The 61,717-nt window shown below is 43.5% G+C and overlaps 1 pseudogene; it reads right to left on the reverse strand.

Annotated features, from left to right (window-relative positions):
• Nucleotides 1–46,800: 46,800 nt before the first annotated feature.
• LOC123187162 (uncharacterized) lies at nt 46,801–60,201 on the reverse strand (annotated as a pseudogene).
• Between the last annotated feature and the right edge of the window lie 1,516 nt (nt 60,202–61,717).

Raw genomic sequence — 61,717 nt, forward strand, 5'->3', positions numbered from 1 at the left:
GTCACATATAATGACACAATGCGAAGGTTTTCCAATTTTTTGAATTTTTTACGCCCGTCTCAAAATGCGGTCAAAACGACGGGCTTGACCGTTCCTAGCTAGTGGTTGAATCTTCGAAAACTTTTGAGGTTTCTATGATTAAATAGATACTTTGTACCTAAAATTGATTTTTGGGAAAAATAAATAGCAAACTATGAGGCAGCTGCAGTTCAAATTTGACCCACTTCCAACTAAATCAGCAGAAATTTTTCTTTTTCATGAGAGGTGGATAAAAGCTTATGACACCCAACCAGTTGCTTAATTGTGCACTAAAAATGGCCTAGTATTTTATAAAATTGATTTGGTCCAATTTTGCAACAAATATTTGGTACGCCCTTCACAAAAAAACTCATTTTGGGCACTCGAAAAATGCAAAATAATTTTTTCGTCCAAAGAAAATGAAAACTTTCGTACGCAACATTGTTTGTCATTCCAAGATGCACCCTTGTGCATAATATGAGATCATTTTAACAAGGTACGCCATGAATGTGGCTATAAGATTGATCATTTGACTTGAAAACCATTAATCTTCACACATGATAGCTCATTTTTTAGAACAATTTTTAAAAGAATTGTTGTATTACAAGTTTATTATTTTTCCTGGTAACTTAATCACATATAATGACACAATGCGAAGGTTCTCCAATTTTTTGATTTTTTTTTTAATTTTTTATGCCCGTTTCAAAATGCGGTCAAAACGGCGGGAATGACCGTTCTTGGCTAGTGGTTGAATCTTGAAAAACTTGTGCTGTTTATCTTATTAAATAAATACTTTTGTACCTAAAAATGATTTTTTGGAAAAATAAATAGCAAACTACGAGGTAGCTACAGTTCAAATTTGATCCACTTCCAACTGAATTGGCGGAAATTTGTCTTTTTCATAAGAGGTGGATTGAAACTTTTGACACCCAAACATTTGGTCAATTATGCATTAAATATATCCTAGTATTTTTGAAAATTGATGTGGTACAATTTTGCAACAAATATATGGTACGTCCTTCACAAAAAACTCATTTTGGGCACTCGAAAAATGAAAAATGAAATTTTCGTCCAATGAAAATGAAAACTTCCTTAGACAACATTGTTTGCCACTCCAATATGCCCGCTTGTGCATAATATGATATCATTTGAACAAACTATGTTATGAATGTGGCATAAGATTGATCATCTGGCTTGAGAGTCATGCATCTTCACACATGATAACTCGTTTCTGATAACATTATTTTAAAATAATTACCTTATTACAAGTTTATTATTTTTCTTGGTAACTTAGTCACAAATAATGACATAATGTGAAGGTTTTCCAATTTTTCAATTTTTTTTGAAATTTTCATGCCCATTTCAAAATGCGGTCAAAACGGCGGGCATGACCGTTCCTAGCTAGTTGTTGAATCTTGGAATTTTTCTGATGTTTCTCTGATTAAATAGATACTTATGAACCTAGAAATGATTTTTGAAAAAAATAAAGAGCAAACTACGAGGTAGCTATCGTTCAAATTTGACCCACTTCCAACTGAATCGGTGGAAATTTGTCTTTTTCACGAGAGGTGGATTGAAACTTTTGACACCCAAATATTTGGTCAATTGTGCATTAAATATATCCTAGTATTTTAAAAAATTGATTTGGTACAATTTTGCAACAAATATATGGTAGGTTCTTCACACAAAAAAAACTATTTTGGGCACTCGAAAAATAGAAAATGTTTTTTTTTGCAAAAAACTCATTTCTCACGACACATTTTTAAAGATATTTATCTTATTTCATGTTTTTTATTTTTCCTAAAAACTTATTCACATTTGGTGACACAATGAGGAGGTTTTCCATTTCTTTTTTGAAATTTTCAGGTCATAAAATAGCTGATATGATTTTAACACGCTATTTTTATTCAACCACGACCAATTTAAATGCTCATAACGTACTAATATTTTCTGATTGGTCCGTGAACATCTCACGCGGATCGTGCATCAGACACCGTCAGATACTCGGGGATCCAACGGTAGTCCTCAGCTCTTCCACACTAACCCCAAAACCCTAGCTCTGTGGTCATTTTCCATCCGCCCCCCGCCTCCTTTCTTCCCCTCGCTCTCTTCTCCTCCATCGCGCCCTTCTCGATCCGGCGGAGCTCCCCTTCCTCCCCGCCCTCTTCTTTCTCGCGACGCCGCACCCTCCCCGCCAGCCCCTCGCTCCCTTCTCCACCTTCCCGCGCTCCCTCTCCTTCCCCAACTCCCCAACCCACCCACCCACCCTTCCCCCAGATTTGATCGAGGCCACTTCAAAAAAAAAAGATCTGATCGAGGCCGCCCCTCATTCCGTGATTCCCACCGCCGCCGATCTGGCAGCCACCGGCGACCTCATTGCCCGTCTCCGGTCTCCCCTACCTCCCGCGACACCCCCATCCTCTCGCGAACCCCATCTCTCTCTCCCCACGACTCCTCGCCACCGCCACCTACGGCGGCCGATCCCGGCGACTTCCGGCGGCAATCTGCGGCTCCTAGCACACCACCGCGACCCCGTCCCTTCCGCTCCATCCTCCCCTCAGACTAGATCAGCCGCCCCCTTTGACCAGATCGTCCACCCCCTTCTCCCCCAGCCCCGGCTATGCAGCAGATCGAGCGCGACAGTAGTGGCAGCAGAGCAGTCGCCGCCTCCACATGCTCCACCGCCTGCGCGTCCGGCGTCCCCTGCCACCGCCACACTCGTTTGTCTCCGAAGCTATGTAAGCGGCGTGCAAGCGGCGGATCACGCAGGGCCGCGAGCACACCGTGGCGCCATCCTCTCCGCCCGCCCGCTTGCCAGCGACATCGTCGCGCACGAAGGTACGTGCCTGGGCGCCTCCCTCTCCTGTCGCTCCTCTTCCGTTTGGGGACCTCGCCGGTCGTCCTCTGGTCGATGCGTGCACACTGTTAAAATTGCAAATTGAAGTTTGCTTGTGCTTCAAATTCCTGCCTAGCTTTCGGACGATTAGTTAACCTAGGCAGCAGAATTGATTTTTCTGATGAAAGGACGAGTAATTAGTTTTCTTGAATCCTCACTTTTTCTGATTGCAGAAAAACTCAACAGTCTAAAGGACCAGCTCAGGGGACTGGAGGCAGGTCTGGTAGAAGCTCTATCCAGTTAGCATTTCTTCTTCCTTGTGCAAATTTCCACCAATGGAATGTATGTTACACTCAATGTGCTTCTTTGTTGTGATGAATGGTTCAGTCTATGAACTATGTAATCAGTGTTTGATTTCATACTGGTCTGTCGTTGTCCTCTGCTGCATTTCATGGAAACGCTCAAGTCTTGTATACTATCTCTGCAGTCCAACTGAAGAAAGAATCAGAATGTAAGCTCACCAGTGACTCTATCTTGAATGCCACTGCAACGAACGAGCAGCTCATGAGCATGGTCTTGGGAACAGAGGGGATAGATGAGTTTGCAAATGTCATATCTCATCAGCTCCAAGGTAAAAAACATACAATCTGAATCATGGTTCTAGTACAATAGTTGGAGGTGTCATAGTATTATGTGACGTATGAAATCTAAAGTTGATTAGTAGGGTTCAAAGATACAAGTTCGAGTATCCAGTCTGAGGGGTTCTTGCGTGTGTGCAGGTGATATTGGAGGTGGTGGCGACGTTCCTGCTGGTATTCATGATGTGCGGGGCGGCGTCCATCTACGGCGCCGATGTGACGCGCGTATCCCAGCTCGGCCACTCCGTCGTCGGCGGCCTCATCGTCACCGCAGTGATCTACGCCACCGGCCACATCTCCGGCGCGAACATGAACACCGCCGTCACGCCCTCCGTCTCCTTCTTCCGGCATTTCCCCTGGATTCAGGTACGCATATACATCCATCCATCATGCTTCCTGCCTTCAACTTTTGTCTCACGTATAGATGAGTAGCGAATGACATGTCATTGTTCAGTAGAACACTAGAACTAGCTTATCAACATGAACGTGCAAATAAGAAATTCTAACCGCTTAATAATGAACCAGAGCTTAATTGATTTGGAGCCTAATATAACTAGCTTGCACCACTGTGCGTAAAATAGTGCATGGTCGGTGCAGCAGATAATTAGTTAAGATTAGCTAATAAAGCAGGATTTTATATGTAACAACATGTACAACTAGGGAGGTCTTCAACTACTGCACGAACTGTATCATAATTCACAACACGCATCTAGATCAGCCAGCGACACAAGAGCATATCCTATTATCTGAAACAGTACTCATGTTGTATTTAAGTATAGCACAAGTTGGAGACTTGGAGTGGCTAAAAGACTTCCCTAGCTAGTCGCATCTTGGGATGATCGGTGGCATGACATGTACCCCCTCACGAATTATGCTTTCATCTACTCAACAGTTACCTTAATGATTAGTGTGCGTTACATTTTGGCACCTCTTACATCTGTCTTGCTGGGTACTTGATTTACTTTATGCATTATTAGTTATAACAACCATAGATTTCAATGAATATGCACTTTTGTTAACAATGGCTGTACCTACACTTCCAGGGAAGAGTTATTCCTTGTGATTTTATTGGTGTCATAAAAGCAAGCAGCCTGTTTACTTGAAAAGTATGTCACTAAATACCTCTTATGGAGTTCGAAACTTAAGATGCAGCTCGTTTGGCTTGTGATTCTTCAAATGCCCATTCAACACTAACATGTTACATCTTTCTCAGGGGAAATTTTTAGCGATCGTGATGAGCTGACGTCCAATTTCTTTGCTCAGCCTCATGCTCTTGCTTATGGAAGGTAAATAGCTCAGCAGTATTTTGGAGACACATGTTTCATGAACTATTTTGGTTTCTTACTAGAGCTGACTGCATCTTTTCAGACTCTGGAACAATTACGCAGCCAGAACGTTTCTGAAAATCTTATCCCTCATAAGGTGATAATGCTTCACTTATTTCGTATATGGTTACTCTAATGCATCAATCTTAACACCATAAATGTTTTCTCTCTGACTAAGCATTCTCGTCTTTTTCTTCTCTTCAGACTTTCAAAGGCAACCGACCATCACTGAGTTTCTTGCTGTCCTCTACATATGAGATTGGACAGGTATGCGAATTACATTCTCTATACACTCTTGGAATTGCAAGTTCTTTAACCCTGAACTCATTATTACACACAATCTCCACTTTTTCACCAGTAAGATTATGATTATGTTGTATGAGGTGTGAATCATTTAAAGGAAAGTAGGAATATGGTTTTTCTGTATGCACTGAGTTCTAATTGTGGCCTCATCAAGAAAAAACATGATTTATTGGTCTCTTTTCATCATCAAATATTAGAAACTTAAGAAAGTAAAATTGAGATGAGCTGATATCTGTTAAGCACATATTGCTTGTGGACATGCATGGTGCTGCTGAAGCTGCACATGTTCTCCACCACAAACATTGTGCTGTCTTCTCATTTTTTCCTGCTTCTGATCTTGTTGTGCAAAGTGGTTGAAGTACCTTCTTTTTGTACCCATCTTCATGAAGCCTATATTAAATGCATATTTTATACAAATCATTCTGTAAGATCTGTAAAAGCAAACATTTCACTATGCATGTCTACTGTTTTATTTGCCCTTTCTAGTATTGTATGAAGCTGGAATGTACTAGTGGGTAGATCTGCTTTGCTGCTTACATTAGTGTTAGCCATTGCATTTGTTTGGCTCTGGCCCCAGCAGCAGTACACTAACGCTGGTGGCCTTTGTACATGGAATGGCAAACATCTTGGAATCTTCACAAATGATCTCATATTTATGTACATGGAATTTGTTGTCAAGTTTGTTAGAATGCACCCTTTTGGGAATTCTGGACTTTTCTTTTGCGGTAATGTAATTATGTTAGATGTTTGCTGGTTGCTGTATATGCGCAAGATGAATCCTATTGTTTTCTTTTTGATGTACACGCATGCTGATGGTTGACACTCATGAACAGCAAGCAACCATTCTAGTTACTACATTGGTGTTCTAGAGATTGTTGTATTATTTATGTTCTTTTTACTTCCAGAGTTATTGTTCGCTCATACTGTCATCACATTGCCTGTTTTTTCTTGCTGCATACATGTATCTCAAGCATTGTACTTTTGTGTTTGCTTAGGCGGATAACTACTAAGTGATTACAATTAATGGACAAACTACCTACAACTTAACATGCTGTTAGATGTGCTTTTATTGTGTTTCTAACCATTCTATTTTATACCATTCAGATGATGGCTGTCATTCATGTTTCGTCGGGAGCTCTAGGACGAAGAAGTTGGAAGAAGCAAGGCATGCAGGATCTAGGCATGCATGCACACTCTTGTATCTCTGCTTCTGCACCTAGGGAGATGCAGGACTTTGTTGTAATGTTGTCCTTGGAATTTGGATGTACTACTGATTTTCCTGAGAATTTGATGTATATGTGCTTGCTAACTTGTTACTCAATTGCTGGGAGTTGTACGTATTCTTAGAATAATATTGTTTACCTGCAATGCATTTTTGGACAAGAAAATATATTGGCATTGAATCTGGGCTGTTTGTATGTCTATGATATAAATATTATTTGATAAATACATGTATGAGCCAAATCAAGAAGTGGCCGAAATGTGAACAGAGAAATTGGAGTGAAAAAAAATTGAGGTTCAAAAAAGAAATGGATCGCAAAAAGGCCATGGCCCATAAAAAAATGCTGAATTGTTGGGCTTGGCCCTTGTGGTGGTCCATGTAGCCGACCAGAATTAATTAAAAAAATAACATTAAATGGGCTGAATTGTTGGGCTTGGCCCATATAATTGGTTGAATTGGACCGGGCTGATTTTAACCAACGACCTTTTCATTTGGTCGCAATTTTGCCACGTCAGATTGTCACGTCGGATCCGACATGGCCTAGGCAGAGAGCTAGCGACCAAAACAGAAGTTCATAGAATCAACGACCTTAAGGTCGTTAATTTCAGTTTACGACTGCCAGCTTTTGACCTTCTGTTTTTGGTCACAAAAAGGTCGCAAATGAAAATCAATGACCTTTCAGTGACCAATAGTGAGGGTCACAAGTTGACATATTTCTTGTAGTGTGGATGGAAGAATCCAGAGCGATTGGGTAGTGGTGTTCTGTGGGTGGGAGAAATCCATGTTGGCTCGTCTAACTCCGACACGGTGATGCCTGCGGGTGCCGCCACCCCTCCTTGGAGGGCGTCGGGTGACCCCCTTTCACCTCATTCCTCCGCGTGCCGGGGGAATCCCTAGGACATGTCCGGGAAATAGCATCGTCATCGTCGCTCTCCTTGCTGAAGGTGTTGCTTGGTACGCGTCGCTCTGGAGTGTTGGGTGTGTCGTGGGATGACTTTGAAGGGCGCAACGGTGACGGGTCATCCATGCGTCGTCAAGCTGCCATTGTTGGCATTTGTTTCTCGGTTGTTCTTCTTGTTTTATCTTTGTGCTTGATGCACTATTCGCTCCAGCAATGCGGTGATGGTTGCTTGGTAATACAAAGCGGGGGGAAACCCAATTTCGAGCAAACGTTTTGCTATGGTAACATATTATGTTACCCCAAACATATCTCTCCTTATTAACTACTTGTCACAGAAGCGAACTTGCATTGGGGTGCTTTATGTTATTACCCAAGTTACTCCCACTATGACCAGCCTTATGCGTGGTTGTTGCACAATGTTGAATCAAATGCATCATTCCTCTTATTTAAGAGCACAGTGATGAATTGAACACAATGGTCCTATTCCCGAGTGTCAATATAAACAACGAGAGTGGACACATACACATCTGGTCTTATTTAAGAGAGAGAGACAATACATGCTCTAACACTTTGTAGAAATAGCCTACAAGCTGATGTTGTAGCAATGCCACTGAAACCGGATGACAAATCAATATTCTAGGATTAGGAAACATCGGGACTTGGTTTCATACTAGATGAAGGGTCATACCTCAAGTGGGGATTGCCTGTCGTGACATCAGGCTAATAGGGCTGAAGATGAACATATCCATAGGCCAGTCCGCCACCTGATCTGTTGCTCGTGGCAATGACGGACCACATCCTCATCTTGCATGTCCTCCTCAAGGCCAAGCCAGCTCTAGATGTGGTGCCTGGTGTGCTCATGGATGAGGGGGAAACCTTGAGTGTTAGAGTTGTGTCGAATATTATTGTACAAGTTATGTTACAGTTGGACTTGGAGTCGTACGGTGTGTGGATAGGATATGGAGTCGTGTCCAAGTAGGACACTTGTATCCTAGGCCTCTCATATATAGCGGGGGTAGACACACGATGTAACATATGCCAACATAATAGCACGGGCACGCGGGGGAGCCAGCGGCGTGTGCCGGCGCCCGGGCGGCCGGGGTGCGGTATTGTGACGGTGTCTTGGGGAGGAGCACCTGTTGTCAGGCCCCGGGGATGTAGCCATGATGGTGAACCTCGTTAACAAATCTCGGTGTCATGCTTGTGTGATTGCTTGGTTCTTGATAGATTGACAGTGTGTCTCGAATTAATTCTAACAAGTGGTATCATGAGCTAGGTTATTCAGTGGCCGTGGATTGTTGATCTAAAGAAAGAGTGCGACGGAGACCAGCAGCGGGAGCATGATGTGCGTGCGGGACGTCGGGCAGCGATCGGAGACTGTTGCATATAAAGCGATCGGAGACTGTGGGCAGGTTCCTGGTAACTCGACGGATCAGTTGATTCGAGATTGTTTCGTAAGGCGGTACCGCGGCGGCGTAACCTTAGCGTGCCGCAACAGGAGTCCCTGGGCGTGGGCGTATGTGCGGCCGGTGCACAGCGGCGGGCTACAGGCAGCGATCCAAGGAAGCCCAGGTAGAAGGCGTGCTTTCGAGGCCATGGAGCAGGTGCGCGAGGCGAGCAAGTCTACATAGCAGGGGAGGCTTGCTCGAATCGGTGGGTTGCTGAGAGCTGCACGAGTGCGCCAGAGACAATTGGTTTTGGAGTCCAGGATACAATGAGATTTTGTTTGTGAAAAAAAAACAACTGCACATGCTTATAAGGCAGAAGCAAATCAATCAGCGAAGGGAGGCTAATCATATGGACGGCTTCACATCTGGTAGCAGTGACGTTGGGTGAAAAAGGCAACTTCAAACATTCGAGTTTGCGCCAAGAGAAGAACCACCACATGAGGACCAAAGGATACTGTTTTCTGGTTGGATTTTACGGTAGGAGTGGAGTAGATTGGTCGGCACAGCAGTAATGTTTGACGGAGTTGTAAAAGCCAAGACAGTTAAGATGAAAGTATCCTGTGATGGATGCAAATTCGCGGAAGATGATTTGAGAGTCTAGGGTGCGTCGTGCAGGGATCATGCAAACACAGGGCATCAAGCAGTGCACGGAGTTATGCAGACGGACGAGACACATGGTGGAGCATGGTTGCAGTCGGATAATTCCGGCTGAGTTGGACTGGACAGTCTGATGGACCGACATGGATGTTGGTCAAAGTAGAAGATGGTGGTGATTTCAACGACGACGACATCAGATTGTGATGCTGATGGTGGCTGAATTCTGGGGCGTGGAAACACGTGGTGCAGGCCTGATGGCATGTGCGGCTTCGACAAGACTATGGTGTAGGGTTGATTAAAGGCAGTGCACACATGAGAGCTTGAAGTCGACAGGGCGCAGGGTAGCACGGCCAGCTACATAGAGTCATGTTGTAGGTGGAGCTGGAGTCTGACGGATGACTACACTCTGTGTTGATGGAGGGGCTTCGGCGTAAGTTAACGAAGAGTCGAAGCCTATTTCAGCGGGTAAAGCGAGAGACACGTGGATCGGACTGGGGCCCAATGGTCTGATGGAGACGTGATACTCGGCGTTGGTCGATGATGATCGGTGGTTCTCTATAGTGGGGGTTGAGGCAGTGTGGGCTAGCTACCCGGGAGGCTCGACCAGGACAGCAGAGGCTCGACGCGGTGATAGCGGCGAGGCGTGCGGTAAGCACGGGACACAGCGACAGCCAGGGCACCGGTGGTTAGATATATTGTTAAACAAAGTGTGCTGGGGGTGCTGAAGCAGTGTCGACGAGTACCGGATCCAAGTTGGTGACTAGGTCTATCAGTGCCGATTGATGGACAGGAATTGACCATGGAGAATCTGAGAAAGTGGCGGAAAGTCTGAAATTGTCAAAAGCTGGGAGAGTATATGGCCGTATATTCTGTGGTGTTTAGTGCACATTGCAAAGTGCGGATGACATGTATAGAAGGAGGCGGAGTGCTATAGCTATGGGACATGTCGGAGACTATTCGGGAAAAAAGGATGAGACAACTGTGAATTTGACTTAGGGTGACACAAGGCGACGGTGAAATTCCTTCAAAGTTTCAGATAGACGGTCAAGAAAGAGCGGTGATGTTGAGTTCAGGTAACTCTTATATGTGGCGTCTAATATGCGAGTTGTTCACTTTCACGCAGGCTAATGATCGGTCTGTTATGGTGTTGAACGGATTCTTCGAAAGTTGGAAGTACAAAGTAGAGTAATGAGGAACTTAATTTTGCTCAAGTATTAACTGTGAAGAAGACGAGAAGGGACTACAGTTGCAGGTGGAGTCACATGGAGTCTGGGAGTAGCAGTGGTGCTCATGGCGTACCTCAAGTCCAATGTACATGGAGGTTCGACGCATGTACGAATTCAAGATGGTGGAGAATATTCGCCAAGGTGGAGTTTGTTAGAGTTGTGTCGAATATTATTGTACAAGTTATGTTACAGTTGGACTTGGAGTCGTATGGTGTGTGGACAGGATATGGAGTCGTGTCCAAGTAAGACACTTGTATCCTAGGCCTCTCATATATAGCGAGGGTAGACACACGATGTAACATATGCCAACATAATAGCACGGGCACGCGGGGGAGCCGGCGGCGTGTGCCGGCGCAGGGGCGGCCGGGGTGCGGTATTGTGACGGTGTTTTAGGGAGGAGCGCCCGTAGTCAGGCCCCGGGGATGTAGCCATGATGGTGAACCTCGTTAATAAATCTCGATGCTATGCTTGTGTGATTGCTTGGTCCTCAATAGATCGACAGTGTGCCTCGGATTAATTCTAACATTGAGTACGGGTACAATGGATCAAACTCTTCACTATTTGTACGCTCACAATATATTTCACTTTTGTTGACCGTATAGCTTTAGGGCACCCTGCACGTACGTTAGCAAGTAATCCAGCAGTAACTTAACGTCGACTCCCTTTCTTTTGGCAATGCTACTAGAAAGGATTAGAAACTTGGAAATGATTTACCAAATATAGGAGTGTTGCATGCCGCATAACAACATACATGTTCTTCATGGACGTGGCATGAGTACTTTGCATAATTTACATGGGATTTTTTATAGTCTTTTTGTTTCACATGGTCCCGCATTTGGTGGTGTATAGGCACGTGCCTCCTATAGAAGTTGTCTAAAACCTTATCCCTTATACCCGCAAAAAAAAAAAAAACCTTCGCCCTTAATGAACGAAAATGGAAAATCTGTTGCCAGGTTTCATAAAAAAAGGCGACTTGGTTCTCCACCATGGTGCCACTCAGCACATGTACGTGCAAAAAGCGTTCATGTTCAGTCTCATATCTAACACACCTTGTGGCCTATAGAGGATGAATCACATGTTACCGTACGAACAAACCATGTTTAGGCCTTAGTCATACAGTATACTACAAAAGAAGGCTTGCAAGTCTCCTTTAGTCTCAATTAGTTATAGAAAAACTGACATACACAACATTCAGAAAATCGATTTTGCAAAAACTAAAAAAGGAGAAAAAAATTGTGATAATATGCAGCTTCGGTCGGTTTAGTTTTTGCAACTAAAGACTGAAATAGCTTGATAGTTGGTTCAATTGAACAAATGAGCATTGGGATATTGTTAGTCGTCTCAACCCAAAATTATCCAAGATAGTTTTGATCCAGACCCACCTTGTCAAGGACATGAGAAATAATTTTGTTGTGTTGGGGAACATCTCCGCTTCACTCCACATCTCATCTTTATGTCCTCCACCTCTCTTAATTGTGGTACATTATGTTGATGGAGAGTTTGCTATCAAATGTATACTTTCTTTGGCAATGTCAATGAAACAAGGAACTAACAAAAGGTGTTTCATTCAGACTTTTCCGTGAAAACCTAAACCCACGGCAATGACTACGATTTCGAGGATAACCATCTTTAGGCGTCGTTCTCCAGTGGCTCCCCTCGGTCTACGACCTCTCAGTCATTGGTGGTGAGGGGGATCACCAGATCCCGTGTGTATGGATTGCGCAGCTTTAGGTTCTTGGGCCTTAGTATCTTAGGTTTTTGGTCATTCGAGATCATGTCCTAGGCAAGGGCAACAACAGTGCAGGATAATGAAGCTTCATATCCTTCCTTGACATGGTGTTCGGCTCGTTCGTGGGGATGGATCTTGCTTTTAGTCTATGCAAGTGGGGATGGTGCGGCGGTAGCATCCCTATGGTGAACGTTTGTTCCAGGCTCCACCATTGTGATGGCATTTTCTCCAGCGCCAACGCTGAGCTCAGAAGGTAGTGTAGGAGTGGATGCAGATAGTGGTCTGCGTCGACGACAACTAGAAGATGGTGGAGACATGTGTTGGGTTCATGGTTGGCACCTGGCAAGTATGGTTTCATACTCCGACATCATCGACGTGTCGGGGTGCCTGTTCTGAAGTTCAATAACATGTCTGGGGTGCAGCCGCAAATTGATTCTTTCAACGGCAATGGCTTCACATTCGGATGACAAATCAATATTCTAGGATTAGGAAACATCGGGACTTCGTTTCATACTGGATGAAGGGTCATACCTCAAGTGGGGATTGCATGTCGTGACCTCAGGCTAATAGGGCTGAAGATGAACATATCCATAGGCCAGTCCGCCACCTGATCTGTTGCTCGTGGCAATGACGGACCACAATCTCATCTTGCATGTCCTCCTCAAGGCCAAGCCAGCTCTGGATGTGGTGCCTGGTGTGCTCATGGATGAGGGGGAAACCACAGCACACGTAGTGGCATGCCTGTACCTTGAGTACGGGTACAATGGATCAAATTCTTCACTATATGTACGCTCACAGTATATTTCACTTTTGTTGATCGTATAGCTTTAGGGCACCCTGCATGTACGTTAGCAAGTAATCCAGCAGGAACTTAACGTCGACTCCCTTTCTTTTGGCAATGCTACTAGAAAGGATTAGAACCTTGGAAATGATTTACCGAAGGTAAGAGTGTTGCATGCCGCATAACAACATACATGTTCTCCATGGACGTGGCATGAGTACTTTGCATAATTTACATGGGATTTCTTATAGTCTTTTTGTTTCACATGGTCCCGCATTTGGTGGTGTATAGGCACGTGCCTCCTATAGAAGTCTACGGTTTATACATATGCCGTGAGAGTAGTCTATTGTTCCCTGCTTCTTAGGTAGTTGTCTAAAACCTTATCCCTTACACCCGCAAAAAAAAAACCCTTCTCCCTTAATGAATGAAAATGGAAAATCTGTTGCCAGGTTTCATAAAAAAAGGCGACTGGGTTCTCCACCACGGTGCCACTCAGCACATGTACATGCAACAAGCGTTCATGTTCAGTCTCATATCTAACACACCCTGTGGCCTATAGAGGATGAATCACATGTTACCGTACGAACAAACCATGTTTAGGCCTTAGTCATACAGTATAGTACAAAAGAAGGCTTGCAAGTCTCCTTTAGTCTCAATTAGTTATATAAAAACTGAGATATACAACATTCAGAACATCCATTTTGCAAAAACTAAAAAAGGAGAAAAAAATGTGATAATATGCAGCCTCAATGATTATTATTTTTTACTTCCGCAACTTCTATCGGTTTACTTCCGCAGCTTCAGTCGGTTTAGTTTTTGCAACTAACGACTGAAATAGCTTGATAGTTGGTTCAATTGAAGAAATGAGCATTGGGATATTGTTAGTCGTTTCAACCCAAAATTATCCAAGATAGTTTTGATCCAGACCCACCTTGTCAAGGACATGAGAAATAATTTTGTTGTGTTGGGGAACATCTCCGCTTCACTCCACCTCTCAACTTTATGTCCTCCACCTCTCTTAATTGTGGTGCGTTATGTTGATGGAGAGTTTGCTATGAAATGTATACTTTCTTTGGCAGTGTCAATGAAACAAGGAAGTAAGAAAAGGTGTTTCGTTCAGACTTTTCCGTGAAAACCTAAACCCACGGCAATGACTACGATTTCGAGGATAACCATCTTTAGGCGTCGTTCTCCAGTGGCTCCCCTCGGTCTACGACCTCTCGGTCATTGGTGGTGAGGGGGATCACCAGATCCCGTGTGTATGGATTGCGCAGCTTTAGGTTCTTGGGCCTTAGTATCTTAGGTTTTTGGTCATTCGAGATCATGTCCTCGGCAAAGGCAACGACAGCGCATGGTAATGAAGCTTCATATCCTTCCTTGACATGGTGTTCTGCTCGTTTGTGGGGATGGATCTTGCTTTTAGTCTATGCAAGTGGGGATGGTGTGGCGGTAACATCCCTATGGTGAACGTTTGTTCCGAGGCTCCACCATTGTGATGGCATTTTCTCCAGCGCCAACGCTAAGCTCACAAGGTAGTGTAGGAGTGGATGCAGATAGTGGTCTGCGTCGACGACAACTAGAAGATGGTGGAGACATGTATTGGGTTCATGGTTGGCGCCTGGCAGGTATCGTTTCATCCTTCGACATCATCGACGTGTCAGGGTGCCCGTTCTGGAGTTCAATAGCATGTCTGGGGTGCTGCCGCAGCTTGATTCTTTCAACGGCAATGGCTTCACCTTCGGTAAGCTACTTTGCATGTCCAAAAACCAGCATATTAGTGATGGAGCCACGTCGATCTTAGGTGAAGAGGTGACCCGCCGCATTTTCTTATTGTAGGTATTGCAGTGGTCATAGGCAGGTGGAACGCGTTGGCGTCAAGCTAAGAGGATTCTTTGGTCTTACTATGGTTTGCTTTCTTGACTGGTTTTCCTTTTTGCAAAGCATAAAATTCTACTGTCTTTTCAGTTTTGTCGGGCCAGTGTTTACATGGCTTGTAACTTGATCATTATTATATGAATATATGCGTATTATCATGCAACAAACACTGGGATTGAAAACATATGGGAAATGCATCTAAGCTCAAGAAACTTGGATTTTTCTTATCGTTTGATAATATCTAGAAGGGTGTGGATTCATGCTTTTGGGTTGCAAGTACCTCCCCTCTTTTAGTTTCCCGATTCTTCAAACATCTAGTATATCTTAAACATCCGTGAATTTGTATTCACCTGGCTTAGTAGTTTCTTCAGAGCTATTTGGAGCACGGTTTCCATGAAAGATATGATAGTTAACATATTTATAGAGCTATACCGACTATACTTCACTACAAATGTGCACATTTAATCATAGTTTTAAATAGTGGGCTATGCCAACTTGCGCCAGTTCTCCAAATCAGCTGTAGCGCGTCTAAAGCCAGCTTTTTCATAACTTTAATTACTGCATAATTATACATGAATACCATTTAGCAGCACTCTGCCCAAACTGCAATTTTGGGGCTATAACTGGCTATTTAAAACATTGCATTTAATTGTAATATAATGATTTAAATCTAGAGTGATCATCTCGGTCACATGGTAGATATTTGATTTTTGCTGCTATAGCCTGCTTTGCGCAATAATGCCCCATGTACGACTGAAGTCATGTCTGCACATAGTCATGTCTGCACATTGAACATATAAAGGATGAGTGGGGTGGTAGTCACAACCACGGCGTCCACGTCGGCATGAACAGTGAACATGAACAGTGAATGAAAGGCGGCAGCGGGCGAGAGCGAAGGATGAGTGGGGTGGTAGTCACAACCACGGCGTCCACGTCGGCATGAACAGTGAATGAAAGGCGGCAGCGAGCGAGTGCGAGAGAAAGGGAGAGAGAAAGCGGGCAGCGTGCAGCCAGACATATATGCTAAGCAAGGATGAGAGAGAGGAAAGGGGTCCACGCCGAGAGAAATATCTCTGGCTCTCCCTTCTCTCCCTTCTTCATGCTGCCGCCGCCTCCTCCTCTTCCCCGCTCCTCTTCTCCATGTCGCCGCCTCCTCCTCCCCCGCGACCCCGCCTTCCCTCCTGCCGCCGCCGCCGCCTTCTCTCCTTTCCTCGATGTCGATGGTGGCGCGGCGGAGCTCGTGGTCGGCCGGAGTCGTCTCCCGCGTCCATCCCGGCGGGGCGCTCACCTACTCCTCTTCTCTTCCCAAGCCACCTGCCCCTAGGCTAGGACGCCTCGTCGTCAGTGATAGGAGGAAGGGAACAGCATCCGACAGCGGCTGCTGGACACCCGGCGCTTGCCGAGGTGGTCCATGCCAGGGAAGAGGGCGGCAGCGAGGCAACGGTGGCTGCTAGGCATGGTCGTCCTCCACGTTGCCGAGTTTGCCTCTACACCCCCTCTCTCTCCCTCTGTCCTCACTCATGTTTCCTCCCTTTGTTTCATGGATGAAGCTGTCGGCTGCAGGGGCGTTGCCAGGAGTGGAAGGTTGAGGTCGCGCGCCGGCTGGAGCAAGGATCTGGCGGCCTCTGCCTTCCCGTTGCACACGATCGCTGCATCTCCTTCCCGTTCTCTTCAGTTTTTTACATGTTGATTTATAGGTTGGCTTGATCTCTTGTGTCAGGGAGGTGCGAGGTTAGGCATTTTGGCAATGGCAGCCACAGTTTCAGCGAAAGATGCCCATGCCATGTGCAATGACTGCAGCATTGTCGCTGGGATATGCCATTAGCACGACACAGGTGCCTTAGTGTGTGTTTTTCTCTAGGTTGTGTAGGACAAGTGGTTGATCCATAGCTTCTTTGTGTGAGTAAAATTGCCTAGGAAATTTTTGCGGAACTAACTTTCTAACCATGTAATGCTTTTATATAAAGTATTGCTAATTTACATAACTTCTGTTCAAGTCCTATCTAGATTGAAATCTTAATCTTGCATTTTGTTTCTGACGTAATCTATGTAGCCGCTCCATCGACGATGACGAACTCATCCACTAGGTACCTTCAAAACATCTTACTTCATACACATTCTTGGTTCAGTTAATTTGCAATAGTTGTTACACCTTGCTGGGAGAATGTAGTCCTATTGTAATTTCTTTTGATCTCCTGTTCTTTCTCTCAAAACCCCATTGTATCTCTCACATGCATCTCCCATGCTGTAATTGCTTCTGCTTTGGTAATATATGGTTCAGGCCGGTGTAAGCCCGCCGTTGACGCGTGAAAAAAAAGTTAATTTGCAATCAGTTTGAAGTCACACCTACAAATTTCTGAAATTCGTTGGAATAATGATGCTTTTCTAGGAAAAGAGGCACGTTGTGGTGAAGCACGATACACATTCAGCACTCACCAAGCTCAGGTTGCTTTTCTTATATTCACAACTTCACAAGGGATGTTGTGGCTATTTCGTCAACAGCCTAAAATGTGTATGTATCCTGACACTTGCCAACAAATTAAATGACCCTTGAAAGTTTCTCTTCTATAATGAGCTTTGATGTAGTGATCTTATTATATTAGATTCTATAAAACAGACTAAAATGTTTTCTTATTGCGAATGGACAAATCTTCTGTGTTGATGGCGAGGAACAATATTTAAACCCATGTAGAAGGGACCCGACAAAACAGTAACCTTCTGAAGGTTTGATTTTTGTGTTGCAGAGATGAAACAATCAAGCAGATAGGATGGATTCAAGCCTGGTGGTTGCTGACACCAAATCCGTTTGATGGCATTGGTTCTCCGGCACCAATGCAGTATCGTCGTCCCCTCTAACCTTCAGGTTTGGTATTCTTCTACCATACTTAATTAATTGCATGCTGTATGATCTAGATCATACATGATGATGCACATGCACCAATGGAATTCCAGATACTTGGATGCTAAATGTGCGACCTGTGATGCCCGTGAGTAGGTTGAGAATGAACTAATTAAATTAAAGCCCAATACTTCAGATTTGGTGACACATGCATAAATCAGCCGACTAGCTGCATGGCCCTTTAGCTAATTTGATTTCTTGATGTAACTGTCTGAAGAAAAAGAAAATCATAACACTATTGTGACAAATAAAACGAATCTAAGCGAGCTAGGCTCCCCTTTCGTGTGATTTCCTTGTCCTTCTACCCAAGCACATGGCCTCTCTGTTTCCCAACGTTGTACTACAGTTACTGATCCTTTGTGTGTCACTACATACAGTGTATAATTGTGCATGTGGACACAAGTACATATATTTGATCCACTGTTTCAGTAGCGGAATATAGTTATTCCGCGAAGGACTTGATATGTCATCCATGCAATATCTATTGTACAAAAGGCGATCTTAATTGTTCATCCCTCTAATTAGCTCAATGATGTACTAAACTACTAATTAACATGTTGGGACTTGGGAGCAATTAAGGTGTGCGTTCATGGAGGTCGCTTCGAGGGTTATGGTAGATTTTCTCACAGATATCTTCTAGGTAAATATAACTACAGAAATCTATATGTTAACATAAGAAAATGCTCCATTCATGATGAATGTTAGCTATCTGTGCTTATTTCAACTTCCATTTACAGTACTGAGTATTTGTCAAGACTGCCAAGCCATACCTCAATAGCAAATTTTAATTTCCTGCCATAGTTAATGAGTTGTTTTTTTCTAACACCCTGATCCAACAAGGGTCCTCCAGTTCAGGATTTCATTCAGACTAAAAACAGTTCCACTGCATCTCAGCATACAAAACTTAACAAAATATTGATACGGCGTCAAAGCTAAGCTCCACAAAATAGTGCTAATGTAGTTGACCTTTTTGAAAATCCATGGCGACCAAGAGGTAACACTATTTGAATAAAGAAGCCTGAGTTTGGATTAATCTTGCGTAGCCCGTTGGATTGATTGGATATCAGAAGATACGTGTATATTTAGCCAAGACATTATATGCTGACTGAGTTCCCTAAGCAGGGATTTTCAGTCACACTTTCTATAGCCACGTTCATGAGTTGATTCAGTATAGTTCATGAGTTGATTCAGTATTATTATTGCTTTGCAATACAGTTGATTCAGTACTAATGTAATACTATATACGAATTCACATCCCATAATTGTTGTGGTAGACTGTCGTCCGCAGTCCATTTATATGGTCTTTCTCCAGAAACTATAGATGTGTTCTCTATATTGTTCCAGGGTACAAAATCTGAACGTATATCCTTCAAATAATCTACTATTTCATTAGGCACAAATTGGTACAGATAAACCACACATCTCTGCAGACAAACCTTTGTTTTCCATATATCCCATTAAGAAAATAAATGTCACTTTAGATGTAGTGAAAAGAAGTTTAGTTGCTGCCTCAGCTCCTTACTGGCGACTGGTGTTAATCGTCTCAGTTTTTTAATGTCACTGTTTATCTTATTTAGTCTTGAGAATTGTTGTGTGTGTTCTTCTCTAGGTTGTGCAAGCCAAGTGGTTGATGCATTGCTTCTTTGTACAATTTTTGTGGATGTTTTGGTCTGTCTATACCATATTAAGCAAATATGAGTACTTTTAGCTGTAATGGAAAACAAGAATTTAACAGAGTTTTTGCCAAATTGACATTTCTCTGCTGAAATTATTCCTGAATGTAATGATAGAAGTTTTTTCCCCCATTTCTATATTGTCTCGAATCATGCCATGAGTTTGGAAAATTGTATCACTGCAATGTCTTCTTCCTATCTGTGGAATTGGAAAAAAAATATACATGTTATTGATGCATTAGTAAGAAGGCTCGCCGGCTGGGAGATGGCGAGCGCCAGTGAGCACTGCGCACGGTGTAGCAAGCTGGACAAGAGCGTGAGCGACAGTCAAGACATGAGCTATCCAGTGTAGGTTCAGACAGTTCATTCATTCATTGCAGGTTCGGCATGTCTCATTATGTCTTTTTGCTTCATATTCAGGGTCAAACTGGGCTATATTTCTTTCATTGAGGCGAGGGTGATTCCAGCAGGTGAGGTGCATTTTAGACATCCGGATGATGTCTTGCTATGTCCAGGTTGTACCATGTCTGAATTAAGATTTCCCTTGCAGATTTTGCTTGGTGTACTCGCCTTTTTTCTTGAAGTTGGGCGTCAGTCGTCTCTGCGGCAAGGTAAGCTTATCCCATTTACTTTGTTCAACCCAGAGTCAAGATTCATATCCCCTTCACTGTCATTTCATTTGTGAGCATTTATTCCATTGATCTATGTCGTCGGCACCCTGACGATTTAGCCTTTTCTGCTGATCACAATTGCTTGCATCTGCCATCTCATTGAGGGAATGCCCCTGCTCCTCTTAATTAAAATTAATGTGAAATATGTTTCTACCAAAATTAATGTGAAGCACTATTGAGACAACGAATTTCAACTATGTTATAAGCCAAACCATATTAAGTATGTGCATCCTCGCTGGAATGCTTTCTGTTCATGAGCTGATCTCCCAACACGTATTGTCGAGAAAAGAAAAGAAAGAACCTTTTAAGTTCTTTTTTTTAAAAAGGAGGATGACCCCCGGCCTCTGCATCTGGGAGATGCATACGGTCACTTTATTGATTATTTACGAGAACCTTACAAAGTATTACAACAAAATGTCTGAATCCGCCATCTTGGCAACATATGCTGTTGGCCTAGACCAGACGCCAAGTACTTTCTGGCGACGGCGATGACCGACGATGAACGACGAAGTAAAGCACTGGATTCCCGATTGATCAAAGCTAGCAAAAATAGCTACGTACGCCGCATGTACGTGCACCGGCCAGAACAGTACAACTCACGCACGTACACAACAGCAGGCTGATCGATGTTACTTGATCGAGTTGACCAGCTGGACACACACGAACGCACGCGAGAACTCGCTGAATTGATGGCCGCAGGTACGTATCGTACCTGTTGGTTTTCTTTATTGCTTTCGATGATACAAGTTACAAGGGGTGCAGGCTACATATATATACACGCTAGGATCAGCTATAGCAATACTACTCGGTCACGACTTGTACTACTACACGGTCATGACTTCTTGCCATAGTTAGACTCGCATACGCACATGTACCTGGTTCACGTCCGGATTAATTTCAACATATGCCACTATTTCTATCCATATGATGAAGGGGTGCTACCTGGACCAAGTACCTTCTAAGTTCTTAAGAGGAGCAAGAGAGCTTCTAAGTACTAACTGTCACTGCTATCCTATCCTAATTGAAACGCATTAGCCAACTTGCCTCAGCTATGTTCTATTTCACAAAAGCTCGCTCCTTCACATATATGGTGGTTCTTTTTCCTGTATTATTACTTAAATGGTTGATGGCCTTGCTTGATGCTTGCCACGTGTTTGATCGTTAACCTCTGATGACATGTTTTTTTCATGCAGGTGTCTGGTAGAATTACTAGAAGTAGCGGATCTACTTTTATTTGCTGTCCTAGCTTGCCATCAACTTACGCCAACGACGCAAGGTATGATGTTTGATTAATAGCTATTCTTAGAGGATGGATCCAAATATTGTTTAATTTGCCGGTTCTATACTTGGTTGCAATTTTTTACTGGATGAATGGCTCACGTCTTATTTGGAAAAGGAGGTTAAAAACCCCGGCCTCTGCATCAATCGATGCTTACAACCATCACATTGTTACATCGCCTAATATATATGTACATTTTCTTCAAGCCTTAAAGTGTAGTTAGCACAACATACAGACACACTTTGGTCATGGGATTAGCTTTCTCATTAAATTATTTAAATTGGTAGCTCAGAAACTAACTCCGTAGGTTTATTAAATCTTCTGTAGACCCACATATTTGATATTACCTGAAAAATAAGGACGTTACCTTTTCCTTTTAATACCTGGAACCAAATTGTTTGATACCAATTGTTTCTGGGCGTAGTTTCATACAAGATACAGCTTAGTAGCAACAAATTTTGGCCTCTGTCTTATTTCTCCATACATTGGATTCATATTTGTTCCAAATTTACATAGAGAAGCCTGTAGGCATTTGTACTTTCATAATCATTCTGAAACTATGGTTCAGAGCAGAGAGCATTTAATAAGGATGGTTCTATTTCTGAATCTTGCCCTAATCCCTAAAAGGTGAAATTGGGCATGATTTTGATATTTGTTTTACAAGATATTACATCGATTTTCGGGTTTGGGCATACTTATAATTGTTTTCTTCAGACTACATCTTAGCATGCACTTTTGTAGACTATTCTTGATTAGAAGATGTATATGAATGTGAGCAACAGAGTTCCTTACTCCTAGAAATTGCACGCGCCAATGAAATTCAGGTATCGCTTGATAAGTCTCTCAGCATTTTGCTTTCGTTCGTAGAATTAAAATTTGCCATCAAACAGATAAATAGTTGTGTTACTAAGTTTATTCTATAATTTGCATGACAGTTTTGCATAGGCTTGGTTTGTTCTGACAAAAGGTTGTTTCACACAACATTAGAATTGAAGTTTCTTCATAGCTTTGGTTCAGTGGTAGCTTTAGCCTTTTTACATGTGTGAGTAGGTGTTTCTTTCCATTGACATGAGAACAAAATAGGTCATGACATGTTAAATTATTAATAATGGTCCAGATTCACAAAGAGTCTATGATGTAGAGATTAATATGCTTATAAAATTCCCTCCTTTCTCATTATAAGTTCCCTTTTTATTCTGAGCTGGGTTCTAAGTGCAAAGCTAATTGGTTTGCTGAAAACACTGCATCTATATTATATATCTACACCAGATAGATTGTTCATTTGTTTCTTAGAAAAGAGTTATTTTAGCTAATCTTTGGTACCGATGGAATATACAGTAATTACTCCCATAACCTATGATAAAGTAATATAATTACCATTTTCGGTCAACTTTCCAACACATTGTGTCCATGCAGTAACTAAGATTGTGTACTTTTACACAGATTTGTTCATCGCATGAAGCAAGGAATTGAGATGGCCATCCACTTCATATTATTAACTGGATGGTGTCGCACTATGATTTATGAAAGAAACCTAAACAACTTGTTGTAAATAACCCTAAGGATTTTCTTTACCTTGAACTATCTTTAAACGTAATTATTGGACTGCTTCATATCATCTATTTCCTTGTGCAGCAAGGATTTTATTATCAATCTCTAAACTACTCTTGTGTATATGGTTTGATTGCTTGGTTCGCTCTCTCGTCCAGTTAAAACTTTCGCACCACACATGAGCACAGAATCAACAGGAGATCCAAGAGAGAAATTAGAGCTCATCTTCCTAATAGAGTTGAACACAAACCTACAGCAATCCTGTCGCTCACTGGTTGACAAACACCACACGGAGGGCAAGATCCGGCGCCTCAGCATCAGCCCTGCATCAGTCAAGAAAACACAAAATTTAGCTTCTTAGACAAAGAAAGTTCAATGTACTATTTGCATCATCTAAACTATTTCATTCGTCTTTGAATGCCACCTGTATCATCAAAAATCGGGCAAAAACATGGTTACCTTCATGTCCACTTCCATACTATGATTGTGTTAATGCTGCTCCATGAAAAGCAAAAACAATTCTTCTTATTAGTGAACAGCTCACTTACAACAAAATCAGCCCCCTGCTGTTCTGAATCATTTTATTATCTTCTCACATGATGCATGTACTATTACTCATACTATCTTCTTCTTTGTCATCAGCCCACGATGATGGAAAAAAACAGAATCCCAACAAAAGTGTTGTTCGATGCTATGATGCCGCAGCTAGGCCCCCCAAATGCAGTGTACTCAACACCGAAGGCAAGAGAAATTGGTCTTGACGCAACTATTCACTTCTATCCCTCCTCCAAGCATCAACTGGACAACAATCTTCCAAGACAATCAATATCAATCCATGTATCCAACAAACTAGAAGATGTTGAAGACCAACTAGCAAACGAAGCTCTCAAGTACATGAAAAACATCCACAGTAAAGTGATGCAGCTGCTCCAGCAGAAGTGTGAAGCTCTTCAGCATCAACAGAAAGAAAAGGAGAACCTAATAGACTATTTAGGCAACAATTGGTGCCATAGCCTTGGTGGAGATCACATGGCAGGAAAGGAACTTTACCGAATAATAGATAGCAACTTCACAGCCTGACCACATCCAAAGACAATGATCTGAGTCATATTTTGTCCCAAATATGATATGTTGCCGATCGTCTCATTGATACAGCCACACAATCAGAGTATGAATTCCAACAGACAAACAAGTACTACTGGAGCCTGGATGATGAAGTTGAAGAAATTTCTGCTATAAACAATGAAAACATTCAACCACAGCCACTATGAACAAGTTTTCAGCGTCGATGATCCACCAAGCATAATGCCTATAAGATCTATCTCTCCCTATCTACCTTCCTTCCTAATAGCACTCTAAATATTCTATTGTAAGCTTCTTAGAACACTATGTGTCACAAATAATCCATATGTACTAATCTACTCCTAAGTATATTTATGTTCACTCTTTCAATACTTATCTTACTCTCGCCCCTTGCGCCATTGGCACAACGGGTCATCTAGTGGTTATAAAATTGGGACGAACGGTTGGTGCACTATGTTGAATCCAGCTCATCAGTCCTCCTATTTAAGAGCACAACATTGGAACGAACACAATGCTCTCTTTTCTTAGGGCCCGAAGAAACATCGTAGTAGACACACCTCTTGTCTTATTTAAGAGCAAGGCACGTCGTGCTCTCGGACAATGTATAAGTAGACCACATCTTGTCCTCTAGCAATGGCCCTGAAAAATGACAAGTCAGTATGTTATGATTGGGAAGCGTCGGGACTCGGTTTCATCCTGGGTTAGAGAGTCAACACCCAAACGGGTGAAGTCCTTCATGATCTGAAGCTAAAAGATGCGGAGGCGAACATATGTACGGGTCAGTCCACCATAGGATCTGGTGCCTGAGACGAGGGCGGACCACCAGTGTGTAGCGTCGCACCTCCTCAAGGCCAAGCCACCACTGGGTCACTTGGTGTGGTGTGGTGACCACCAAGCTGGCGGAAAAGAGCGAGAGGATCACACAAACAGTAGGTCGTTCGCTGCTGATCGTTCCACACAGCCCGTCGCCATTCATTGCCACCTGAGCTCTCTCTCGTCTTCCTAGTAGCTTGTCTTTTGACCATATCTGTATGCACCTGATAAGCCGATCTAAATGAGAACATACCTTTGGAATGAAAGTGCCATGTGATGAAATCATTTTGATCACACAATTGAATGCTTAGGATCAGACTCACATCAACCAGAGAGAAAGTTTGCCGAACAAGATCTGCGTCCCATGTGTGTTATGCCGGGTCAATCAGTTCCGAAACACGGGTTAACAGGTGCCCTCCCTGTCTTCTCATGGCTGTTCTGGTCGTGTCCCTCGGCAGCCTAGATGTTAATCATCTCACCTGAACCTATCATCCATATATATTCTTCTTTGACAATCTCGAGGTCCCGCAAGACGCTCCTCCAAGTATAACTCATATTAACCACTGGAACCGCATTGAGCAGGTTACCATCTGGAATGTACTTGGCTTGCAACACTCGGGCGCATAGAGATTCAGGAGCCTGTATTAGCCGCCAAGCCTGTTGTGCGAGCATGGATACATTGAATGAGTACAGGTCCGGGAAGCTCAGAGCATCATCTTTCTTTGAAAGCTTCATATTCTCCCGTCCTACCCAATGCATCTCCTCCTCGCCCTTCTGCTGTGGCCACCAATAGCGACATATCATCTTGCTTAGTTCTTCGCAGAGACCTTTGGTTAGATCAGAACAGCTAATTGTGTAAGTGGGGATCCCTTGGGCTACTGACTTTATTAATACTTTCTCTTTCATGGACAAGAACCGTTCTAGCCATCCTTGTATACGTGCCCAAATTCAGTGCTTTATGTATTCAAAACTCTGGGTTACTTTTCTTGCTGCAAACCCAAGATTTTGCATGAGTGCATGCTTAGCATCAGACTTGGAGCTACTGCTGAACATAATTGTAGACTTTTGTCTATTCACAACCTGTCCTGAACCAGCTTCATAAATCTGTGGAATTTGACTAATTTCTGTAGCCCCTTCTACCTTAGCCTCAAACAGTACAAACGAATCGTTGGCAAACAGGTGATGCGTGACCAGGGGAGCTGAGGGAGCCACTCTGATGCCTCTTGTGATGTAAATATCGAGTGATTGCTTGGTTCACACACTAGAAATTTCAATTTCTGCTATCATAATGATCCATGTGCCACCGAAGACAGCATTGCACATGGTTACAAGTTATTATGCACGGTTGTTGGGCACTATGTTGAATCAAATGCATCATTCCTCTTATATAAGAGCACAATGATGAGGTAACACATTGCTCCTGTTTCCTGAGGGAAAATATAAACATTGGAGTGGGCACACACACATCTTGACTTATTTAAGAGAAAGACGGGACATGCTCTAGGACTTCATAGAAAGAAATAGCCTACAAGCTTATGCTGTAGCAATGTCACTCAAACCATATAACAAATCGATACGTAGGATTAGGAAACACCAGGACTCGGTTTCATACTGGAATTAGGCTCGTCCCTCCAGTCGGGGGTCATGGCATCAGGCTATTAGGTTTGAAGATGAACATATCCATAGGTCAGTCCGCCATCGGACCTGTTGCTCGCGACAATGACAGGCCACGTTGTCCCTTTGCATGTCCTCCGCAAGGCCAAGCCAAGGTCTCGAAGACAGCATTGCACATGGTAGGACTTTGCACACTTCTAGTGAACCTGGAATAGAAAAAACTCCTGATAATGAAAATGAAACTTCTATCTCATATGCTGAAACTCAGTCTGGTAATGAACATCCACCCAGTGATAATGAAAAAAATAATGATGAGGTTCATGAAGACACTGAACCAAATGATAAAGAACCAGATAATGATGTTGAGATAGAACCACATGTTGATCTTGATGACCCACAACCTAAGAATAAAAGATATGATAAAAGAGACATTGTGGCTAGGAAACACGGTAAAGAAAAAGAACCATGGGTTCAAGAACCTATGCCTTTTCCGCCCAAGTCAACTAAAAAGAATGATGATGAAGAATTTGAACACTTTGCTGAAATGCTGAGGCCAGTCTTCTGCGTACTCGCTTTACTGATATCTTGAAAATGCCTCCTTATGCTTGCTAATTACCGGAAGATGAAATCTCCACTATGCTTGCTAATTACACTTTCAAAGATGGAATACCTAAAAAATTTGGAGATCCAGGAATACCAACTATACCTTGCTCTATCAAAAAGAATTATGTGAAAACTGCTTTGTGAGATTTAGGAGCTGGTGTTAGTGTTATGCCTTTCTCTTTATATAAAAGACTTGACTTGAATAAACTCACACCTACTAAAATATCTTTGCAAATGGTTGATAAATCAACTGCCATACCTATCGGTATCTGTGAGGATGTGCCCGTTGTTGTTGCTAATATTACTATTTTGACTGACTTTGTTATACTTGAGATGCCCGAGGACGACAACATGTCGATTGTCCTTGGTAAACCCTTCTTGAATACAGTAGGGGCTGTTATTGATTGCAATAAAAGCAAGGTCACTTTTCATATCAATGATAATGAGCATACGGTGCACTTTCCGAAGAAACAATTCCATGTGAATGGTATTAATGTTATTAAAAAATCTCCGACAATCACTATTGGAAGTTTTAAAATAACTATACCTACTTTTAAAAATATATGAAATGCTTATTGTTGGGGACATTCATATCCCCATTGAGCTAACTTGGTGATTTGCGAAAGTTCTTCAGTTTCATGCCAATCGAAAGTAGTTGTTAATAAGACTTCATCAACCTTATTAATGAATCATTTTGAGCGGTATGAAGTTGATGAATTTAGTAAGCACTACTTTCTGTCCCTACTTTTTATTCTGTGTTTTTACTTGTTAAATAAAATAAAATGCCATGTTTTGTCAGCTTTCTTTATTTCCCTTGCAATAAAAAATGACCCAAAAATAAAAGTCCCAGAATGCCCTGAAAATTTAATACGATTTTTTCTGAATATTTCTGAATTTTTGGTGCAAATAACAATAGAGGGAGGTGCACCAGGTGGGCACAACCCACCTGGGCGCGCCAGCACCCTAGGCGTGCCCTGGTGGGTTGTGGTCCCAACGTGGGTCCTCTCACTTATCCCTTTATACCACATCATCACTTACCTTCAGGAAAAAATAATCGACATTGCTCTTTCTCCCGTGTTCTTGAGCTCAAACCCGCGGATTTCGATCTCTTTGCTCAAAACTCCGTTTCCGAAACTTTTTCGGGGGATTGTTGCTTGGTATGTGACACCACCATTTGTAAAATTAGTTTTTGTTTTTGTGGTTTATACTTTGAATAATTAGCTACTCTTGGTGCTGCTGTAGATGTGCTTGCATGTTGAATTCTTAGTATTCTAGGTAGTTTGAATGCTTGCTATGGCCTCTATGTATCCCTATGAGTAGTTGCTATCAATTTTATAAAGTTTTGTTGACAAATTTTTGTCACCTCAAAAATTTTATTTTCAGAAAATTGTACGCTGACATGATGAACCTATTTGGACGGAGTTCTTCGAGGAGACGATCATCAGCAGCATCTTCTAGTGACAGTTCTACTCGTCGGTCTTATGTTGAACCAAGTGAAAGTTCCACGCGAGATGCCGCCCCAAGACATGTGTATGGCCTTGCGATCAATATATGGTGCGTGTGGGCATCACGGAGTAATTTGAGCAATATGCTCACAATGTCGGACTCGGTCTCTACCTTTCAGATAAGTGTGAACAATGCCAACTTCTCACCGAATCATTTGTCAAAGGATTTACATTTTTCCCTCATGAGTCAAGGGTGTCTTTTATGATTTATGATAAACCATTTACCATATCACTAGAGAATTTTGCTTACCACTGCAAACTTGCATTTTGGGGTTCGTTTGACGAATCACCAAAGGCTGAGTGCGAATCTTTCTTGACTAATCTTTGTTACGGTGAAAGGAGGGGAGTGACACAAGGTAGAATAAAGAGCATTCATTTTCCAGCAATTCAGTACTTTGCATTATTCAATGGGAAATGTAGTAGGCAAGCAAGACTGTAGTACACTTTGTGCTCCAGGCTTAAGCCTCATTCGCACCGCTCCCACGGGTGAAAGGGACTATAACCTTGGAGCTATTGTTGCATGTAGGCTTCAGAACAACGCTAACAGTGGATGGTTCTATGGTGGAATTTATGCCACACGTTTAGCACGAGGGCTGGGTGTTTCACCTTTGCCCTTTGACCCTATCCTACCTGTCGGTGTCAAAACCGGCGGATCTCGGGTAGGGGGTCCCGAACTGTGCGTCTAGGCCGGATGGTAACATGAGGCAAGGGACACGAAGTTTTACCTAGGTTCGGGCCCTCTTGATGGAGGTAAAACCCTACATCCTGCTTGATTAATATTGATGATATGGGTGTTACAAGAGTAGATCTACCACGAGATCAGAGAGGCTAAACCCTAGAAGCTAGCCTATGGTATGATTGTACGTTGTCCTGCGGACTAAAACCCTTCGGTTTATATAGACACCGGAGAGGGTTAGGGTTACACAAGGTCAGTTACAAAGGAGGAGATATCCATATACGTATTGCCTAGCTTGCCTTCCACGCCAAGTAGAGTCCCATCCGGATACGAGACGAAGTCTTCAATCTTCTATCTTCATAGTCTAACAGTCCGGCCAATGGAGATAGTCCGGCTATCCGGAGACCCCCTAATCCAGGACTCCCTCAGTAGCCCCCGAACTAGGCTTCAATGACGACGAGTCTGGCGCGCAGTATTATCTTCAACATTTCAAGGCGGGTTCCTCTCCAAATTCTGTGTACCTGTCGAAATAATGTCTGGTTCCTTGTGACGGTTTGTACTCCTTGGCTTCTACGCCCAATAATGGTCACTTTCCACGTGTCGAGCGAATGTGAAGAGCCAGGGTGTTTTCACATTTACCCCCTAGCTATGTAAATGAGCCGCCTATTTAAAAAGACGAGGATTCAGGTCGAAATCACATCATCCTCCCTTGTCGAGTCTTCGTCGGAGCGCACCCGACAGAGATCCATTCCACCATGGCCGGTCGACGCAGCTCCTCCTCTCGCACCCCTAGCTCCAAGCCTGGACATTGGGAGAGATGTTCCATCCCGCACAACAAATTGGTGATGCTTCAGTCCAAGGGATTTCTTCCCCCAACGTACCTGGTCCCGGTTCGAGCCGGGCTTGCCACCTACAATGGCAGAGAGCAAGCGGAGAGCCGTCCCAATCCCTCCAAGGGAGAGCGAGTATGCCTTTTCCCTTATCTGGTAAGAGGGCTCGGATTCCCAATTGATCCGTTTCTCCGGGGGCTTCTGGAGTTCTATGGCCTCCAGCTGCACAACCTTACGCCTGCCTCCCTGCTGCATATCGTGGGATTCGTAGCCCTTTGCGAGTTATTTTTGGGCTGTGAGGCTCATTTCGCTCTGTGGAAGAAGCTGCTATGCCTTGTGCCCCGTTCTAAGAAGGGATCAATATATCAAGTGGGTGGAGCCGAAGTGTGGTGTATTGCCGGGACCGGATACCTATCCGGGACCCCGAAGAAGATGTCCGAAGACTGGCCTTTAGAATGATTTTATATAGAAGATGTCCCCCTTCCGGACCCTATTCGGATCGGCCTTCCTGAGTTCGACAACGCCCCTTTGAAGAAGCACTGGACCTGGCGTCCATGGAGCTCCCTGGAGGAAGACGACAGGGACATTCTTTATCTGATGAGCCGGATAAGTTCTTTAGCTCAATCCGGATTGACCATGATCGAGGTCATGTCTATATGCATTATGCGGGGGGTGCAGCCGCTCCAGTATAGAGGCCACCCCATGTGGGATTTCAATGGGGAGGATGACGCCACCCGCCACGGCCGCAAAGGGCCGGGATCGACTGCTGATCTAATAAAGATCTTGTCCACTTTGTACAAGGGAGAAGAGGAGGAATTCCTCCGTGTCAACCCGCGGGGCGGATTCTCTATGTACAATCCTCCAAGCTGGGTAAGCGGAGACTTTTTCTCGCACATCCGTTTCGTATTCCCGTAGTTTAAGTATTCATTCTAGCAATTTCATCGCAGGAGCTGCGCCAGGCAGTAAAGGAGATAAACAGCCCTCCTCCACAGCCCGAGGACCCTGGACGGTCCCTTGACCCGGCCTCCCAGGAGGATCCGGACATATCCGTGGAGCTGATCGACGGGGTATTTTACCAAGGAAGTAATGACAATACCTTGGTGGCCATTATGGCCGATTACCCTGGGCTAGTTCCATCCTCACAGGTGATTGAGACCGAAGTCCCAACACTTAAAAAGGGATCCGTCCTTGTGCTCTTTTTTTATTGTCGTATAACAGCCGTGTTTTGCAGGAGAGGTCCTCGGGGCAGAAGGCCGAGCCTGTGGCAACTAGCCAACAAGGGGCCGCTAGGCCAGGAAGGCTGAAAAGATCCACAGTCCGGATTGAGGCACCAGCGCAGCGGTATGGTGCACTATCTTTATTGCAAGACATTATTTACAGAGGCATATTAACGCCCATTCCTTCTTTTCAGGAAAAAGAGTGCTCGCCGGACTATACCCGGAGAGGCTACCAATCGCGTCTCCACAAGCCAGGCTCCAAGGCCGGACTCAGAGGTGAGAGCGAGTACAAGGCGTGCGCCGGGTGCTCCTCCGACAGAGGATATGGATAGACTGTCCGCCACCCATTCCAAGGTGGAAAGTGCCATGAACCACAGGCGTCGCCGGACTGTTCTTCGTGACGCTTGTTTCTCCCAAGAGGCATTGGATGCCTTCAACTCGGGAGACGCGCACCTCCGTGCCGCTCAAAATGGTCTAGCCAGAGCCACGGAGCAGTATGTAAAAGACATACGGGTGAGAAAATTTGATGATTATATATATTAGTAGCCCCTGAGACTTGAAACAGTTAGGATAATTGGTTTAAGGATCATTTGTTATGTAGGTTCTTACAGAAAAGAATACTCAACTGTCCCAGGAGCTGGAAGAGTGCAAAGCCCAACTTCAGGCCGCACTGGCCGCAACAGGGGAGCCCAAAGAGACCCCCTCTGGTAACATATCCGTCAAATGATAAGTATCATATTAGAGTGCGGCTTGATATGCAGATCTGACGATAAAATTGCAGATGACGCTGGAGTGAATTCGGATAAGCAATATTTCATATGTCAGCTGAAGGCCGATGAGAGCGTGCTTACAAGGGTGAGGCAGGAGAAGAATGATCTCCAAGATGCCAACACCAAGCTGGGCGTGGAACTAAAAGATGTTCGTGCCCAACTGTCGGACTCTGTTAAGGAGAATCGGCGGCTTCGACGCGGCATATTTAGTAAGTGCTTGAACGAACTTTGAAAAAGAGTTCGGCAAGGAAGCTGGCTGACAGAGTTATGTCTGTAGGTATGCTAACAGGTCGTCCTGCCGAGGAGATGCCTAGTTCAACGGGTGATCTTCTTCCCGAGCTCGCACAGTTGTACGAACGAGTTCGGCAGGTGATGCAAGGCGTTGCCCAGGCCTTGTGGCCGTCCGTCTCTATACCCGAAGGCCTTGGAGAGCTTGCAGAAAAGCTGAAGGGAGCACGACGGCGCTTCCAATTATGGAAGATATCGGCCTGCCGTCAGGGCGCCAGGGAAGCTTGGGCAATGGTGAAGACACGGTACACGAAGGCTGACCCAAACCACATGGCCGAAGTCAGACCCGTGGGGCCTGATGGCAAGGTGATCCCTGTGAATTTAGTGTACGGCCAAGTAGAATTGGCCGCAAAGTATTCCTAACAGGACTGTAGACTAGACAGCCTATTGGATGGCATTGAAGAGCAATTCAACCAGTCAAATTGACTATGTAATTTTAAAGTGACATATATGATGCCTTCTAGCCGGATTGTAGATTGTTTCTCGTGGCGGACCTTTTCGCTTCAACCTCGGGACCCGACAGTCCGGAGTGTATCCGAATACCCTCTCGGTTATATAAGAACCGGGGCATGCGTGGAGACCAGGCGTAGGGGTCATTAGTGCTTTATCAGACAAGTGCCCAACTAGTTTTGTTATATTACATGGGTAGTAAGAAACATCTTCCAGAGAGAATAGTTCCGTTAAGGGTTCCTTTCCCTGGGTAGGCATGCCCGAAAGTGCATGTCCGGACTGCGACAAGAAGTGCAGTGAAAATGTCCGGGGGCAGATATGGATAATAGGTAAAAGTCATCTTTTGTTCACCGACCGAATATTCTCTTAAGAACGCTAGCTTTCGGCTTCATCCAGTCTGAGGTACACGTCCGGCTGACCCGGCAGTAACAATCGCAGAGGTGCTCCCCTTATGCCCTAGCCGAATTAACGGGGACGTAGGGCATAAATACAAGAGCCAGGCAACCCAGCTTGGCCAAAACTTAAGTCATATCGATGCATATAATGGTGAAAAAAGGTACATGTGGAAGTATAGCGCATGTGTTAGGCGTGATGCCCAGGTAAATAATTTAAGCTTCTGTGAAAGAAGCCCCCAGGTGTAGAGAGTGCGGCTAGCACATCTGTAATGTACAAGTGAGGCACAAGGTGACCCTTGAAGGCCAGAGAAATAAAAGAAAGAAAGGGAAACAAGACAGATGACGCATATGCAGGAAATGGACAAAGGGAGGGGACTAATATAAAGTCCGGTGCTAGGCGTAGAATCTTCGGAGCCTGGCTGTGTTCCATGGGTTCGGCTCGAGTCGACTACTCGATGCATCCCGCAGTCGGTACGCTCCGCCGGTCAGAACTTGGTCGACGATGAAGGGACCTTCCCATTTGGGCTCTAGCTTGTTCTTTTTCTTATTCGGCAGGCGGAGAACTAGTTCGCCAGCGTTATAAGTTTTGGCTCGTACTTCTCTGCTTTGGTATCTACGAGCATGTTGCTGGTAAAATGCGGAACGGGCTTTGGCTACGTCGCGCTCTTCCTCCAAGGTGTTTGGACTGTCCTGCCGATCGAGCTCGACTTCTCTTTCTTCGTACATGCGCACCCGAGGTGAGTCATGAATTATGTCACAGGGCAGGACTGCCTCTGCGTTGTACACCATAAAAAATGGCTTGTATCCGGTACAATGATTTGGCGTGGTCCGCAGCCCCCAGAGTACAGAGTCGAGCTCCTCTACCCAGTGCATATCGGACTCCATTAAGGAGCGCACTAATCGGGGTTTAATGCCGCTTATTATAAGACCATTTGCTCGTTCGACATAACCGTTGGTTTGTGGGTGATAGACTGAAGCGTAATCGAGCTTGATGCCCATTTTGCTGCATCAGAGTTTTACCTCGTCGGCCGTGAAGTTCGTGCCATTATCAGTAATGATGCTGTGGGGGACGCTGTAACGGTGTACAACCCCGGATATGAAATCAATCATCGGTCCGGATTCGGCTGTTTTTACCGGTTTAGCCTCTATCCATTTGGTGAATTTATCCACCATGACCAATAAGTACTTTTTCTGGTGGGTTCCCCCTTTAAGAGGTTCGACCATGTCAAGCCTCCAGACCGTGAAGGGCCATGTAATGGGGATCGTTTGGAGGGCGGTGGGTGGCATGTGGCTTTGATTTGCAAAGAGCTGGCAACCGGTGCAACATTGGACCAAGTCCTGTGCATCTGCCCGGGCCGTTGGCCAATAAAATCCTGTGCGGAAGGCCTTGCTTACAAGAGCCCGGGCTGCGGCGTGATGACCGCTGAGTCCGGCGTGAATTTCTGCCGAAAGATTCCGCCCTTCCTCTTCGGAGATGCACCTTTGAAGGACTCCGATAGCGCTTTTTTTGTACAATTCTCCCTCGTGGACCTTGTAGGCTTTGGATCACTGCACTATGCAGCATGCCTCATTTTGGTCCTCTGGAAGTTCCTGTCTAATTAGGTAGGCCAGGAATGGTTCTGTCCACGGGGCAATAATGGCCATTATTTCATGGGCTGATTGTGTTATTTCGGTGGCGGAGCCTCCGATTGTGTCAGAGAGTTCGGTATCGGGTATTTTGGCCGGGTCCGGACTGTTGTTACCGATGTCCCCTTCCCATGCTACGGATGGCTTGAAAAGCCTTTCCAGAAAAATGTTGGAAGGACCGCGTCGCGTTTTGCGCCAATGCGGGCGAGGATATCCGCCGCCTGATTATTTTCCCGAGCCACATGGTGAAATTCGAGCCCCTCGAACCGAGCTGACATTTTTAGGACGGCACTGCGATAAGCGGCCATTTTTGGATCCTTGGCATCAAAGTCTCCATTTATTTGGGATATCGCGAGGTTTGAATCCCCGCGCACCTCTAGGCGTTGAATGCCCATGGATACTGCCATCCGGAGACCATATAGAAGGGCCTCATATTCGGCTGCGTTGTTGGAGTCCGTATGCATTATCTGCAGTACGTATTGAAAGGTGTCTCCTGTTGGGGACGTCAAAACGATGCCAGCCCTCAGACCAGCCAACATTTTGGAGCCGTCGAAGTGCATGATCCAGTTTGAAGATGTGCCGTACTCTTTATGGAGTTCGGCTTCCGTCCATTCAGTGACGAAGTCAACCAAAACTGGCGATTTAATAGCTCGCCGTGGCTTGTAAGTTATGTCGAACGGGAGGAGCTCAATGGCCCATTTGGCAATCCGGCCCGTCGCGTCACGGTTGTTTATAATATCGTTAAGTGGTACTTCCGAGGCTACCGTTATCGAACACTCTTGAAAGTAGTGTCGCAGCTTCGGGATGCCATAAATACCGCGTACGCTATCTTTTGATAATGTGGGTACCGTGATTTGCATGGAGTAAGGACAGTGGACATGTAGTAAACCGGCTTTTGAAGGGAAAATTTGTGTCCATCCATTTCTCACTCGACGACAAGCACTGCGCTTACTACTTGATGAGTTGTCGCAATGTATAATAGCATTGGTTCGCCAATGTTTGGCGCGGCCAGGACTAGGTTTGTTGCCAATATGGCTTTTATTTCGTTGAGTCCGGCCGTGGCGGCGTCCGTCCACTCGAAGTGTTCGGTGCGTCGGAGGAGGCGATAAAGGGGTAATGCCTTTTCTCCCAAACGGGAGATAAAGCGGCTTAGAGCCGCTACGCATCCAGTTAATTTTTGTATTTGTTTGAGGTCTGTTGGGGTAGCCAACTGTGACAACGCTCGGATTTTGGCCGGATTAGCTTCAATACCTCTACTGGAGACAATGAATCTCAGGAGCTTTCCTGCTGGTACACTGAAAACGCATTTTCCGGATTGAGCTTGATGTCATATGTTCGGAGGTTGTCGAATGTGAGCCTCAAGTCGTCTACTAGAGTTTCTACATGCTTGGTTTTAATGACCACGTCATCCACGTATGCCTCCACTGTTTTGCCGATCTGGTTTGCCAGGCATGTCTGAATCATGCGCTGGTATGTTGCACCGGCGTTTTTTAGCCCGAAGGGCATTGTGTTGAAGCAGAATGGGCCGTATGGTGTGATGAATGCCGTTGCGGCTTGGTCTGGCTCCGCCATTTTGATTTGATGGTAGCCAGAGTATGCGTTGAGGAAGCACAATGAATCGTGTCCTGCGGTAGCATCGATGATTTGATCGATGCGGGGGAGGGGGAAGGGATCCTTTGGGAAGGCCTTGTTAAGGTCCTTAAAATCGACGCACAAGCGCCAGGACTTGTCCTTCTTTGGTACCATCACCAGGTTTGCTAGCCAGTCCGGATATTTTATCTCTCTGATGAATCCGGCCTCCAATAGCTTGGCTAGTTACTCTCCCATGGCTTGTCTTTTAGGCTCGGAGAAACGTCGAAGAGCCTGCTTGACTGGCTTGAATCCTTTTAGGATATTTAGGCTGTGTTCAGCCAGCCTGCGTGGGATTCCTTGCATGTCTGAAGGGTGCCAGGCAAAAATGTCCCAGTTCTCGCGTAGGAACTCTCGCAGTGCGGCGTCGACATCAGGGATTAATTGTGCCCCGATGGAAGCTGTTTTTGTAGGGTCCGTTGGATGGACTTGGAATTTGACTATTTCGTCCGCAGGCTTAAAGGAGGTGGACTTGGATCTTTTATTGAGTATCACGTCGTTCCTGTTCACCATGGAGCGCATCGCAGTTAGTCTTCGGCCGCTAGGGCTTCGGATAGTGCCTCAAGGGCCAGTGCAGCTGTCTTATTTTCGGCGCGGAGTGCTATGTCCGGATGACTAACAAGAGTGATGATTCCGTTGGGTCCGGGCATTTTGAGCTTCATGTACCCGTAATGGGGTATGGCTTGGAAGATTGTAAACGCCTCCCGGCCTAATAGAGCGTGGTATCCGCTGCTGAACGGAGCCACTTGGAATGTAATTTCTTCAGACCTGTAATTATCCGGCGTGCCGAATACCACGTCTAGTGTGATTTTTCCAGCGCAGCGTGCTTCCCGACTGGGGATGATTCCTCTAAAGGTTGTGCTGCTTTGCTTAATGTGGCTCCAGTCTATTTCCATCTTTTGAAGAGTTTCCTCATAGATGAGGTTTAATCTGCTGCCGCCGTCCATGAGTACCTTGGTGAGTCGAAAGCCGTCCACGATTGTACTGAGGACCAGTGCGGCTGGTACTCGGGCTGTTCGGAATTTAGGTTCGTCACTGGCATTGAAGGTAATAGCCGTGTCGCTCCAAGGATTTATTCTGCTATGTGGCAGATTTTGGACATGCCGCGGAGTGTTCTCTTCCGTCTATTATTTGACGCGAAGGTCTCAAAGACCATTAAGACCGTATCATTGTCCTCAGGGTGGTGCTTTGTGGTTTTTGGGAGGAGTAGATCCTCACCACTTTTGGCCACCTGCCGGAGTATTTAGCATGCTCTAAGGCTGTGGGTTGGTATCGCATCCGCTGTACTATGAATTTTGCACAGTCCGTTGAGCCATCCCACCAGTACGGTTCCTTGCCCCGTAGAGGGCTTTTGCTTTTTGGTAGTTAACCCAGATGTATTGTGATAATGCACCCTTTTATTTCGGACTGGGTTTGTATTCAGGGCCAGATTATCCCAAAATTTTATTTCGGTTTTCCAGGCGCTTTCCATCACACAGTACTTTCGTACTATGGACACCAAGTCGGCAAAGCGTGTAATTTCGCGACGACTTATGGCGTTGAGGATTCCCTTGTCCGTCCAATTATTGCAAAAGAATGAAATTGCGTCTTCCTCGCGGCAGTCCATTATCCTTTTCTTGACCAGGAGGAATCTGGCCCAGTAATCGTGTACTGTTTCTTCGGGCTCTTGTCTAATTTGGGATAGATCGCGTATGTTTGGGTGGGTGGGTGGAATTGAATCCGAATCCTCACCCAATCTGAGGCTCAGTGGCCAAGGAGTTCCCGAACTCGAAAGTTTGGATTCTTGGATGTTTTCCTGTAAATCTAGCCCGCTGCCTGATTCTGGGTTCAGGTTTTGAGTGACATCCTCCCCTCCGCGGGTATCCGGCTTGGAGGGATCGGGAATCCGGACGTAGCTAGTCCTTAAGATGGAGGAAGGGTTGCCGCATTGTTCTTCCACCACCGCAACGTGATGGGTGACCTGGGAAGAGTTAATTTCTCTCAGATCGGGTTTAGGCCCAATCTGATCGTAGTCTGTAGCGACTCCCAGGGCGGCGATGCGATCCAAGTGCTCGCTCAGGGAAGAGAGCTCCATTGGATCTAACTACTCGGCGAGTTCTGAGTTGACGTGAAGATTTCTTTCGATGACCCGAGAAGTCATCGTCGGCACAGCGGCCGAACAGGCGGTCATAAGAAAACCACCTAGCCGGAGAGTTTGGCCGATAGCCAGAGCTCCCTCAGCGATAGTGCCATCTTTAAAGACGGGACGAGACATCCTTCCTGGTGGCGACGGCACAGCAGAACTCTCAATGAAAGCACCAATGTCGGTGTCAAAACCGGCGGATCTCGGGTAGGGGGTCCCGAACTGTGCGTCTAGGCCGGATGGTAACAGGAGGCAATGAACATGAAGTTTTACCCAGGTTCGGGCCCTCTTGATGGAGGTAAAACCCTAAGTCCTTCTTGATTAATATTGATGATATGGGTGTTACAAGAGTAGATCTACCACGAGATCAGAGAGGCTAAACCCTAGAAGCTAGCCTATGGTATGATTGCATGTTGTGGTTATTGTCCTACGGACTAAAACCCTTCGGTTTATATAGACACCGGAGAGGGTTAGGGTTACACAAGGTCGGTTACAAAGGAGGAGATATCCATATACGTATTGCCTAGCTTGCCTTCCACGCCAAGTAGAGTCCCATCCGGACACGAGACGAAGTCTTCAATCTTGTATCTTCATAGTCTAACAGTCCGACCAATGGAGATAGTCCGGCTATCCGGAGACCCCCTAATCCAGGACTCCCTCACTACCCAAGCGGTATTTAGATTTTAACACTTTAAAAGAACATAAGATCCTTAAGGAAAAGGTTGATAATTTCACTTACAATCTAATGTTTATCCAAAAATCTGTTGTGGAGCTAGTGTCGTATAGCCCTAGGTTTATAATTGTAACGTGATGAATATCATCCAAAAAGTCACCGATCCAATGCCTACAAATTTATCCTATATTGTTTCTGCTAAGTTACGACTTCTATCACTTTTACTGTTACTATTGCTGTCGTCACTACTATCAAAACTATCAAACTACTTTGCTACTGATCACTTTGCTGCAGATAATTAATCTCCAGGTGTGGTTGAATTGACAACTTAGCTGCTAATACCTTCAAATATTCTTTGGCTCCCCTTATGTCGAATCTATAAATTTGGGTTGAATACTCTACCCTCGAAAACTGTTGCGATCCCCTATACTTGTGGGTTATCAGCTTTATAGGGTATCCAGATTGGCCATGAGGGACGTCATAGTCCGGCTATGGCCAACCGAACCCATCCCAAGCAGCTATTTTGGCCTAGTGCAGCAACTCGTTGACGCGCTGCCCCGAATTGACATGGTCAAGCGGTCGTCATGTATAGAAGGTGCGCGGCTGGCCTTTGCCCGTGTCAAGATGCATTGGGCGAAAATGAAGGCCACTGTCATGGCAGTTGAGGGTCCGCCCAGAGGCAAGGACCACCGCAAGCCGGAGCGCTATTTTGAAGACGTCCTAGAGGGTGCCCGCTTGATAGAGGGCCAGTGCTCGAAGAACATCATGTTCGAGTGAATGTATCCGAACTGCCCAGACGTTGTATAAACCAAGGCTTTGTAACATATTTATGTTGTTTATCTTGAAGTGTTTTTCCTTCTGAGTGGCCGTTTTTATTCACGAGAGTTTGCGAGTCATTGGCTTTAGCCCCCACGTAGATACTACGGGGGTGTTCGGGATAGCACATAACCACACTTGACCATATGTCTTGGTCCGTGAAGGAGGGTCGTCGAGGGGTCGAGGGTCGAGGATCGTCGAGGGGTCGAGAGGGGGACGTCGATCAACCCCCTCTTGCTCCACCAACTCTCGAGGACACCCAATCCCTAGAAAAAAACGTTGTCGGTATCCTACCCCCTCCCGCCCCTACCCAACAAACTCTCTCGAGATTTATAAGAGATTTATCAACAATGCCCCCATTATGGATGTGCATAATTAAGTTGATCCATATTTTTTCTGATCTCATCTATGCTTCTACATGTGCACGTTCTCTTGTGTCAAAGTATTGAAGAAATCCATGGTTTCATAATTAGCCAGGAGTAACATGAGCATGATGGTATGAAGCTCTCCAAAATTGTTTTGGAACGGATTCCTGATAGGATAATTTGCTTTTTGGTACGAAGTTCAGCAAATGCCTTCCAAATAGCGATATTTGAAAGGCTCTTGTTGAATTTCGTACCAAAAAGCGAATTATCCTATCAGGACTCCATTTCAAAATAACTTTGGAGAGCTTCATACCATCATGCGCATGTTAATGATGAAGCCATGGTTTTCTTGAATCCTTTGACACTAGACAACGTGACATATAGAAGGGTAGATGAGATCAGGAAAAATAGGGACCATTTTCTGCACATCTAGAATGGCACCATTTTGGTAAATCCCTTGTCGGTCCAGACGTCTGACATTCATGAGGGAGGCGGTCCGGCCCAAACCCTAGAAGCGTTGCCGCGTGGCCACCCCAAACCCTAGAAGCGTCGAGGCCACCCCAAACCCTAGAAGCGTTGCCGCGAGGCTACCCCAAACCCTAGAAGCGTCGAGGCCAACCCAAACCCTAGAAGCGTTGCCGAGGCCACCCCAAACCCTAGAAGCGTTGTCGAGGCCACCCCAAACCATAGAAGCATCGAGGCCACTAATTAATATTCCTTGTTGTGATTAGCTAGCTAGGTCTATGTTTGCCACTAATATATCCATCTGTCATGTTTGTATATTAATTGTCATGTTGTAATATTTGCAGAAACTATGGAGCACTGAGACTTGGAAATAGAACAGTTTTGGGGGGACATAATCCTCGGCGGAGGTGATATCTTGTCGTATCTCAACGACACCGTTGGTCTTTAAGGAGAGAGTGAAGCAAGCTCTGGTGATCGAACAATGGAGAAGGAAGAACATGATCATGATGGCTCCGTTGACCGAATGCCGGTGGAAGAAGGAGACCGTGATGATGGCACCGGTGACCAAATGGAGGAGGGAGCTGTTGCAAAGTCCGGCGAGGTATCTATCTATCTATACCTCTATATACCTATACTAATTCTAGACTTCCTAGAAATTCTCACGTTAATTAGAATTTACGAGCCGTTAATCTGGTGGGACCGAGTTATTACGGTGTAGATTATATTATATATATGTATACCTATACTAATTCTAGACTTTCTAGAAATTCTCACGTTAATTAGAATTTACGAGCCGTTAATCTGGTGGGACCGAGTTATTACGGTATAGATTAAACCATATAATCGTGGGCTGAAAGTTTACTCAATTCGGCTGAAAAGATTGCCCAGAAGACTCATCATGGTTGTAGATGTAGAGTCCTTACCTTTCACGGCTGTAGGATTAGAAACCAAGGAGAGAGATATACGCTTAACAAAAGAAGCGAAAAGAGATAAGCCTCAGAATCCTTTCACGGTTATGAAACAGAAACCACCTCCCCTAATATACAGCTAACTCCATCGTCTCTTCCTCTCACAGCTAAAAAAAAAACAACTCAATCTTTCTGCATGAACACTCTACGGTCCCTATCCATCCTCGGTTGCGAGCTGCGACTATACAGCCTCCCATGCGGGACTGCATGCTCGCCTCTCCCAAACTGACCTAGCGCGGCTACATGACATCGGTGCCGGAGGCTGTAAGGCGGAAGCCACTAGATGGATTCCTTTCTAGACTAGGTAGCTTTACAACAGTTTGGAAAAACATGCACGTAGTACAACCTGGGCTAATTGATTTCCTCGATCAATTTGGCCGATACTCTTCCCTAGCAGCAAAACACGCCAGTGCAGACGTGCGGGACGAATAGATGGCGGGCTGCGCGCCGGCGTTGGCCAGGGGTGCCCGGTGGGAAAAGACGCCGGCCTTGGCCTGAGGCATTCTCGAGCTGCAAGTAGCCAACAAAATTCAAGGTACGGTTTTTATTTCTCAAGGTTTATTGCTTTATGTTGGCTCAGGCCCTGATCACACGACGGCAACGTCGCACATCGCTCCTCGACGAGTACTTTCCGCTGGCTGAACCGTATGTACTCTGCCTATAGACTACTTTCTTGCTAGAAATGCAGATGCACAAACCAGGCTTGATCAATAATGCCGGAAGATAAGTACGTATAAGGAAGCACAGAGAGATGGAGGTGGATTGATTCTGGAGCACACCTGAGCTAGCTTGCACAGCCTTGGTGCTGATCGGAGTAGCACCGGCCGAAGCCACAAAACTCAGCGCGTAACACAATACGACGAGAAAATACGAGGTCACGCGTGTGCGTGTTGATTTCTTTCTATAGATCAGGTACAGTTGATTACAGAGGAGCCATCGTACATGTATACATAGATCATATTTCTACCTATTAACTTGACCGACTCGACCAAGGCAAGAATCCTTGCCAGATAAGCTGGCCTAATCATAGTTAGGTAACACTTTATGTCGTCTCCATTGTCATGTCTAATTTGCTAACTGTGTGTATGAGATATATACCTATAATATGATACTAAACGAATTAGATACACTTACAGGAATGATGTGGTTCTGTTGTAATCTATTTGTAGTGTCAAGATTTCTTTTAGATGCTTTTTAAGTAGTATTCCATCATTAGATATTAGAACATATTTGGTTTCTTTTGCAGTGCTTAATTTCTCTGTCGTACAAAGAGCAGAAAGCGAACACATTTTTTATATCGTACCTAATATAACCTCAATGAAGTGTTTCTTGACTTTGTACCTTATCTACATTATTTTTTTGAACAGATAGAAATCAAATTCGGCAAACTATGTCACATGTCCATGTGTTAGGTTTCGGATACTATAAGTTTGAACAGAAGCATCAACCCAATAATCCGGTGCTTAATCTTTTTTTATTACCGAACAATTTGAGGGCATTCTAATTATAGATTTTTTTAGGGAGGAATTGCAGGTTTTCATGTCATCTCTATTTGGGTAAAGGGGGAAGAATACTACATGTAAAATCTTCGAATATGAGGTTGATCTATTCTGCTTCAAGAATTATTCATTTCTTATAATTAGTTGATCCGATAATACAATTATATAATATAGTCTTTTAAATACAGTATCTATTATTAACTGAATTTGACCAGCTTGCTTCGTTGTATGTAATTTTGGGAGTGTTGAAGGCAAGTCTAGCATTGGAGATTTTGATTTCGCGTAAATGTAGTTGTTCTCCTCTGCATGATTTGTACTTCTAAAAGAAATTCTATGGTAGAATATTCACACTTACATGCTTATTTCTTAATTATATTTTTGTTTCCAAAAAGTAAAGGACTGTTTGCACATTACTCCATGAACACGCATTTCCATTGTGGTTGTTTTTTAATACAAGTAGTATAGATTTAGCATCTTGGCTGAAATATATTTCTATTTCAAATAATTAGATTTTGGGTCACTTTGATAATCAAATATATCATACAAATCTACAAGTTTTTTATTTTATCAAATTTCTACAATTATATTTCTCTGTACATGTTTGATTCAACATCGAGTCAATAACCATCTCAACTATTAGTAAGACCAAAGGGATTAGCCTACCTTTGGAATTGTGGATTGTCATGATCCCATTTACCGAATAACATTTTGTGTTTTTTAGTATTTTTCGACATACTCCTTTCATACTGTTGTTGTTAAGTTTTCACAGCTGATTATAAAATAGCCATCTCACAACACAATATAGCAGAAGTGAACACGATAATTCTTGAAAGTTTTCTACATGAATTTTATCACATGATTTTCAAGGATTAAAAGAATATTACTTATACATGCTATATATCGCATAATTTTGAGTAAAATTGATTTTTTATTCATATTGCATGTTCCCAAAAAAGGCAAGTACAATAAATGTTTTCCATGAACTTTTACTAAGGTTATGTATAATGCTAGCCCGTACATCTGCACGGGTTGACGACTAGTATTTACTAATTGAAAGCACCATCCGAGCTTCCACGTTAATCCTAGGAATTAATAACTAAGAGCCGTTAGATATAGTTTAAGGAGAAAAACGTTTCCAGCCTATCTCCACATCCAAGTGTACTTAAAAATACATCTCCGTCTGCTTCTTCCTCCTGGAGTCCCAGAACAAATCTCATATCCGTGTGTTTTACCTCGAGACCTACCCAGCGCATCTCCTATTGTGCATTGCTTCCCCCGAATTGGGTCTCAATCTACACGTTCCCCGTCCTCCCATCCCCCGATCTTCCACATCGCTGCTCCGCCGGGAGCGTCTCCAGCCTCAAAATCGAGAAGATGCAGTTTTAGTCATGCCACTAGCGCCATCGTCATCAACGGTCCTGTCCCCGGATGCTTTCCACGATGCTGCTCCACCGAGAGTGTCACCTCCAACCTAGGGTTTGAGAAGCTGCAATTTTGGTCATAGCAGCAGTGCCATGGTCCATGTAAATCTCATCTAATATACGCAGCAGTACTAACTCCTATGATTCTTTCAATCCGGATTAGGCATCCTCCGTTTCCTCTATGCTGCTTAAGGCGATCTGACTTTTTCGTAGGCGAACGGATTCAGCCGCCATGGTTCTCTCCTGAGGTTCCTCGAGCGCACAACCTCAGGTTTGCCCTCACCAGGCCTCTCTTTCCCTTGCCATACAACATCAGGAACAACCATGGACGGACAAACTATGTACCTGAAACTGAAAGGAAATATTGATTTTTCCTTGGATTAATGTCCTGACGCCGTTCAGTTAGACCAATCTGGTTCGTGATTTGTCCTGGGCAAGAGAGTTCAGACCACTGCTTTTCGTTTCGTGGCTTTCATATCACAAGAGCTTGCAGGGAAGGAGCAGGTGGTGAAGTGGAGATGCCGAATTTAATGCAGTTTAGTTGTAGTTTCTGAATCCAGAGAAAATGTTTCTTTAATACAATGAGAATTGGATGCTGGGCATATCGTACTGGTGTTAGAGCAAAGGGATTGTTTACGCTTTATAAACATCACACAAATTTTTCTTTTTTCTCTTCGTATAAATGCTTGCGGTTTTCATATGCTTTTTTTAACTGCTTTAATGTGTTTAGAATCTTGCATCGTTACTGTTGTTACAGCTTGAACGTCATATCAAAATTACAAACAGAATTGTTAAGACCAAGGATTAATTCTTTTTGTTATTTTTCTAAACAGGTTCCAAAACTACTATTTGGAAGCAATTTTCCGAGGAACATTAATCCTGAGAACTCTCCTCCAGAAGGACAACATCCACCCGAGCGTCCTACATGCTATTTCTATAGTAGTTCGATGAAGCGGCAGCAGAGAAGACACCGTTTGGGACTGGCAAGCAAGTAATCCTACAACCAGGAATTTGCTTTTGTTTTCTCCAGCTGCAAAAACCCTACTTCATCTCTAATAGTCAGGGAGTATTATTTCGCTGTTTCTGAAGCTTCAGATCGGAAAAGTAATGTTTACTTTCTGTGTATTTTGCTGCATAGAAAAGGTTGTGGAGGACATGTACGTAGGTATGGAATCTATACAAACATGATTTCTTAATGAAACCCCGGTACTTGGGAAATGACTGTGGCTGTTTCTTAGACGTTGGGTTATAATGACTTTTGGCATTGTTGTAGATTTTGCATCATATGCCACGTTGTGATAGATAATACGTGATCAATGAATTACTCATAGACTTCTCCGTTCAAAAAATAAACTGATGGATAGACCTGTATTCCTTCACCCCTCCCATTTTGAAGCCATCAAAATTTGTCGTTTCAAGGCAGACTTGGTCAATATGAGGAGAACCTAAGCAGGGACGACACTAGGGTCAGAGTAGACGAATTGGTTTCGGACTGCAGAATTGCTTATCTATTTCTATATGGAGTTTACAAGTTTGATAGAATTGGTTTTCTAGTCATCCAACTCCTACAGAAAATACACACATATGCATTACATAGACGTGTGCTTCAAGTTATGAAGATAAAGTAACACTTCAGGTTGAGAAATCTGTTTCGTTTTTTCAATATCCGTCCTAAGATTATAGATGCCATGCTTTTGGACTTTTAGTGATCTCTTATAGTATAATGTAAATTCTATCTGAATTTATTAAACTATCGCTGACAACATGTCTGGAGAAAATATGTACGAGTAGTGGGACATGGAAAAGCTAGCAAATATTTTTGCTTTATACTGATTTATTTGCATGATTGTAGAGGTACATATAGAACGCTCTAATGAACAAAGGTACACATGACACATGTATATTTAGATGACACATTATTGCACCTTTTTCTACTTGAAAGTGTTATAAGCTAGTATCCAAGATGCCGCTTGCTTCCGGTTACAATTCTACAACACAAGGAGTAATTTATTTGTTATGTCTACTACACATTATCATCAAAAAAAAAATGATGGTGTTGATATGGTGCAGGCTTTCATGTTTTCATGGAGTCTACTTTAAGCTAGAGTTAATCAGTCGATACCCTTCAAATATTGAATCACCGGCTTACTAAAGAAATATAATTTAGTCCCAACCTAATAATAGTCTACATAAATGGTTTATTATTTTCAATAAAATGGTTAGTTATAATACAGAGTAGTTTTTGACAAATAAATATGTTTTCAGTAATTTACATTTATGTGTTATGTGAAATATCTAGCCCGTGCGGCCGCACGGGTTGACGACTAGTTTTGGAAATAACTGAAATTTTGGCAAAAAATGATACTTGAGCACATGTTTATGCATCATCTGCAAGTTTATTACTTGCACACACGAAATGGGCCACTGCATAAGAATACACTGCAGCCCGTACAAACCAAACATTGAACCATTAAAACAACACAGATAAAAGCACTTTTAAGCCGTCGGGAGCCCAGATGGGGCTAACAAACATTGGAAGAACTGACTTATTGAGATAAGCGCTAGATAAACATAGCCTGGCAGCTGTGCGAAGAGGATCAAGGATCAGTTCTCAAGCCAGGGCCAGCTTATTGTTGCCCGGACGAGAAAACACAACCTGCATGCAGTAGATACACATAGGGAGTGCGACATCCCGGTGAATACATAGAGTAAAAAGTATGAAGTCATATACTTATAAGCACATATATATACACAGAATATAATAGGTCCACAGACCTGGTAATCTCCAAGTGTCCTTGTTCTGAAACCGGCTGCACAGTATATGAAGTAGTACTCCCATACACGGATGAACTTGTCATCAAAGCCCAGTGCCAAAATTTCACTGCAAAGGGACAGAAATTAGGAGTGATACCACGACAACACTATGCATGTGTATATGTACTTTGTGGCGAATTTACAAGGTTACTGGATGCATAGTGGTAATTACTCTTTGTTGGCCATTAGGTTGTCCCTCCAGCTCCTCAGAGTCAGGTAATACTGGTCACCATTAATATTTTCGAGGTGCTCTATGCTGCACTCAATGTGCATCCAGTGTCAGTCGAGATTGATCCACCATTAGTATCGAATTAAGCATCGACCCGACTGACGTAAAACATACCAGAGTCTAGCAGAGGCAGACACAGATGTTATCCGGGATAAAGAAGGAAGTGAACCCCCGGGGAAGATGTATTCTTTTATGAAGCCTGGGCTTCTAATGTATTCCTAGTTCGTCCGGCATGGTGATGGCCTGAAATCCTGAATGGACCCATAAGTGTACATATAGAGATGAAAATTAGTTCAAGAGTGAATAAAGTTAAGGTATGTTGGCAATTAGACCCAACAACCTCCTCATAGAGGCAGATATTTTCAGTGAATTTTTTAGCATTAGTGCTGTTAAACAATTAAGATTAGCATCGGACCTGTAGGACAAAAATGCCATCTTGAGCCAAGTGAGACTCGCAGCAGGTAAAAAATGCGTCCAAGTATTCATGGCCAACATGTTCGATCATCTCGCTGATTTACAGAAGAGGGATACGTAATTTACTACCACCCACACATACATGGACATATATACGAGATCATATTTGTACTATTCTTACCAGCTTATGATTCTGTCATATTTGCGAGCTGGTATCTGACGATAGTCGCACAGCAGGAAAGTTATATGATCCTGAGAATTAGTGGGAAAAAATAGTAGAGTTGTCAGGTAAAATTTGAGCGTTCTGATGTATAATGTCCAACTCACATATCTAGCAGGCCCAAAACTACAACAAAAGTTGTCTTGATTAGGCAATGCTCTGTTGGATAGAAGTTCAAGACAAAAGGGAGTAAATTTAATCTGATTCTATCAAAATATTAGTGCAATTACATTTGTAAAAATAAACCGGGTTAAAGGGGGATGTTCCCTCCCTTAACTGCATGCTGTTTAGGACTTTAGGTAGAAGTGGTGCGGAGGCTGCACCTCAAACGTGGCTTTTGGGAGCTCACGGGCGAGTGCTATAGCTAACCGAGCACCGCTCCGTTCTCAATGATATTTGCATGTTATACGAGGAAAAGGAAAGAGGAGGGTAAAATATAAACTTTAAATGTATGCATTTGTTTTCTTTTTTATATATCTCACGTTTTGGATCGAGATTCATTTTGCCATTTCCTCCCAAAATGTTCCTATGGTTATTTTTACTGACCAATATTAAAACATGGAACTGTACCTTTTGAAATACATGAAAATGCTTCTTGACTAATCTCAAACATCGATACCTTTTCTGAAAAGATATGAATTTAATGAACTATAGTACTTCAAATATAAATTTGTTAATATGCTACATCGAAAGGATTCCTGATCTTCCTCTGTTCAGACTCCATGCAGCTAGAGCCCACAACAGGTAACAAACTGGATACCGTGTAACAGCAGGAGTATCACATGACTAACCTCTAAGCCAGCTTCCTTAACTTTTCCGTGAGCAAATTTAAGCTGCTCCTCCGACAAAGTTATTCCAGTGTATTTGCAGCCAGTTTGCTTGACCACTTGTATTGCTAAGCCGCCCCAGCCGCTGCCGATCTCAAGGACATGATGATCCCTCTCAACTTTAGCCTTTTATTAAATGCAAGTTACAAGACTGAATCACCATCAGACCAGGAAACAACTTCTAACTAACTGGCAATTACCTTGTCAATTATCTCGAGAGGTATGATTGTATTACCTTGTAAATTAGAAGGTTCAGTTTACGTATCTGGGATTCTTCTAAGCATTCGTCCTCCCTCTACAAAATTAATTGTAGTCCTAATATTAACAAAATTACTGAACTTTGTTTCTAAACTGCAGCACCAAACCATAAGATTGACAAACCTTGAAAATTCCACAAGAATATGTCATCGTTTTGTCCAGAAAAAGCAAGAAGAAATCATTACTCTGAATGCAAATATACGACAGGAAATGAATTGTTAGTACTGAGTTACGGCAATGCATGGTGGATCACAGAAATATATACATAAATGGTTTGGTACAGAGTACAGACTACAGACATATAGAGTTGACTATTCAAAAAAATCAATAGCATCTGCAGTAACTACCAATTGGACCGAAGAAACTGGTTACACTAGTGTAATGAAAAAAAGGAAGAAACACATGTACTGACCAGATCATAGTGTTGTGAGATGTTTCGACGAGTTTGTGTTACAGAGTTCTTCCTTGAGGTGTGGCGCAGAAAATATTTAGCAGATGCCAGCCCAGCGGTAAGAAGCATAGGTGTCCACCAACCCCTGCCAACAATATATAGTTATATACATGATTAGTTACCGGAAATGTTGTTTGGAGGCCGAGCACCCTGGAGGCCGTAATCCCAAACGTCTGTCATCATAGCGATGAGCTGCAGACTGGCATTAATTGCACGTATTTTCAGCTCACAGGCATCTACCGGACACCGTATTCTGTATTTACGTACAGTGTCAAGCCCATGTAGTCGATGACGCGCTGTCAAACTGGTCAGACGTGCTATCGATTCACCATCATGTCCAGCCAGTGCGTGCAGTATAAGAACATGGGTGCTGGCGTACGCTCTCATGTTCCATTCAGATCCACTAGCCGTTTGCACGACATACATCTAATTCCGAACTTTGAGGCTCACAATCAAAACATTTGGAAGCCATCTATTTATACCGGCGAAGAAGAGTACCATCTCCACTCATTGCAACACAGCAAAATCACACAAGAACAACACCGTAGCCATGGCGTTGTCGTCTTCCTCAGCTCGACCGAGAGATAGGCGGCAACACCTCCCGCCCGTCGACACATCTGAGCTCTATACCATGTGTTTGGGTCTGTGCATATTTTTGCAGCATCCTACAAACTGAGCAGCACCTCGTTTTCTGACTTTTCTACCCAGAGAAAAGGTAACTTTCCTCCTTTTGCTCATTGCCCAATCGGGGCAGGTGCAGCTCTTGCAACAACAAGGATCACCATGAAAAAATAAAAAGAAACAAAACATTGTTTCTGAAACCACAACACCAAAGCACCATATATTGATTTAACAGAGAAAGCAACACTGATCGTGCCGCAGCTAGGCCAAATACAACAAACATACAGTCTGGGACGATACAGAAATACCGGTCTCATGCGGCCCCTGTTCTTTCTGGTAACGCAAATATTCTGGCGGCAGTATATCTCTAGCGTCTTTGGTCCATCATTTCAGTACATGCTTGACAGGAAGCTCATGATGCGCATCAAATATCATTTTCTGAGTGTTTCAAGCTCTGGCCATACCAGACGACCAAAAGTTCAGAAGATGGAAAGCATAAAAAAAAACATGTGACGAAACGCACCTTAAGCACATGGCTGCAAACAAACCATCCCATAGTGCTCAAACATCCCACACTCGCATCTGAACTCATCAGATGATTCGCTGGCACGACCCACAAACTCATTCTTGCACCACTTTTCCCATGACAGAATTCTGATGTGCCTAGCCATGTACTCGAAGCGAGGCTTGATCTCAATGAGGTCATATGACACACATTCATAGAGCGCCTCACCAAATTTCTGGAACATTCTCCTGGTGTAAACCAGCGACGCATGTACTCAATGGATTTTGCTTCAGAACAACATCACCCTGCAAACAGATGGATTTGATAAGAAATAAGATTACTAGTGGTAATTAATGCGAAACGAAAGCCGTCACAACATGCAATAGATGACAGAAGTCCAACTCACTAGTCTAGTCCTCTTCTCCTGATAGTTCTCTTCGGAACCGCGATCAAACTGCATATTCTCATGCTGACTAACAAACAAATGCATTGGGCATCATTCGGCACATACCCTTTCAGGAGGTCGTTTGCACTCTCACTGCACCGTGTGCTTGTCATCTTCGCACGGAAAACACACATAGCTTTGCCCACTTCCTCCTCGCCTCATACAGCTGGGTGAGGAATGGGTTCTTCTGCAGCCCATATTTTTCAATCATACTTGCCCACCCCTCCTCATCTCATCCTGGACAATGTATTTAAATTCAGGGTCCTCTGCCCTCATCGCATTGAACGCCTCTATGGTTTTGGTTGCATCATTGATCCATTGTTCCCGGTTTAGCTTGCCGCGTATTAATTTTTAGGACCGTTTCGTGAATGGTGCGTCCTCTATCGTCCCAAAGAAACTGCCCACAACACTGTAAACTTTGCTAGTGCTTATATTGTTCTCCCTCAGTTGCTTAACCAGGTCGCTTGTGTAACTATCTATGTGCCGGTGTGACTTCCAATGCAATTTCTCTCCACAGTTAACTGATAGATCATGGATGTGACCTGACCTGTGCTCGCACACATACCAGCCAGCATCATCTGATCTCAGCAGCTGCATCATCGCTTTGCACCCACACCTAGTCGACCTGCTGTTAGCCTGCAATGGTTTACACCCTGCAGAAAACACATTCACAGACTACACTCCACTTAAGATTTAACCTGAGTGATCATTCCTCACAAGCACGATAAAAAATGTTGGTCTGGGTGACTCACCGCACACGCACAGGCGCACACTATCTCCTGCATGCACTTCTTCCGGTGTACATTCAAACGGCTTTTTGCGTAACGGACACCAAAACCAACTTCCCACGAGTAGAGATTGTAAAATTTGTACCCTCCTCGACAGAACCGAAGCTAGTGCCAATTGCTGAATTAATAGCATTTCCAGTCTTGTTGTCGACAGAAGCAGGAACTGAAGCCTCCAGGGCAGGCACTTTGCTTGAACTGTGCTCCCTCTCATCTGTCGCCTCGCCAATTCTGATCCTGCGAACCACGCCATATCAACTAATTATGAAATAAGATGATTTTCTCAATGCAAAAACACTACAAGTGCCATCCCCAGACGCTCGCTACCAATACATTTAACAAACATCAAAAGAATAAGACACACGAGCAGGCTTGTTCTGAATTTCACACAAAGACATGTGCACAAAATATATAGCAAACATCAGGTGACAGATTTAGAATGAAAAACCAGGGGAAGTCACCTCCTGGTACAACAAGATCCCTTTGACTTTAACACGACCACGCCATCATCCTCTCCATCCTATGCTGCCGTATCACCGCTAAAATTTGCAGCACCTAGCTCGCATGAATCGCCCACCCCTTCGCCACGACCATTGTACGAGCTGCAATTCCTCTCGGTGACAAATGTTTCTTCCGTCTGCTCAGCCGATTCGTCTTCCAGGGGGTGCCCATCCCTGCGCACTGGCTCAGAGGAAATCACGCCATCTTGGACACCAGCAGTTCCGCTGGTCCCATCATCCATCGAGCGCGCGTCGCCAACTCCATCTCTCAAGACAACCCCAACTTCCAAACGAGGAACGAATCTGCCCAGACAAATAACGCGGAGCCAGATCTGATTTTAGACGAAGAAATACGGGAAAGCGACAGTCCAAACCACTGCCACGGCAACTACGGGACATCACCAAGACCGAAAATAAGCGAAAATTCAGAGTTAAACCGAACATTACCCTGCATCCGATTCCTCGTAGTGAACTTCATGCCATCCATGGCGAAAGCGCATCTTCTCCCGTAAGCTCTAGTTAGCTGTCGACGGGCCGAAAACGCGTAACCTACGGGTCAGCGAGCAGGTCCACAGGATACATTTACTCTCAATCGACCGCTCGCCAGCCCGCGCAGTGGGCCAAATTCAAAGCCGCCCACCAAGAACATCATGTTCGCGCGAGGCGCGGGTTAACCGTAGGCCCACGTACAAATCGTGAACACGACAGAGACGGCACCGTTGTATTTCTTTTCACTATCGATCGTAATAGAGCTGTAAAGGCTGACAGCACGCATCCAGATGTTGAAACGGTCGACAGAGATTACGGCCTCCAGGGTGCTCGGCCTCCAAAAGGCCCCTCTCATTAGTTACTGCTTATTATAGGTCTTCACTTCAATCAATCGAGCATAGTAGAGAACCGAAGGTTTTGATACCTTTTCCTGACAATGCTGCTACTGCTCTTGGGTGCACCTCTGTTGGTAATGAAAATCTGTAGAGAAATGAATCACAGACTTAATCTGAGAAAAAAAAAGAGGGGAAATAGCCCAATCTGAACTATGATATAATTTTACCAGGAAAAGATTCAGAAGACCTTCTTTCTTATCATCAAAAGAGCACCAGCCGTTAATGTAGGCATCTGCCAAACCAAGGTCAGATTCTGTTGCAATCTGAGATATGCCAACCATCAGCAGCATAAACACAACTAATCCAAATGAGCAGATCGTATCTAGCAACTGGAGTGGAATACAATAGCTAGCGATCCAAAAATGCATGTGTACGCACAGACCTTCCAATAGAACATTGGGTCATGAACTCGCAGGACTAATTTTACATGGTGTTTGCCAGTAGCATTTCCAAATCTAAGCATGCTGCCTCCGTCTTCGAGCAATCTGAAAGATAACTATAAAGGTAAGAAATCAAGATAATTAGATGCGGCATAACTAGCATACGGCTTGACGTAAGAACTGACATCAAGTTACCGATGGATATCGATCGGTTAAGAAATCTTGCTACCAGAAGACGTGCCCCAGCCTCGGTCCACGATGGGACCATCTGCTTTGTGTTCACCAGAAGGTCAGCTTTCTTTCCAAGCACACCCTGAGCTGCTGCTTTGCCAGCCTGCACCGATGAGATATGTCCCAATCAAACAGACCTTCATAACTATTCCATGAAAAACTCCGGCTAATAATGCAAGTGACACTAAAATGTACATGACGTATTAGTAGACCCAGCCACTAGCGGAGTAGTTTGGTCGTTAAGCTGATTATTAATGCTAACGAAAGGTTGGATTAATGACTTTACCAATAAGGTAGACTGAGGTACCATTACATATGTTTGAAATAAGTTTGTATGAGCTTAGGAGGTCATCAACTTGGCATATACATTAGCGTTATGCAATACTGCAATTGGAAAAATTAACTAGTGCAGATCTAATCCAAGCCTCTGCTTCTGTCCCTCTCATCCCTCGGACAGGTGATTTCAAAAGGTGCAGAAAGACCAGGTACGCATGAAAATACCTTGAGTCCGTATTCGTGGGAACCATGACCTGTTATTCAAGGCAGACGAGACAATTAAGAACTAGTTTTCTTTAGCTCATTTCAACCCTAAATGGCAATAGTTTTAGAACAAATGCCTTCTTATTTATAAACTAAGAAGTTACCTTGATATGCCCCACAGAACCATATTCCTCTCTTCCCCTGGATCTGATCAAGCTCAATAGATGCCTTCACAGAAGCCACAGACGGAACAGGATGTCTCACACACCATTTAAGTAGTACATGATCCGGAACACGAGGTGGATTGATCGTCACAAGGAAAGTCTTAGCAGATTCAATGTTCTAGAAGGCCAGATAAAGCAAATATACCAAAATTAGTAACCCATCTATGTATATGCCACCATTTAAATTTATGTATTATAAATTTATCATGCATATGAAAATCATAGCATGCACCTGAATCAGGTTTAGCTAGTAGGTAACAAACATATCCCTGCTTGTTTCCCCCAGAAAGTTCCAGGCGCTCCATCCAGATAAATTTTGTGGCATCAAACTTTTATCGCAGTGGAGGTATGCATCACTGTAACATAAATTTTTCCATCAGTCAATAGATATATCAGATCACACTAGGATCTATTATTCATCAACTAATGAAAGGCATGCATTACCTGCAGACATACTGAAAAGCACCAAGAATTCTCAATTCCTCATGTGTAGCTTCAGCACCTAGTACTTTCAGAGCAGCTGGTGCATGAATCCCAAGTATGACCTTGTCATAAATTTCTTCTGAACCATCTTCCTCTTGGACTCTATAACCACCTGCGAGCAATGGAACAACGTGTCCTCAAGTGCGGCCATAATAAGATGAAAAATCATTTGTGTAGGCAAGTATGAACATAAAAGGTGCTCAAAGTACAAAACCAAATTACAGACGGAATGGCACTACTTAAGAACCAAACAGCCTGTAATTTGTTCAATCGCCATCCAGATGAAATAAAAAAAACATGTACCTCCGTCATCACATGAAACAGATTTGACTGTACAGCTGGTCTTAATTCGACAAGCCATGCGTTCCAGTTCCGCTCTTGCCTGGGAGTGCGCAATGGTTGCATTCTTCGGTCAGCAATACTAAAGTTTTTAATAATATCATGTTCGAATGATCTATTCCAACTATATAACAATGCTAACTTTGTTTGGGCTGAAGGGCCAACATACCTTGTCTACAAATGACTGCAAACAACCCCTGACAATGAAGGACTCAGGGTGCCCAAACAACTGAACAAAATAAATTAATTAGCCTTCAAATGCACAACCATGACAGCAATGTTAAAGTAACATATGTGTCAGAACAAAGTTCACCTGAAAAAGGTCATGGTTTCGAAAAAATGACAGCACAGAGACAGCAGAGAACCCCAGAACTCCTTGTGATGGACAGCACCAAACAGATGTGCATATAGGAATCTGCAGAACACACACACACACACACACACACACACACACACACACACACATTAGACACCTAGCCAAAATTGATTAAATTGCAAGCAAGTACATGTTCATAAATCAGAAAACCTTCTGTTATTCCATAGTAATTTGTCCAAAACAAAAATCTGGAGTGGGTTCTATGGACTGGTTGGCTGTAGACTAATTTGTCCAAAACAACCTTCTTATTGACTTCCAAATCTTTTGTTATTTCATAGTAACAAAGGTAGTCTAATCCCGCAGGTCAAATATTCCATTTGTTCTCTTAATAAAATTGGTTTTCTAGTTTATCGAAATGTAAAATCTAAGTTTATAATAGTAAAAATTAAAAAGGATATGCACTCTTTTAAAAAATATTCATAGAAAATATTGGGTTCAGATCTAAATAACAAGCCTAATTTTTTTCTCATATGCATTAATTAATTAAGTTATATTTTCTCACGAAATCAACATTCAAGTCGATATTTCTAGAAATACTTTTTCTTTCCGGGGGAGATAGATTTATTTTTGGTGGAAAACCCCGGTAGGTAAATAAAGAGTCTAAGTAGGAGTGACACATTTGAGTTTCTATGTGAATATTTCAACGTTATTTGTAACTATTTATGTTCATGTCTTAGTTTATTCATACTAGATTTGTTTTTTCTCTGTTTCAAATTAACCTGCTGACCTCCTAAATAGCAAATATTAAAATTTATAAAGCTTTGGCAATCTAAATATTGTAAACATAGCGCATGGGCAGTCTATAATATCTACTATTCTATGAAAATATATTAGTTTGATGTTTTTCGTAAAATGTTGATATAAAAAGTAATTTCAGCTGCATAATGTGATTATACTCCTTTCTAGCTTGGAATGACAAGAATAATAATAGATTTGAAAGTCAATAATAAGGTTGAATCTAAACATTTTAAGTCAAAATTAGGGGAAAATCCATAAATAATTGCTAGTTAAATAAAAAGGAAGTAAGTTGGTTCGAAATAGTACAAGATAAGCTTCTTGGAAGAGGTGTGAATATTCATGCGACTGAACAAATCGCCCCAAAGTTTCATTTTGATCAAGATCAGGGTTACTTTCATAATAATCCAGGTACCTTCAATTCCAAAGCAGACAATAAATTAATCAAGCACTGCACATAACATGTCACAAAAAGATGTACAGTAAGTTGTTAACTTTGGGTCAATCAAGATAACCAGTTGACTGGGTTGCTTACCCGAGCACGTCAGTCTTGAACTTAAGTATCTCACGGATCATGCACCAAAAGCTGGGCTGTAAAGCATTGCTCTTTTGTGCCAAAAGGCTTGAGATACCATTGCTAGTGCTCCAGTAGCATTGGCTTCCATTATCCAATTTTGTGCTCACCGAGAAGGGTATCTCCGTTCTTTCAATCTCCAACCCGAGAAACTCTAACAATTGCATCATGTTGGGGCATGTTGCCTGGTTCAATGCATAATATAACACTATACAAGTTTAACACATGTTTTTTTATCAGAGTTTAACATATGTTTTAAAATGTCCAAAAGAGATTTTGTGTTCATTAAGAGGTTAGACATTCTGTTATGAGTCATAGTAGTTAAGATGATAGGCATACCTAAATATCATTATATAGGTACAAATGTTAAAGAAGTGAAACTCCATTTCCAACATAAACATTAGCTTATGTAAACAAAATACAATCATTTTTCCCTTTATTTGTTTATGTATTTACTTTCTTTTTTCTTCTTGTACTCTGCACATTTTACATTTTTTGTTATTCATATATACATGCATGGACAACTATTTTCAAAAACATGAACCCTCTTTTCAAAAACATGAACTCTATTTTACAGTACATAAAAACGTATAATGGGATTTTTATACATCAGATGAACATTTCAAATTAAACATACGATTTTTTTTTACTTTTTCATTATATAAATATTTTTCAATAGCTAAGCCAATTTAGAAAATATTTCTAAAATTTTTAACTGAAAAATAAAGATATCAAAATGGTTTTAAATGTGAACATTTCGTGTTATTACTTTAAATTTATATTGAGGTGCATGCAATTTTTCTTTCCTTTTTGTAATACTCCCTTCATTCCATAATGTAGTGCTTACCGATTTAAAAAAAAACTTTGCAACTTTGATCAATTTTACAGAGAAAATATTTCATATCTACAGTACCAAATATATAAAATATGAAACTACATCTTATGATTACTCTAATGATGTATGTTTGACATTCTATATGTAAATCGTTTTCTCAACAAACTTGGTCAAAATTTATGATGTTTGACTTTAAAAAAATCTATATGCACTACATTATGAAATGAAGGGAGTATATGGATATTTTCCATTAGTTAAACTAATTTTGACAATATTTTGAATTCAGTTGGTTGAATGTTTTCCAGTACTTTGACTCCTAAGATTAGGATCAATAAAAATTCTCTAAAAATGCTATGAAATCCTTCAGAGTCAAAGGAGCCTTATCCTTTATAGTACAATAGACGTGCCTTTCCTAGGTAGGAACGGTAACATGGTATTTGACAAAATAAGAATATCATATTCTTGTCGGATTATTTACTTGTGGGGTCCTATGTATTAACTGGTTGTGGGCTATATATGAAATAGAGTATATGAAGTTACTTCAACTAGATGATATAATTAGTCGCAAAAAAAGTAGATGATCTAACTAGAGTACTTCTATTTATCTATCTGGACATGCTCTAGGGAGTAGTTTTATTTTTTTGATAAAAGGCGCTTTTATTAACCCAAAATATAGCATCAAGCGGATACATAACATGATGAGCAACACCGCGCCTCTTCACAACTAAGATGCACATAGCCAAAGACCAACGGTCTGACAAAAGAAAAATAGAAAATGACATATCAGCAGCAGGAAAGTCATATAGAACCGACACTATGCCTATCTCGAAGGAGGCGGTGGACTGATCCAGAGGTTATGCTGCCATCCATGTTGGGTAAAAACCTCCATGACCACCATCTCCAACTGCATACACATCGCTTTGAACGACGGTCTATACTCCGTTCAATGTAGAATACACCACGTATGAAGCCAGTACATGCAGTGGAAAATAACCTCGAAAGGAGAAGCGTTTTTGCTACTACAAACCAAATTATTTCTACCCAGCCAAAGCGACCATAACAATACATACGCTCCCACCCTTATCGGCGTTGTGAACCTATTTAGAATACCGTCCAATCAATGACCAAAATTGTTGGCAACACTTGTTGGCGGATACAATTTAGACGTTATTTGAATGACTGACCACATAGAACACGTAAACTAGCACTGGAAAAAGAGGTATTTTATTTTCTCGTTGTGAGTACAAAAACTACATTTCTTGCTAACGGGCCAATTGCTACAGGCGAGGTTATCTTTGGTTAGCACAACTCCCTTGGAAGATACCACATGCATATTTTAGTTTTTGGTGGAATCTTTTATTTCCAAATTTTATTGTCATTATCCACTGGAATCTGTGAATGTTGACTGTCAAGGACCAGATGTATTGAGATTCGAGTGAAATTCAACCTGTCCTTGTATCAGGTTGATTGAATCTAATCGGGGTAAAAGATTTTGCCATGACACAAGACGAGGATCCCTAAATTATTGAATAGGATGAGCGAATCATTGATAAAATGCAGGATGAAAGACTACCGACCTGCTTGAAGACCATGGGGCAAAGGTCCAGGTGGACAAGGCCGGCGCCGTCCTCGACGGCCACGGTCCTCCTGGCACACCCGCCAAGCCAGTCTTCCTTCTCATACACTGTCACGCGAGCGCCACCGCTCGCCGCGAGCTCCTGCGCCGCTGCCAGCCCGCTCACTCCGGCTCCCACCACCGCAACTCTCATCTCGCTAGCTCTTCCGCTAGGTGGTCACATGGGCCGGTTTTTGATCCTATCACAACCTAGCTGTTATTATATATACTAGTACTGAGTCTGACCCACAATCGACATGCATGTTCAGAGTGAGGATCCTCGTGGCAGCAGGGACGCAATAGCCGCGGACAACTCGCAAGCAATGCCTCCACGTAATATATCCTGTCTGATCTGATCTGAATTCAAATCTTTTAACAAAAGGGACACGCCAAAAATGGCTCACATGCATCCGTCTCTTCTTGGCAACTCGCACATGCATCTGCCGATGCAGTTGGCAGCTCAATGAAGAGCGTGGGCAGACACGCGCATGGACATACGGATTTTCTGGAGACAGCCTGCCGAGCTAGTTTGTTCACGTGCGCCCACATCCTTAGGTCTTTCCCCGGATACTTATATTTGTCTGCTCACTGATCTAAAAAATAAACTGTCTGCTCACAATCGTGCAGCTGCAGGATGTGGCTGTTGGTTGGCCAGCGCGTCCATGCTCAGTGATCCATTTCACGTCCATTGTTTTTGTTTAGTGCTCCGGTTACCTCGAAACTAACACTTATTTTGCGAAGGGAACATAACATGTGAGGAAGAGTTCAATTGTGCAAAGTTTCAGTGTTCAAGGTTTGCAAAGATTCTCCGAATGGCTGCACCCTCAGTGTTTTGGCAACACACCATGCGTGCGTGGAAGACTACACTTTTGTACTTAGAGCATCTACAGCCGGACTTGTCAAATCCAGACTCTCAAACGCCCACGGACGCGTTCTCAAATAATACATTTCACATCCGCGTACGTTATATCCGGCACTCTATATATGTCCATACTACGCATGCAATGTGATGAACTACTCTACGTGATCAAACAACGGACAAACAAATCGCCGGACAACAAAATGAACATAAACCTGACTACATCATCCAAAAGATCATCACAGTTCATCGTTGGACAAGTTCTTAACTTAGACAACTAAAAAACGATAATCTAAATGGAGGACGAACAGGATCACCACTTCCTTGCCTGGCCTTTGCCCTTCCGGTCAGCGACGCAGCTGTCGGAATCCGCGGATAGTGGTGGATCTTGGTTCTCGGAGGACGAGGTGGAGCTGTGGTCGTCGCCGTCGGCGGACGAGGGGTAGGAGAGGACGATGAGCCCCTTCATCCGGTGGATGCCCTGTTGTGCAACCGCTTCAGCTTGGCCATTCGAGTCGCCTCCGTTGCTGCCTGCGCCACCTTGTGCTCCGACTGCTCCATGGCAAGTCGGAGCGCCTTCGCGTTCTTCCATTGTAGGCGGCGAGCGTTCGTCTCCACCGTCGTCAGCGGCCGACGGTAGACCCAAGCAAGGAGCCGCTCATCCTTGTCGGGCTCCACCAACAACCCGTGGTAGCAGCGCACGGATTGCTCCGCCTTGTACCTCTCCCTTGCATGTTGCCTCTCGTGGAGGGCAGTGCGCGCCTCAGATTCCGGTGTGCTTGTGCGGGCCAGTGGAGTGGGCACTAGCACCCACCGTAGCCTGCACGGAGTAG

This window comes from Triticum aestivum, chromosome 2A, assembly GCF_018294505.1.
Source record: "Triticum aestivum cultivar Chinese Spring chromosome 2A, IWGSC CS RefSeq v2.1, whole genome shotgun sequence".
Lineage (NCBI taxonomy): Eukaryota > Viridiplantae > Streptophyta > Magnoliopsida > Poales > Poaceae > Triticum > Triticum aestivum.